Raw genomic sequence first — 69077 nt, forward strand, 5'->3', positions numbered from 1 at the left:
ACATATAAGTCTAGACTGATTATAGCTTTCAACAAATTATACCGGAGCAGGAGAACAAGAAAATAATGCATCCCGAATATGAGGAATGAAGCAATTTATTTTCAACTTTGCAGTAGAAAGGTGGCTACAATCGGTAAATTAACCGTTTATTACCATTCCTCATGAGTTAGAATAACAAAAATTGAATGACCAACTCTGATTAAGGTGGAAGGATGGGGAGCCTCAATCTGAAGAGGTATAACGTGAACAGCACTAGTCATTGATTTCATTCAACCAAGGGTCTATTGTTGGTGTCCATTTGCATAGTTCTCCTTCTTTGAACCACAAAGCTGCAGAAAAAACATGATTACAAATCAGATGAGCAATGTGCATACATGGCCAGTTTGGCCACCATTTCTGGCTATGCAAGTACAAAAGGTTGGATAAGTTTATTAACAGAAAAAAACTCCATTCAGCATCATACAACATTGCAAATTATGTTTGTAAAAAAAAACAGTTGTCAGTAGATTTTTGACCATGCATCAGAGGTTCATATCAGAATTTGATTTGGCTGTAAATATCAAACAAAGAGTTGAACAAGAAAAAACAATGATTTCATCTCTAAGGTTATCAATAAAATGGTATGCATGGCAGGAGTAGCACAAGATGAGGTCCCTACTCACAGGCTCTGCCTCTGTAACATTTTTACTGGGCATCAAGCATAAAAAGAAGGGTTAATTGCTGTAAAAAATACACCAACCGTGACCATATTTTAGTTTTGCATAGCAACTTAAAAATTCGAGTTAGAATACATACTTCAGATTTTCAGGATTTCCCATGAAATAAAAGCTACAGCGTTTTGATTCGGATTTTTAAATTTCATGTGCAAAACCAAAAGTGGCCCAAGTTGTATTTGACGAAAATTAATCCTAGAATGAATTGCTACTTGAAATGATACTAACATTTTTCTAAACATGGATGTAACTGATAATCTAGCTCAGGCTTTCTTTTGTTTTTTTCTTCCTGAACGATGATGCATTGACAAAAACTAATTTCTTCTTCATGCTTTATTCATCTTGTACAATGAAGCTTGGTGTGTCGTCTAAAACGAATAATAGGGACATTCGAGCATTGCATTGTATTTTGCAAGAAAAACTCGTGACATCTGACCAGTAGCCCAAAATCATAAAACTAACTAAATAAATGAAGAGAAGCTACAAAAGCTATGCAGGAACTTACCTAGTTCACGTATGCCATTCTCAGGACTATCACTTCCATGGACCACATTCCTGCAATTGGAATAGCAACAAACGCCTTGAGATACAACTATTCAAATGCAAAAGATAAGCAAAAACTTGAGATAAAGTCCACATCTGTGCTGCATAGCAGATTGCAAAAGGATATGGCTTCACCTTCCAGTTTGAACAGCAAGATCCCCTCTAATGGTGCCTGGCATAGCATTTAGAGGATTTGTTGCTCCAATTAACTTACGCGCAGACTCAACGACACCCACACCCTCCCATGCCTGGTTGCCAAAGAGAAACCAAATACATTGTTTAGCAACCACTACAAAGACAAAAACATAACCCACTCAATGAAAAAACAGGCATAAAATACAATCGAAATCAAGTCGAAGCATACCATACACACAACAGGACCAGATGTAATGTAGCTGATAAGTTTAGGGAAAAAGGATCTCTCCTTCAGATCCTTATAATGTTCCTGCAACCATCAGTCCATCATCAACACAGCATAAACATCCAGGAAACCAGTTCAATTCAGATGGATTGTTTTCAGCCCCAAACCAATCACCTAACTATGAAATTAAATTTGAACAACAGACCTCTGCAAGCTTTTTGGGGCACTCAAATAGTTTCAATCCAGTCAATTTAAACCCCTTCTTCTCAAATCTGGAAATTATCTCTCCAACCTATCCATATCACAAAAATTCATGAGCACATAAACATAATTTAATGTTTATTTAGAAAATTGAAAATCTTACAAGACCACGTTGAACGCCATCTGGCTTAATCATAATATAAGTCTCTTCCACTTCCTACGCAAAAAAAAAGACGATATAATTACAACAATTAAGATAAGAAGGGATAATTAGGGAGATGGAATTGTGGATGAAACTGCGGAAAATTGAAAGTAGAAATACCAGAGAAGCAACTAAGTGGGGGAGGAAGATGTAGGGTTTTGCGGAGCAGTTGAGAGAAGAGGAGTGTGTGAAGAGATGAGAGGTGGACCGGAAGGCGGAGAGGTGGGAAGTGCGGCGGCTAGGGCGGCGGAGAGATAGTTGGGAGAAGCGAACATTGGTGGCGATTGAGGAAGAAATGGAGGGAGTGAGCGTTGCTCCACCAAACACAGCTACAGCAGAATCCATTGCTATCTCCTTCTCTCTCTGTCACTCAAATTAAATCAATTATGCTTTTTTAAAAATGATTAAATAACTTTAAATTTAAATGTCGAGCTAAATTAAATCAATTATCTTTTTTTAATAATTAAATAACTTTAAATTTAAAGGCTGCGCGCACGCACGGAGATCAATTATGCTCTTCTAGTATCGCATAAGGGTATCCACAGTGGTGATAGCCCAGTCATAGCCCAGCCACAAACTCCTCCTGCCACATCATCAATACTAAAAATCCTCCTGCCACATCAGAAATAGCCCAGCCATAGCCTAGCCATATCATAAATAGCCCAGCCACATCAATAGCCACATCACTAATAACACAATATACGGAATTTAATTTACGAGATATATACGGGAAACATTAATAATACTATTTTAATTTTAAAAAAAGTACAATAAATTAAAAAAGTACAATAAATTTAAAAAGTACTAAAATTTTAAAAAAGTACATTAATAATAAAAATTACATTAAAAAAAGTACATTTTACAAAATTACATAAATAAAAAAAACTAACTCCGAGCAGTCCTCCGCGCCCATAACTCTTCAATTAAATCCTTTTGGAGTTGAATATGAGCTTTCGTTTGGCGCATGTCGACATGTGCTTGGAGGAGGCCGGCTTCATCGTGAGGTACCCCACTCCGTGCGTTGGGGACGGCCACGCCGTGGCTTGGACCGGCTTCATTATCGTCGTTGGCCCAATCCGTCAGTTGTACACCTTCATCTTCGACAATCATGTTGTGCATGATAATACAGGCGTACATTATATCAGCAATGCAGTCGACGTGCCACAAACGCGTTGGACCCCTAACCGCCGCCCATCGAGCCTGGAGCACACCAAATGCGCGCTCCACGTCCTTGCGCGCGGACTCCTGCCGTGCCGCAAAGTAGGCCTTCTTCTCATCTCCTGGGCATCGGATCGTCTTCACAAAGACGGGCCACCTAGGGTATATCCCATCCGCCAAGTAGTAGCCCATATCATGCCGGTTGCCGTTGGCGACAAAACTGATGGCCGGACCGACGCCCTGGCACTGCTCGTTGAATAGGGGCGACGAGTTGAGGACGTTTAGGTCGTTGTTCGAACCGGCTATCCCAAAATACGCATGCCAAATCCACAGCCGGTAATCAGCTACGGCCTCGAGGATCATCGTGGGATTCTTTCCCTTGTAGCCGGTCGTGTAGAACCCCTTCCAGGCAGCGGGACAGTTCCTCCACTCCCAATGCATACAATCTATGCTGCCTAACATTCCCGGGAACCCATGCTGCTCCCCATGCATCCTCAGCAGATCCCGGCAATCTTCGCGGGTAGGCTTTCGGAGATACTGATCACCGAATACTTCAATCACGGCTTGACAGAAATACTTCAAACATTCTAGGGAAGTCGTCTCACCGATGTGGAGGTACTCGTCCCACATGTCTGCCGCGCCTCCGTAAGCCAACTGCCGGATTGCCGCAGTGCACTTTTGAATTGGTGTGTGGCCGGGTTTGCCAGCAGCATCGTGCCTGAAGCGGAAATACAGATATCGCTGCTCCAAGGCGTTAACAATACGCATAAACATGGCTCTGCTCATCCTAAAACGTCGCCTGAAAATGTTGGCGTTGAACCGCGGCTCCTCTGCGAAGTAGTCTTCGTATAGGCGCTGATGTGCAGCTACGTGATCACGATCAATCGCTTGTCGGCGATGGACAACTGGCCGAGGTCGAGGTACCGCCGGCTGCAAGGCTCTTTGCATCCATTGGTCTATCCTGCGGTTGGTATATGCCTCAAACGCTTCGGCCATTCGACGTTCGTACTCCTCAGCGTCCCCCCCACTACCTCCACTACCATCACCCGCGTTACTCATTTCTCGGTGTTGATCTTGTATAGAAATTAAGATAGAGAGAGTACTCGTTAATACAAGTGGTGCGAATGAAAATGAAGTGCAAATCGCGTATATATAGTGTCTCGAAAATTTAAAAAAAAAACAAAAAAACCGCTGGGTGATGCGCTGGGCGATCGCCCAGCGCCCGTCGACCGCCTAGCGCTAGGCGATTTTTAATTCCGAAAAACCGCTCGGCGGTTTTCGGAAGCTGCAATGGTTCGCCTAGCGACCGCCTAGCGCCGGCGCTCGGCTAGGCGGTGCGCTAGGCGCCATTGTGGATAGCCTTAATTAGGTGACTTAGATAAATTGATATATTGGAGTATTTTTTTATGTAAACTATTAATTTCGTGAGATTTGACACTAAACAAAATTTTAAAGCTAAAATAACTTACAGTAGATGATTTTATTTATATAATATTTTTGGGACGTCAATTAAAATAAAGTCTTTTAGACAATAAAAGAAATAATGTATTGTTTAAATAATTTTATTTTTTAAATTATGATTTATATAAAATTATGTTATTACTGAAATCTTAATAGATTATAAAATCTCATTTTATTTTATTCTACTTTCTCGAATATTAGTCAGGAATACTCTTCAATTGAAAAACATAGTTTGGGACAACTATGGATAAATTAATTTTTATTTCGCCATATGCATTTTTTATTGTTGTACATATCTATATATAGGGTTTGGCGTGCTTAAAAACATTTCATAATTGAAGTATTAACTAACTGTCAAAGAATGCCGGCGCGAATTTGTATTACTATAATTTATAAGCCTAATTAAAGGCGACTTTCCCATTTATCCTTCTAATTATTTTTTTAATGATGTTTAATTAAATTAAAACTCTATTGAAGACTTGACGTATATTAATTTGACTAAGTGCAGTCTTTCACGCAAATCAAGCTAAAATCAAATAAAAGAAGAATCACTATCCATTCCTGAGCCAGACATTTCATTGCTGAGCACAAATTTTTCAATGACATATTCTCTTAAAATCAATATACAAATTATTCAAATTTACCATAATTTTACAGTTTATATAGAAAGTCATATTAATTTTCAAGCAGAAAAATAAAAAATAGAGGAATTAGTCATGGGTTTAAATTCTATCAAGAGAAAATGATATATGGATATTGACATTTGATATAGATATCAGCAATAGATATTGATATTGATAAAACAATAGATACTCGTGATTGGAGGGGATATACATATTTATCTTCTATTTTCGTATTTATTTTCAAATTATTTTTTTAATCAGGATTCGGAATAACATGATTCATTATAAGTTTCTATACAAATGATGACTATTATTAACAAGAGACATCTTAAAAACACATAACAGTACTATAGCACCCACAAGTGTCAGCCCAATGGGGTGCTGGCACGTCCAGTCGGGCTGCCGTGGTGGGTGTCGCGTCCCAGCGAGCCTTCCGCTTAGAGGGGTTGAGCCCGATTTTGCGGGACACGCCTTCCTGGTTGGTGGTGAGTCTGTGAGTTGGGAGAAGCCAGATGACATGCCTAAAATTGAGAAGTGGGGAAAATATAAAATGTAAAAATATAAATTCAATATCGAGAGTATAGTAAAGGTGTTACAAAAACCAAAATAAAGAGAGTCCATAAGGTGGGTGAGGAATGAGGAATATAAAGCAAGCAAAAAAATGAATGAGATTGAAAATATGAATGAGCATGATATGAATAATTTCAACAATCCTATTCTTCTGTTGCCTGTAAATGTCACTCCTATCTCCCAAACAATCCTCTGAAAAAACCACGTTTCCGAATCGAAGTTGTTTTGAGGTCCTTCTCTGATACATGAAAAGAAACAACATTTCGGTTTAAGTTAGTATCTAACTACAACAACAGCCTTAAATCCAATACCAAGCAGCAAGGCTAATGAATAGCGCGTTGCTCGACTAAATGTAACATGAAAAGTCACCTGTTAGTCGCCCAGCACGATACAGAGCTTCTTCTGCGATGGGTCTCCACTGCTCAGTGCACGAGTAGTTGATTCCAAGCCCAACGCTAAGCCCCCTCAACAAATGCACCGTGCGAAGAACAGAGAACAGTTCTTCTGGGAAAGCCTGTCATTGCATAGCCCCAGAAACAAGAAAACGAATGATAGTCCATAACGATCAAATGACATGCTTCCAAATAAATGAGAATAGATGTCCTACGGAAACATAACTTAAGAGAGAAATAAACAAGGCACGTAATTATGTAATATTAGATGATACATTCCTGATTGTGCCCTAAACAACTTTATAATGAGAGTTAGTCAAAAGCAGAGAATGGATGGGAAATGAGAAAAATCTAGATGTAGATAGAACTTACAGGGCGACGTAAAAATGAAGTAATTGGCTTCAAGATTGCAAGAATAACATGAAATTTAAAGTAAGTGGGAACCAATTTAATAAACTAATACGCCTACCTCAACGCCAACTTTTTTAATCGAAGATTCTTCTGCAAATGGTTGCAACATAGTTACACCAGGTGGTAGCTTTGTATCAAACATAGTTTGAGCCAATCTAAACAACTCCGTCTGCTCATCCTCACAGTTGCTTACGGTGTCTATACCGAGCTCCCTAACATCAGCATAGCCATGTTTAGTACAACCCAAACAGGTACATGAAAACATGAAAATTATCAATTATATGTAGTTTTCTCTCAATCATTAGATTAAACAACGGAAATTTATTTGAAGAATCATGTTAACAGCATGTATAATTTGCATGTCCAAAGTCTAATCCCAATACAATCCACCAACTTATTCGATATTTTAGAATAAATTTCACTGAATTTGACATGTCCGACAGAGACTCTTCTACAACATTTGTCCATAAAGCATATCAAACATGTAAGTTGATAGACTTCAAGTATCAAACTTGGCTCTGCTCTTAGAGAATATACTTCACTGGATACGATGAAACCAAAAAATAAAAATGAAAGTGTACTGGCAAAGATGTACATCCAGAGTCCAAGTAAAGTAAAACATAAAACTTTATGTACATAGGTGTGCTATTTTGACTTAAATAGCCCTGAAATATATAAAATGGAGGCAAACCATACATAATATAAGTCCTTCCCTCTTTCTCTTCCACCGTGTGTGTGTGAGAGAGAAAGAGTTCCTTGTAAATGTGTGAATTCCTGTGTTATGGTGTATTTTAGATCAGTTAGTATATATTTGTATGTAAACATTGATCAACTGCGAGAACCCTTCTTCCGATTGCTGCCCAACAGCAACCATGAGATGTTACTTAAAATGATTGGACAGAAACCATCAGGAATGGAATTTAATATCATATAATTTGGAAGTTAAGAATGGTTAGCCTCATGCTACAACATAATAGAAAAAGTAGCTCATCGTTCCAATCTTATTACATGATAGTAGACAAGGTGTGTCACCTGTAGCTTTCTGATGCCCTGATTGGATCGTGATCTGCAAGAGCAAGCACCAGACTAGCATACCCTAATCTTAATTGATTAGGAAGATCCTTCACTTGCCCATAATCAAGCAACGCCACCTAATTAGTGAAGAAAAAGTAGAGTCTCTTTGAGAGAATTGACACATATTCGCGTGGCAACTGCAGTAAATGGGATCATTCAAGGAAACGAGATAAGGCATTAACTGGAACATATTGGAATTGGATGTTGATTACCTGAGAACCTCTACAAATTAAAATATTCCCAGGATGAGGATCCGCGTGAAAGAACCCACTCTTCAATATCATTTGCCCATAAGCCAGAGTCAAACTTTTTAGGATGTTCCTGTACATTAGAAGACTTAATCAATAAGATAGAAACCTCTAGTGCTATTACCGCCGACAGAAAACCGCAACACAGCAGGGATAAGAGAACAACAGGAATTCCATGGTCAGAGATTTACAAACAGCATATCAGAATGCATCCAAAAATTTGAGATCAGAGATTCAACTTTATTGTATAACAAACAGAACAGGTCAAATTATATTTATATGGCTAGCCATATTTGGACTTCCTTACATGACACAAGAGGTGTTTTATTATATCGTAGCATCTTGAACTGTGTGACGATAATATTAAGCAGAAAGAAGCAAGTATGAACCTTAGATGAGGAGCACAAGAGTATAAAAAGTCCATTTCCACAGGTTATATACAGGAAAAAATTAACATTTGAGTAAGCACATACATTTAAAAAAAGAGATTTTCATACTCTCTGGGATGTTCTAGGAGCTTACTGCTTTGCTGCTGCCGCTACCTTACCCTCAGGATTTATGCCTCTTTTTGCTATCTCGTCTCCAAGCCTCAGAATCGGGACTCCATCAATATATTCCATTACCAGAACCCTCCTACCATTACAATTCAATAATTTCTTAATCAGATATAACCATTATTGGACGTTTGTAGTGGACTTGTGATTCCAAAATTTTAAAAGTTTTTTGGAAATTCAAATGATTAAGCACCTGGGATGAGAACATTCATGTTACTGGAAGAAGATGAAACTATCATACCTTGTGTTCATATTCCCAATCAATCGAGGCACTGAAACTGGGGACTTTTTGTTATTTTCATATAGGAAATGGCGAATTTTCTCCATCGCATCTGATTCCCTCAGAAAATTGAACTCATATCCAATCTTAGAAAACAAACAAGCAAATGTCACTGATAAAACAGAAAAAAGAGGCAAGCCGGTCTAATTCACTTGAATATAGGTGGAACTGTGGAACTAATTCCATAGGTAAACAAGCAGCATAATCTAAGCACATGTGTACTTTACATGCCTACATGGAAATGGGCACGAACAAATTTTTTTAAAGAAAATAAAGGAATTCAGAATGAATAGAAGCACAAATGAGAGAATGTACTAATCCTGGTGGCACACTGGCACTAAAGAATTGTATCCAGAAAACATTATGAGTTGCAAGTCAGTGCATGCATTATCAGAAAATAATGGGGGAAAAGGGAAAAAGGGTGCATGCAACATTAGTACCTATTACTGTTTTCCCAACTCAAGAATATTAAAATAATAGTACTAGTTTTGTATTTTCTCTATTCTTGTAAGCGGGAAAAACAAGAAAATTCATAGAGTAATACAAGTTTAGGTGAATTACTTCAAATTACTAGGAAACTTTTGTTCAACTCATTTCGAGATCTCATAAGCAAAAATGTAACTTGAAAATCTGGCATATGAATGGAACACTCATATAACTATAAATCAGCTGAGTAAATTTGGCAAGGAAATACTGGAGCACCAGATATACCTGTGTTTCCATTTCTTTAGTTACAGAGTACAGATCAAATTTTATATCTGTCTTTTGCATGTATAAGGCGAAAACTTGCAGATTGCGAATATCAGTCATCATCAGATCCTGCACACCAGGATGCTGAACCTGCAATATCACGACAAACAGACCTTAAAATACATGTCAGGTCCAAAATCTGGCAGTGAAGTTTTCTTACCTTCACAACGACATCAGTTTTATCACCTTTTAGTCTTGCTCTGTGGACCTGATTTGAAATAAATAGATAAGGCAAGTTTTGTGTGCAAGCCATCAAAATTAAAACAAGATCTAACAGCAAAATGTTCACTAAAGATAAAGACATTAACTGGAGCTTCTGAAATACACTAAAGCAGAATCAATCCCAAGAATCTAAAGCTCTTTTCATGCATAGGAGTTAGGACTACGAAAGTAAAAATGTCGTCAATTACATGCAGGAAACCTCCAGCATGTCTCAATTCTTTAAGAGCCAGTTTCCGCAGAAAAGAACTGAGAAAATTAAATCTGCATTGTACACCAATACGAAATATATATGGTTCATGCGGTATTAGGATATAGCCAATTAAGTGTACTATACATATCTTGCAATACATGTGAACAAGTGTTTTCAAGGGTCATATGATTTTTTAATAAGCAAAATTCAGATAGGATTTCCTATAAAACCAACTGTCCAGCCAAATAAGTTCTCTTAAAAATGGAATGTTATAGTAAAACATTATTGCACTCTCTTCCCCCAAATAATTAAACCAGTCATTGTGTACACATCCAAATCAACATCTCAACTACTGGAAATCTATTTTTTCACTATTTCCACTAAAAGTGTATTCTCTAGAATGGGCACATCCGCAACATGTGTCTTTGCTTCTTATTTCTACTGCAGATTTCAGTCTAAAACTATATACGCCTTCCGTAAACCAAGAAAAAGCTACTTATAGCATTCCTATTTTGAGATGGAAATAGAGTGAAAATATGGAATCTTCCATTCAGCATTATATCACTGAGTTCCAATTTTCTTCAAATCAAAGTAACATGCCGAGAATCCAACCTTTATCACAGGGTGCAAAGAAGAGTACCTGTGCAATTGATGCAGAACCAAGAGGTTCGATATCAAATCTATCAAACAGTTCATCAATACTTCGACCCAATTCCTTCTCCAACACAACCTTGACCACATTGTACGGAGTAGGTGGGGCCTGATCACACAGTGTGACTAGCCTTTTCACCCAGGCCGCAGGAGCCAAGTCTGGCTTCCCAATAATTTGAGCCACCTAAAAAATACGAAACCAGACATTAACCTCTGCCACCTAATTACACAAACTACTTGAAGCTTAAACTTCCATCTCGTACATCATTAAATCTTTCAACACTACAATCATAAATGTTTAAACAAAATATGCCAGCATCACAGTCACAAAGCACGAAACACAACACTCTTGCTTGTCAAAATTTCGACCCTAAACAGAAGGTTCAATCGAAATCTCACAAAGAATTAAGCATCCAAAACCTGAAATGTGACTGATTAACTAAAATTTAATGTAATACCTTAAGAAAAAAACCGCCGAGATCAGCACACATATTGTATATCTTATCAGCAGCAAGCTGGTGCTGATTCTCCCATATTACCTCCCTCTTCGCCGCATCTCTCTCAAAATTTACTCGCACTTGAAACACCTAATCATTCAATACAACAATTCACAAAATTTGTCACATCCTCTTCATGCTAATTTATCCAAACACTTAAAAAAACCGAATTCGACACAAATGATTGTTATTTTACAGTGAAACACCTTGTAACCAGTGTAGATATCAACAGCTCGAACCCAGAATTGGAATGAGCGCTGCCACGGTCTGAACTGAGTGGAAAGCTTTTCGCGAAATTCGTTAAAATCAAGAGGAAGCATAGTGATTTTGGGATTAAATTTGCTGGTCTTGCGTTGGCGGGTCCTCTTATATGGAGTATTAAACTATTAATGATGGGTTTTTTGTGGCGTGGGAATGTGGGGATTATTACATAAAGGTTGGTGACAGTCGCATGCAGCTCTACAATCTCTTTGTTGCTTACTCACTACAGATAGGTTGTTGAGGTTCACATCACACCTTTGGAACTTGCAGAAAATATGTGTTGTGCTACTTGTGCATGACCCAGCAAATTGATTGAAATTCAATTATTATACCATTTCCCAACTTGAAAATTAATTGAAAAAATTGTAAATCCAGATTTAGTCACTATGTCCAATGTCATATGGCTTATAAAAAATTCAAAGGTTCTTTCTCATACAAAAATAGAGTATTTTAGGATGACACTAATTTTAATTCATAATTAATAAATTGATTAAAAAGGAGAGAAAATATTTTGAAATAGTGCGGGGGATGTTGGGACCTATAAATAAAGGAAAATAAAAGAGAATAAGAAAATGTTTTCATAAATGAATATAGACTTATTTTTATGATAAAAATGAATTCAACCTATTTTTTTATGCAACTAAGGGAGTATATTGATCATATTTTTCAATCAATCCATGTTGTTTTCTGTATAGATAAAACAATAATTTTTTGTATAAATAAATCGTACTATTATTTGACAAATAGATCAACTAAATATCATTATTTTTCTGCCAATTTCACTATATATTCCTTCTTTAAATAAGTACTGTTTTTCTATACAATTACGAAATTCCATTGTTATTATTAGCAAATCATTCCTACTAGAATGCCTTCGGCTGGGGCAAAACTGTGTTGGGTAAACTTTTTATAGTGACTGGTTCCACCGCATGCATACTCCAGAAACCCCCCTCCAGCCTGGACCTACGGATTGATTACCGCTTGCCCCTACGCATATGAGGAGTTTTTTGGAGGAAACTCAGTTCGACTGACAATTGACCGAGCCAGTCAAGTCCCCCTCCACTGAACCTAGTTGACCGAGCGAGTCAAGTCCCCCTCCATTGAACCCTAAATTTCCACTATTTTTGTTACTCAGAGGGGTCGAACTCCAGACCTGTGTCATGTGTCAAAAATGTCTAAGCTCATTGCCATTAGAACAAAAATGTCAAAGATGTCTAAGCTCATTGCTGCGGCCCTTCAATGGGCTAGGTTAGTACTACTACTAGTAAGTAGGGTTTTTAATCTGTTAAATTAATCCTAATGCAAATTGATTAAGTCTCTCTCTCTCACACAAACACACGTTAAAAACACTGCCAACAATGTCAGTACAAATTTTGTGTGAAGATAGTCTCTCTCATTTACACATATATTCGGACAAACGAACCAATGATAACGGCAATTCATACGTGTTCAATCAGTATCAGTTTTAAGTTGAATTAAAGACTAATTAATTTAACACGAACGCTAAAACAAAGTCGCCTGCGTAAACAAAGGCAAATAATGATGTTGAAAACAACATTGATCGAAAAACTTCAACCATAAGTGATAGGAAGAGTAGTGGAAGGAGAAGTAGATGCAGTTTCTTTGTTATGTGAAAGAAAATTGGAATTCAAGTTTGACAATAGGAATACAATTGAGTTCAGAAATAACAAAACCTAAACATAAGCTAAGTTCAAAGATCAATCACGCGCGACAGCTTCTGGATGCGGTTCAGCAGGAAATCGCCTTGCTTGATGGTAGACTGGTAGAGAGCATTCTTTGCATCGGGACGGTTGGTTTCCAACACGCCTACAACTTTGTCTATCTTGCAATGTAGCTTCCCCGCTGCAATGAAGCGAGACAGCTCGCTACAAACCAGGCGAAACAGATTAAGATATCGTGGAGCAGCAGAGGCTTAAACATAGAAATTTACATATTTGAATCGGGAAATGAAGCGCTTACATATCAATGAAATCCACTGTCACACCAAATGATTTGGCCATAGCTTCAATGGTCACACTCTTGTAGGATTCCAAGAACTGTGAGTACACAACAGTTCTGATCTCCCTCATGTAGTAACGGAAGTGCAGGTGCAAATAGCGGTCCAACTTAATGTGCTCCGTCAAGCCAGCTGAATAACCAACATGGAGAATATAATTACACGTATAAGATTTAATACCCCCTCTGATCATAGGAATGTTGGAATAAAATCACAATGAGCAGTGGATAGAAGAGCAAGAATCTTGCTAGAAGGGGGTCCTTACCAAAAGCGGTAAAGAATGATTTATACTGGCAATCGTATAAAGAGTTCAGAAAATCTGATAAGTACGGAATTTTTCCAATGACAGTCAGGATCTCTGGGGCATCCACCACCTGCCACATATCCAACGGCAAAGAAGTTGATTAATTAACAGCATGGTGGTTGAAAGTATTCATGGAGATAGGAGAGCTTTTTGAACACATTAAATAGTTCAATTACAAAAACATCCAAAAGTTACTTAATCCTTCACACAAAACAGCCACTTTAAATGTCGATCTCCAGGCTACAGTTACATATATGGCCCGGCCATTTAGTAATGCAATTGAAACAAGGCACTACACCGATATGCCCTGATAATTAAATATTCACTACGACTTAGTCTCCATCATATTTAAGGTGCTATACCAACCAAGCAAATGCAAACAAAAACATTGCTGATGAAAAATAGAAAATCGAAGCCGCTAATCATAATACCCACTGATAATCATCATTTTTTATAAAATGAGTACAGAACCAATATTAATCGTAGTTATCAAACTAAACAAATCCTAAAAAGCATGGATTCTTTATTCATAACTTTTGGATGACAATGTAAGGTATTACTATTTCAATTTTCACAACAACAAATAATTAGCTGAGATCAAACAAACTCGGCATCAAATAACCAATACATTTTTGTGGTGGGACTTAAGAGTTATAATACAAATGAAATAGTATTGAAGCATTCAGCTCTTATGCATAATGTTATGACTATTCATAAGCATATTATGGAGAATAGTACCTCATTTTTTCAAACTTATACAAGTCCAAGTAATGTGATGCATTAGATACATACAATTTTTACTAATTCATTATGAAGAGTAACTTCATTTTCTTCTACCTATGGCTATACACTGATCAACACATTATACTAAAGGCACTAGGTTAAACATCATTGAAATTTGAAAAGGTTGAGGCAAACCAAGGCAAGTTTGTGATATAGTGAAATTAAGAGCAAGTTTGAGAAAAACAACAAACCTTTTGTTTTAGTGAAACTCTATCCAACGATATGATGCTTGTAAGACCAGTATAAAATATGAAGGTGTCATAGGTGAAGAGCTCATAAGTTGTGAAAGTTGAAATAGAATCAAGGAAGAGATCCGCTGCTTTTTTGAAGTTGCGAGTGGACATGCAATATAAACCCTCATACACCTTCAACCGGTTCTTCCTCTCCCAATCACCACCCTCTTCAAACAACCTGTAACGTTAAAAATCAAAATCAGTGGTCAACATCAGTGCACAAAAACAAACCAAGGTTTGGAATTTTTATCCAGGAGCAACATAAATCAATGCATACTTCTTAGCTTTGTCAATGCTTTTGGAGATAAGATCAAAGTCCATGTGAAAAAAACCAATCTGTAGTGTGTGGAATACCAAATCCATCTTCTGTCCAACTGCAACAGTCTTGCCCTCCGTTATTTTAAGTTGTTCAAGTGCCTTTTCCTGGATATCACAGAATGTAAAGGAGTTCATATGGAAAAAAGACCGGGAAGTAGACACATGGAGTTTATGTATGTACCTTGTCGCCAATTCGAATGTAAAACAATGATTTGGCCAAATGAGCTTCCCTAACTTCACTTTCACCCAAGTTCTCCTCTGCGTCAGCGATCCTAGATGAAATCACAGAGATAAAAGGAAATCACACTCTTAATATTTTGAACTATAGATGGTCTAGATAATATCTGTTCATAATCATATTAATGAATTTATGAGGTCACAAGAAACAATACAACGATGGTAGAACTTTTAGCAAAACGGAAGTACACTGTATTTAGAAATCCTAAGGCCTAACAACAAGGAAATGTGAAGTGATTACGTTATAAAAGGTAAGGAATACAAGTACCCAGAGCTGAGGCCCAGCACTATCTATAGGCCTTGCAGTCATTAAGTTTTTTCTCTACTTACTGTTCACAAACCAGAACGAAGCACCAAGAGCTGATGGTTGATGAGAATAACTTATTCAGTGAATTAGGACATAGTACTCCCTCCGTCCCAAGGAAGATTTTATGCAGCTTTATTTTGTGTGGTAGGTGGAGAGAATAAAGTAAGGAAGATGAAATAAAATAGAGATAAAGGGGAGTTTATTTTTGATAAACTAAAAAGGAAAGTGGGTCATCTTGGGTGGGACGGAGGGAGTACTAACAATATGAAGATTTTGAAGTAACTAAACATGAAGATATCATTAGATTCAGAAACCAACTTCTGGAGGCTCATTTCACAGAAGCAGCGCTTGCACAGTTGTACTACCAGCATAAGTTCGCCACTCATAAGAGATGACTATTAAACCTAACTCCGTAGGCAATCTTGCACTTCTCGACCCAACAGGGTATCAATTCCATAAACTGAACTCTAGAGTGGTAACCAAACGGAAAAGGTTGACTACCTAAATAATCAAAAAGTGAAATAGCAAAAGCAAAACAGAGTTTAGACCTTTAAAAGCTCATATGAGCAAATTCCACAAAACACTGACTACTGATTTATGTATCTTGCTTCCCAATTAATGCCCCAACCCAATATAGTTCCACTAACCATCTTTCCTCTCCCTTAACTGCACGAACAAGGTATTAACCACAACAACAGCCTGCTAATATTACACTCAAACATCAAGAAGGCAAACCACTGCCATTGAGTATCAGATTGCTGAGACTCAAGTCACTCGACAACAAATTAAATGAAACCATCTGAGTCAGTCTAGCTCCCATACTCAACCGGCTCATGAGAATCCTTAGTAAGCTCTGGAAATAACTTAAACATCAATCTATAGTCCAAAAGGTCACGCAATTAAAATTTATTTCGACTCTTAACACCTAAAATGCAAAAGCAACTGCTGAATTAACAAGGATTTTCAGACATCAGATTATTGCAGTAAGAAAGATACCACCAGAAATGCACATTTGAATATTGTGAGAAAATCAGCAGAGCAAATGGAAGAAATCATAGTCTTTTACATTATTAAGAAGCTAATATTTTTATCCACTGAACCATAAATCACAGAGATCCCATGACGCAACTCAATGTTAGAAGTTCGTGTAATTCAAGGAACGCAAAACTTACTTCTCTTCGAGATTCTTCAGCTCATCATCGATCTTGGAGCGCATCGAGTCAAGTGCCTTCTGATCCAAATCCAAAACCTTGCTTGCAACTAGGGTTTCGTACAACGGCGCCATATCTACCAAAACAAATCCGGTGCAATGAAGTGCCGTACAATAATAACAACAACGAATTAAGGAATTATTGGCAGAGAAAATGGTCCGATTACCGTTGGCGACGATGAAGTTGAAGACCTCATCACGGAGGCGGACTTTTTCGATATCATCGACGTCATTCTGAGTGAGAAGGAATAGATTGTTGGCGAGCAAAAGCTGTGGCTGCTGAACACCTTCTTCGCCTTCCATCGAATTTTTTCGTGCTTCCTTCTAGTCGGGAGATATGAACAAGAGTTTGCTTGAGGAGGGAGCAACACAGAGAGACAGATAGTGATCAGAGCGGAACTTCTGTTTTGGGTCTAAAAAAAAAACAAGCCTTCAAAGTCGCCATTCACAAACAACGCTTTCTCATGATTGGGCTTCACAAAATTAATGTGGACATTTTAGTTGTGGGCATATTTCAGAACTATTTTGTTATGAACTCTACAATTATTTTGGGAAAATATTACTCTAAATTCAAGTTATTCCCATTATCAACACTATTAAATATGTATATGATTCTTAGTAGTAATAGTTAATATTTATAAAAATATATGGTACTACCTTTGTATGAAGTTACTTGATGAATTGCCTATCATTGCTTGAATCATTTCCCTATTGAGCTAACAATATCTCAATTTCATATTCAACCAATTTATTCACCTTAAATGCAAAGTGGGATCATTTCATGTCATCTTCTTTTGCTAGTTTATATTTCCAACCCTACAAATCAATTTCGATCTAAAATATTTCCTGACTTGAAAACAGAGAATCTCAAAAAAGCGATAAATAACCTTTCATGTGTTTGTATCGACTATTACAAACAAGGAATTAGTGACTTAATGAGTTTAAGAAGGGAATCTTAATGGTAGTATTGGAAGTAACTGGAAACAGAGTAATGCCTTGAGCAGTTGTTGAGGAGGAGGATTCAAGTGCTCGAGAAGCTTGCAGAGCCATCTCTGCATGCAGTTGTAAACATCCCAACGCAAGCTGCATATTCGAAAACATAGTCATGCTTCCACACTGATCAAATCAAACTGCAGCACTTCTTGTGAAGCATGGTGGCTCAGCATTAAGAAAGCAGAATTAAAGATATCAGACGAATGATTCATACGAAATTTCAGCAGTGGCGTAAGCCGATATTTTCTTGCTTACCGTGTGGCATTCTCTGTCTGTATCTGACTCGGCTACTTTTAGTGCCCATCTGTGTATCCAGTCGAGCCCTTCTGAGATTTCAATATTTCCTTCAGCCACCGCAGAGGCAACGAACGAGGGATGGAGGGCCACTAGAATACACGACGCGGTGAAAAGGACAGACCTTCTCACATATGCTTCTGGATGGTGAGATATCTCCCTGTGCAATATAAGACAAAGATCCAAATCAAATCTCAAGAGCATGATAAAAACTATACGATGGTCGGCCCTCATATATAAAGAGGCCAATTAATAATTAACCCAATTGGTGGCACTCGAATAATGCCATTACCTGGATCTTAACATGTCCAGAAGAGGGGCGGCTAGAACAGAGGCTTCGGGGTGCATTGCTGCACATTTTATACAAACACCGAGCGTGTGGATGAGTTTCCCGAGGACAACGAAATCCCTTCCTAGTAAATCAACTCCGTGTCTCTTTTGATCGTGCCCCTGCATGGCCGGGAGCATAAATGCTGCAGCATATTGAGGAAAACTATTTTGAGACCATTCCAACTGGCTGTCATGTGTTGGGTGTTTGAGGCTCCATCGACGTGTCTTCCCCTTCCTAATCTGACTTGCTTTTGATGGTAACACTCTTTCATAAGAATAAGACCAGTTTAGAGGAGTTTCTGTTGAAGAAATCTCTTTCCAAGACCCTGCCCCGGGAGGACCATCATTTCTTGGCGTGAACCAAGGTTGGTCGGAGGAGGATATGAGAGTCGCTGGTCGATGTTCTGATTTCAAAATTCTAGTATTTGCAAGCTCCTGAGCGGCATCAGTCATTACATCCAAGATCATTATCCGCTGACTGGTGTCTACATTAGGTGAATAAAGCAATTTGTGCATGCTTTCAAGAGACTCGAGAGGTCTTGTGGCAATTAAACCCACCAGGGCCTTCTGTCTTCTTTCTTCTGCCGAATCTTCTTCTCCTTCGACAGTGGACTCAGAGCAACGAACCTGCACAAGAGCTTTACCCAGATCACCGGCGAGATATTTAAGCTCATCTGGTGATGCACGAATGAGCTTCTCAGCAGCATCAAGGGCCTTTTCAACCTGCAAATCATCTGCAAATATTCAGTGGTATAACTTACCAGTTATATGCAACTTGTAGGTGAACTTTACTAACACGTTACACTAGTGTAAGACATAAGAAATAGTAAGACGCGGAAGCTAGCTAATCAACCTAAGCCTCCACACTGGGTGCAACTGCTTACAGCTATCAAGATGTGTAATGTAAGAAAGTCATTTAGAAGATTGGCTAATAATCTAGAACTTACACCCTCAGCGTCATCTGATTTTCTTAATGCTCCAACTACATCTACCAACTGCGTAAACTTCCTTTTCAGATCTGCATCATCATCAGTCAAGTCGTAGGGTTGTAATGAAGAGGCGCTAGATGTCTCAGAGTCATCACTTTCGTAGTCACTCCCTTCTTGAAGAGTGTATTCATTATTTAGTTCTGCAGGATCAATAATCTCATCTGGGTCAATTATAGTAAACGCTGATTCCTTGTTCTTCTGAGATTTAGAGACATGAACCCCCTTTTCTCCACTCTTTTGAATTTCATTTCCTGATATTTGGTTAGAAGAGCTTTCTCTTTCTTGAATTTTTTCTTCACCAGGCACTGTTGCAGTGGCAGAGACCTCTCTTGGGGTTGCAAAACCAAAGTCCCAGTCAATGGTTTCTTCCTGACAACTATCGTCAAGATACAAAGGATTATCGGGGTCTATAATCTTTGAAAATACTAAAGCAATACTGCTTGCCATTTTTCGAATCAAATATACAGGGTTCTCCAATCTACCTGCAGGAAATTACAATTTTAGTGTAAATTTTAGACAAATAGACAACAAGAGTTTTAATATAGACAAAACCAAATCCTTACAACTAATTCCCTGAAGAATTAAGTGCAATGCATCTTTCGTTGCATCTAGATCTTCTTTAGTCATCTGCTGCAGGCAAAGACCTAAAGCAGCAGTTACATCTGTAAACTATGTTAAGGCGCACAAGAAGAAAGGTATAAGCATAAAAGTTTACAGAAATAATCAAAAGATTAAAAAAATTGTAAATTTCTAAAGTTGTTGCGTAGTTGAAATGATTGGAGAAACTCTCTTCTAGACCATGCTACTAAAGTGTCAAAGCTACTACCTTTAATAATTTACTAATAAGGATACAAATCTGTTGCTCAGTTGAAGATGATTGGACAAACTCTCTTCTAGACCATGCTACTATAAGATGGTGCACTGCGTCCGATAGACTTCGAGCATTATAAGATTTTGACGAAGCACTTTGAGGGGGACATTCAAGCACAGCAAAGTGAATAATCCATCTCAAGCAACAGGTGGGAAATACTTTCCAGAGCAAAAACTTCTCCATAAAAGTGAATCTGACACTCAAAGGGTTAGAGGCATTTCAGCAAACATCACAGAAAGAAAGGTCAAGACATTAATTAATCAGTTAATTTGAACGTTCAAGTGGTAGAATTGTAAGTTGGGACCACTTTATGCACCTGACAGAAGGGTGTTGTTTGTAGATCCGGCTAAAAAGAAACCACAAAATCCAGTGCCCTTCAACCTCGTTAACTTTTTGAGTAGCCAATTGACGCAAGAGTTCTTCAGCTATTCTCTCCACTGAATGAGAATCATTTACTGCCTCAATAATCTTCAGCCAGAAGCGAAAACCAGGTCTTGACTCAAATATTTCACTTAAGGCAAGATCAGAAGTTGATGACAAGACACTTCGGACTTGTTCAAGGATCTTTGGAATCATCTCCCTTAACATGATATCTGCCAGGATGTAAAAACTGTCAAAATTAGAGTTTTGCTCATGTCAGAGTATTGAGGCTACAAAAGCAGAAACTTCAGGTTTTATGAGTTTCAAAGTACCGGTAGATCCCCGACGACTAATGCGGGTAAATGCTTCTCCAATAAAAAGTATAACGCCATTCATATGGTTGTTATATGCAACATGTGACTCATCTACAAACTTCAAATCCCATTCCTCCACACCATGGAGAAGTTGACTGGTTAGGTTTTTGAAGAATAAACTGGAAATATAAAGTAACAGATTAAAACAGAGTACAAAAACAATGGAAAATATTTAACTTAAAATGGTGTTTCAACACTCTAAATATCATGTAGGCTTGATGAGAAAATTACAGATTCATGATATACTGGTAGCTTGCAGGTGTCATGCAGCTGTATATTCAATCCGTTCATTTATTTTAGCTTGTCAGCTAAATCATAGTATATTTTAAGTGAGCAGTTGTTCTGGTGATAGAAGAATGCATAATGTGTTTTAAGCGTTTTATACAAACTTTTATGCATATAAAGAAAAGACTGCATTTTGAATTCAAAATAAGGATACCGTGGGGTGAGTGAAGCTGGAGCTTCTCGTCTTGCTTTGTCTGGAATTGATGTAATCAGCTGTGAGGTTGCAGAAATGGCCTTCTTTACTTGTTCATGGCAGAGGTCTTCAAAGTGACAATTACCAGCAAACTCTCTAGTCATCTGACATACCAAATCATTGTCCAGCAGGCAAATCACAAGTAATCTATCAAAAATAGCAGAGGAAATAGAGTTAAGTAGAAAACTCATGGAACACAGTTATTGATTGGTTGAGTTCGAGCCTAGTAATTATGCTCATAGTACCAAACATACTTGTCTAGGGTACCAAGAAACATGTCAACATTAACACATGTTAGACTCACGTAATTACATATAGAACATAACATTAAGTCATATGCAGATGTACAAGCACAGCAAGTAGGCTACAGTAAATACTCCACTGATGACCTATATAGCATAACAAATTCTTCAAACAAAATTGTGATTCAAAAAACGATGCTTTGATAAGTGATACTGAGCAGCCACACAATATACAGAGACAAGTGCATGGTATATGACCAAACTGAAAATTTCAACACGAGTTAGTAGTCAATATTCACCCATTCTTTCTAAGCTGAATCCAGTGAAACATAAAAATCAAAGGTCAAAGTCAGAACACGACATGAATAACAAATACACATAAGTTCCGGAACAGTTCACAGCATTAAATGTTAAATATTTCCTCCCATCTTCTGACATGCAATAAAAACAACCTTAATCAACAAAGATTAATCAATGAAGAATATAAAACTTAATTTTCAGAACACTGGTAGAATCTCGACGAATATTTAAGACCTTGTAAGTGCCAATTAGAGAGGGGAAGCAGGACAGGAATACTTGAATATGATTTGATCCAGTAATGCAGAACTGACTTAATATTGAGTGTGAAGTGTTATTTATACAGATGTGTGCATAAAGCCTAGCAGGTAATGAAAGTGACAGTCCTTCAACAGAAAATGTCAATCACCCTCGTCAAAGATGGATATTATTATGATGGAAGAATAACTTATTACCTTTCTGCATTCGAGTTCACAGCAGTTGAATCATAACTACCACTTTCACCAGGCTGAAGACAAGGAACCACCACCTGAACTATCTCAGTGGCACACCCATCTACAAAGAATGCATCATATACAAGCTTCCTCGCGGAAGCGGGAAAGCAGGCTAGCCAGTTGGAAGCAACATCTGTAAACCATGGAAAATGCTTTTAAAAATAAAAAGGACTCATATTATGCAGAGTAAGAAAACGGGCACTTTGCTTAACTATCAAATGGCTAATCAATATTACAATTTCAACTATTTGCCATTTCTTATAAACAGAAGCTCTTCGATAAGAGTTTCCTACAAATGTAGCAAGTGGTCTACATAAAGATATACAAAAGGTAGAACTTAGAAGAGATAACATCCGTAAATAGAGCGAGAATGGAATGGAGACTAGACAACTTTAAGACAGACAAAAAAAAGCCTGCTCAGTATCAAATAAACTCAGCTCAAACTGCATCCATCATGTTTCAGCTTTTGCTTTAAACAACAAAACAGAGTTACATATACGTGCAAAAAATGTTGCTAATTAGGAGCACCACTAAGACAACTACTTTTGCAGTATGTATCAGCCAACAAACAGAACGCATATACTCTAAAACAAAAAGTACTACATTCAAACATAATTCGATTTACAAGCCCACAAGTGCATGCATATTAGAACTTTTGAATAATACAGTTTGAAGGAGATCAAATCATACCATACAACAACACTCTAGCAAATATGCGGAACCCAGATCCTTTATAGAATACACGCCACCATTCAGTTTTCTCATCTTGGCTAGGAACGTCCACAGCCCCTAACTACCCAAAAAGTAGAAGAAAAAACATTACACAATCATGGCGGGCCATCAAAAATCAACAAAACTTGGAAAAGAAAGAAAAACAGATATCCTGGTTTTCTGTATTTCTAAATTTCGATTCCACAATTGAATCCTCTGGCTTAAAAATAGGACATATACGTACCTCGTCTCGATATTTCTCATCAACACTACCTACATTTCGCAAACAAAAATTGATTTTTAATCACTATTACTACAAATTACCGATCATAAAATACACATTAGGTCAGTTAAAATACCAGAAATAGAATCGGGATTGAGGGGGAATAGGCAGACGGCCAGAGAGTGGAGAGCTATGATGACTTGGTCGACGTGCTTGGCGTCATCAATGGAGGAGATTACGTTTCCCACTCTCTCCAGTACTCTTTTCTCAAGTTCTGCCCTTTTCTTCCGGGGTGATTCTTCTCCTCCAATAGCCATGGGAAGTCTAAAGTAGTAATCACGAAAGCTACACTACGCTAAATAAGTGAATGAATTCTCGGGCAAAATTAGCTGCAACTGATTTTGATTCAAAGAGTCGCCGCCGGGATCATCGGAGAACGGCGACGGCGGGGTTGTGAACGGGAACGGACTTCCCACCTTTTCATTTTCTTCTTTGAAGTTGAAACCTCATCGAATGAAATTACACACATGAGATTTTCTGAAGCTAATTTAAGGTATAGTGTAAAAATTTAAACTTTAATTGAGAAAAAAATCATCAACTTAATGAAATTGATGACGCAAAGAATTTTATAAAAAATTTCCTATTTTTACATTCAATTAAATAAAATTATATTTTCTGAAAAATAAATAAATATCGTACTTAAATGGTTTAACACTAAAACCCTCACTGTAGCATCTTCGCCAAGAAAACAGTTTCATAAACGGCAAAAAGGGGGGGAAATGGCGGCGGTAGAAGTCATGCCTGAGGCCCGGAAGCTCCCGCGGCCTGGTCGCGGCGGAGTAATCGGCCACGGACTCTCCGAAGAAGAAGCCCGCGTCAAAGCAATCGCTGAAATAGTGTCCACAATGGTTGATCTCTCGCGCAAGGGCCAGGACGTCGACCTAAACGCCGTCAAATCGGCGGCGTGCCGGAAATACGGGCTCTCCAAGGCGCCGAAGCTCGTCGAGATGATAGCAGCGCTGCCGGAATCCGAGAAGGAAGCTTTGCTGCCCAAACTCCGGGCTAAGCCAGTGCGCACGGCGTCTGGTATTGCGGTGGTTGCCGTGATGTCGAAGCCTCACCGCTGCCCGCATATTGCAACGACAGGGAATATATGCGTGTATTGCCCAGGTGGCCCCGATTCCGATTTCGAGTACAGCACGCAGAGTTATACGGGATATGAGCCTACTAGCATGAGAGCTATTAGGGCTAGGTAAATTGTCTTCATTGATTCTGTGTTACTTTATTTAAGGTGTTTGATTTAATTTTTTTATTTTAATTGTTTGAGGTCCTTTTTTTATGATCCAATATCCGCATTCAGCTGCTTATTGTTTGAACATTGGCACATCTAGCAGGAATTTACATTGAGAATGTTGTTACAGAGAGTATGATACTTGTATTTGTATTGCAGATGTCATTTGTAAACTGCTGACCTTTTTCTTTTTATAGACAAATTTTCTGCAAGGAAGAAACTAATTGAAGGATTCGTTTAGTATGAGGAATATGTATCATTTAGTTAGCAACCTTCACTTACTCTGTGTATTCCTCTTGTTTCCATTCAGCTTGGCATTTCATCTTGCAACCTTGAGATTCTATTTTTATATAGAACTTGGATTATAGTCCTTCCACAACAGAAAATGCTAAAAAGGATATATTTAGAATGAGGAGTTTGTTTTTCAGAGATAGTGACCTAAGAATTAAGATGATAGTACTTGACAATCTTTACTCCACTGTCTGTATTTGCTTTGGAATGTTATCTTTGGGCTATAGGATCCAATTATAATACTTGATTTTCAGTTCTTTAAAATAGTAGGATGTACATCAGGAATTTGATTTTATTTCATTATCTCTTGCTGTTTTAGATACAACCCTTATGTCCAGGCAAGAAGCAGAATCGACCAGCTTAAGAGATTGGGTCACAGTGTTGACAAGGTTCGCTTACGCTGCCGAGGCTGATATCTACATTGGTTTAATCAATTACCAACTGTGGAAAAAATCCTAGTATTGAAATGTTTGTTGTGTTAATCATACAGGTCGAGTTCATCTTGATGGGTGGTACTTTTATGTCATTGCCTGCAGAGTACCGTGATTATTTTACTAGGAATCTACATGATGCTTTATCGGGCCACACTTCTGCCAATGTTGAAGAAGCAGTATCTTACTCTGAGCACAGTGCAATAAAGTGTATTGGGATGACAATCGAGACGTAAGTTAAAATTGTATTTTCTTTTTTAGATGCTACCCTGGTTTGTTGGTTTTTCCTAAGAGGACACCAGCTTCTTGCATTTTTCTAACGGATACAGGATTGCTGAGGGAATATTTTACTTCTGAACCATTAAATAAAACTCCAATATCCATATTATAATGCTGAAACAAAAACAGTACAGTAGCTTCTTGATTCATTTGATAAATGAATCAGCTCAGTGTCTCAATCTTGATTTTGACACTTCTGAAGTCACTCAAGTGCTTAAATTACTTTTTCAAAAGACAAACAAGATTCTTTTCCTTCTCTTCTTGCTTTCTGCCTTAGTTTTTGTTCATGTTTTGGAAGAATGAGCTGCTTTCGTGTCTGATTGACTGCTGCTTTTGCATTGAATACTTAGGCGGCCAGACTACTGCCTGGGACCACATTTGAGGCAGATGCTTTCATATGGTTGTACGAGACTGGAAATTGGTGTGCAGAGCACATATGAGGATGTTGCTCGTGACACCAATAGGGGTCACACTGTAGCAGCTGTGGCTGATTGCTTTTCGTTAGCAAAGGATGCTGGATTCAAGGTGTTTCTCTATACTGCTCTACGAATTGGGAAGTTTTGTTTCATTGGCTCATTGCTATTCCGTTTACCTTAAGAGAACTAGCCTCTTAGGGAAACCTCTTTGTTACTTTATTGGTCTTGGTGAATCCCAGTTATTTTCTCGCCAGAAAACACATGGTAGGCTTTTCCATATCTTCTCTCCCAAGTCTATTCTGATGTTGCCTACATCTGTTGAGAATTTGCATGCTGACTGCCCAAGGGAGAGATTAGATTAAATCTGCAACTAGCATAAAACGTAATTAGAGTTAAGATGGCATATATAGTTATATTCTTACATCTCCTCATTCCCATCTCATGCAGAAAAGCGCAAAATTTTTATCTCTCATTTATCTATTCACACAATTGTGCAGTCTTATCCTTTTATTGTACAGTCGTTGTTCGTAATGGTTATGGCTATGCCCTACTCATGAAACATCGTAAAGGCTGATGATTGTTAATTCACATGTAAAATCTGTTTTTTTTCCTGGCATACTGCATTCTCTCATTTTGTTAAACTATCCATTTCTTTAACTCCACTACTTAATTTTATTCTTCATTTTATTACAGGTAGTAGCTCATATGATGCCTGATCTTCCACATGTTGGTGTCGAGAGAGACATGGAAAGTTTTAAGGAGTTCTTTGAGAGCCCTCGCTTTAGAGCTGATGGGCTAAAAATTTATCCCACCCTAGTCATTCGTGGAACAGGACTTTATGAGCTTTGGAAGACTGGCAGGTATTTTCAGCTTCCCATTATAGAGATTGCATTGTCTCAGTTGGAAGTCAGTTTGGCTTCTCTGCTAGCTCACTTTGTAAATATAGCTAATTTGGCCTCCGACTCTCTTGTTATAATAATGTATAGGTATAGAAATTATCCTCCTGAACAGCTTGTTGACATCATAGCTCGAATTCTAGCTATGGTTCCTCCTTGGACTCGGGTTTATCGAGTTCAACGAGATATCCCTATGCCTCTAGTTACTTCTGGTGTTGAGAAGGGTAATCTTCGGGAACTAGCTTTAGCAAGGATGGATGATTTGGGTTTGAAATGCAGAGATGTTAGAACACGTGAAGCGGGTATCCAGGCAAGCAAACAATCTCTCTCTATCTGTGACATGCTTAGTTATATTGAGCCATTAATTTATATTCTAGTGAATAAAATCAGGACATTCATCACAAGATAAAACCAGAGGAAGTCCAGCTTGTTCGCCGTGATTATTCAGCAAATGAGGGCTGGGAGACCTTTCTTTCATATGAAGACACTCGCCAGGTGCGTAACTCATAAAACTGGATAATTCATTCTTGCTGTCAATTTAACTAAGTCAACACATGGCTGCTTTGGTTCTAAACTTTACTCGCCAAGAAACTCATCCTGTGTATCTTATGGTGCCAATAGAACTTATGTGCTTCTATGTATCGTTAATCTAGGATATTCTTGTTGGGCTACTGCGTTTGAGGAAATGTGGAAAGAATGTGACTTGCCCAGAACTTACGGGGAAGTGTTCAATTGTTCGTGAATTGCATGTTTATGGGACAGCAGTTCCTGTTCATGGGCGGGACGCTGATAAACTGCAACATCAAGGTTATGGTACACTATTAATGGAGGAGGCCGAACGGATTGCTACAAGCGAACACAGATCGAAAAAGTTAGCCGTGATTTCAGGTGTAGGAACGAGGCATTACTATAGAAAGTTGGGTTACGAGCTTGAAGGTCCGTACATTGTGAAATGCCTCAAATGAAAAAACGGTTGTGCAACGCCACCAACACCAAAGAATGAGTAGTCTTGACTGGTAATCTCGCCTGCATATCATCTGTTTCCATCTGTGCTATCATAATTTTTACCTATGGAATCGCTTTTGGTTTTGTTTGATATTTTAAGATAAATAGATGGAGTTACAGAAGATTGTAAACTATACACAATGAGTCATGATTAGCGACAGAGCCTCAGGTGCTCATCTGTTTTATGGAAAGTGAAACTTGATTGATGACTTTTTAATATTTGTAGAAGAGAAAGGAAGCATAAATTTTGTGCTAATCATGAATGTTAGTATAAGCTGTTTAGATGATGTCTTGATGAATGCTCTATACAATAATAAACATGTAAAAAATGCCCAAATCAATTCTTGAAAACCAATTATTGGAAAGAAAGAGAGAACGAGAAGGCGGTGGGGGAGCCAAAGGAGAGAGGTGAGGGCACCGGGGATAGTAGAGCTAGTTCGAGTGAGGAGAAGGAAGAAGACGAGAGAGTGAACGGTGGATTTGCCAAATTTTGTGAGGAAATAGGGAATGACTGTCTGTGAGTGTTTGTGTCTAGCAAGATGAGATAGGGGCAAGGAAGAAGATAAAACCATAGTCACAAGCAACCAACATATCCGGGCTTCAAGGGGGAGAGGTGAAAAACGACGAAATTGAGAGAGACGGAGAGGACTGAAGGAAAATGGGAAACTTAGGAAATTTGGGATAATTGAGTTTTAATTATAAAATTAACTTCAGAAAAATTGGCTATAAGTTATCACTTTTCCGATAATTTTTAAGTTTACAAGAAATACTATTAAAGTTTGTGATATTAGGTGCTAATGATCTAATACTCTCTCCGGTCATCTGTAGATATCTCATAACTGGATCGAAGGGAGTATGTGCTACTACTCCGTCCCTGAAAAGTAACACGTGTTTTAATGCATAATTGATAAAGTAGACGAGAGACGGTAAAAGGAAAGATTTATAATTTTTAGGGACGGAGGAAGTATGAAATTTTTCGTTGGCGGATTTGGGGTTTTGATAGTCTCGGCGTTCCGGAAACTCCCGTTCAAACGGGGGGAGCAGTGCAGGGTAGTGGCGCCCCAAAGAAGAAGGGCAAGGGAAAGAAGGTCGGGGAGTCGTCGCAGCCGGGTGGGGATGACCCCACGGCACGGAGAAGGTGGACGGACGAGGAGAACGTTGCCCTGTCAAGGGTGTGGGTGAGTGTTTGCGACGATCCTCTTGTTTCTAATAACCAGAGGATCGTCAACATGTGGGGCAAGGTAGCAGCAGCCTACCAGCGATTTTGCCCGGAGGGGAGGCCACACAACGGGGAGGATTGCCGGAAGGCGTGGAACCGAATCAGGGCTGCAGTCTCCCGATTTTCGGGTTTGTACGCCAACGCCCTCCGCATGCAGAGTAGTGGCCAAACGGAGGACGACTGCAGGAGGATAGCGGAGAAAGCCTTCCCCCAGCCTGGGTTGTATAAGGACTTCACCTACTGGAACTGTTATCTTGTGCTGAACGACTCTGAGAAGTTCCGAGTAGGTGTCGATGCTGGCTGGCCGAAACGGCAACGATTGAACTATACCGGGGATTTCAGCGGCAGCAGCGGTGGTTCCCACGACCTCCCCGAGACGGACCAGGTGCTCCCCACCCCTCGTTCGTTCGGCCGCCGACCTCGCCCCGTTGGGCAAAAGCGGGCGCAACGGGCGGCGAGGGGGGCCGCCGGGGGTTCCCAGGAGGTCCAGTCGGCATCCCCCTTTGACCGCCAGTCTACAGAGGATCTCAATTACTTCGCGCGTCAACAAACGCGCCAGATGATAGTGAAGACGTTAGCCGAATGGCGAGCGACGACGGACCCCCAGGAGAAGAGATTTCTCTTCACATTGCTCGAGAGCATGAATGACGATCTGCGTGGAGGCGGCAGCGGCGGTGGCAGCGGAGGTGGCGGTGACAGTGGCGACGGAGGCGGTGGCGACGGATCCGGCGACGACGGAATCGAGGGAGCCACCAAGTGATTTTTTTTTAAGTAATGTACTTTTTTTAATGTAATTTTTATTATTAATGTACTTTTTTAAAATTTTAGTACTTTTTTTAATTTATTGTACTTTTTTAATTTTTTGTATTTTTTTTAAAGTAAAATAGTATTATTAATGTTTCCCGTATATGTCTCGTAAATTAAATTCCGTATATTGTGTTATTTAGTGATGTGGCTATTGATGTGGCTGGGCTATTTATGATATGGCTGGGCTATGGCTGGGCTATTTCTGATGTGACAGGAGGATTTTTAGTATTGATGACGTGGCAGGAGGAGTTTGTGGCTGGGCTATTGCTGGGCTATTGCCACTGTGGATACCCTAAGCAATCATCTGCGTGCGTAAAATAGATTATAACGAAAGTCGAGTTGCAAAACATGCATAAAAAATGTTTCCGGAAACTCTTTTTTGCTTAAACAAACTAGAAATTAAAAAATCTAGTGTTTTTTTTAAATGAATGTTGTAAATAGCCAATCATGATGATATATTAAAAATGTGCGATTGACATCTCGGTCATTGATTTGATGCGTATGTGGTATGTCTATAAAATAATGATTGAAGTTTTGAACCCAATTTATTCAGTTTTTAGTGTAAGTGTATCCACAATGGCGGCGAGCGGACCGGCTAGCCGATTCTCGGCGCTGGCCGGTCCGCTCGCCGAACCATTGCAGTAGGCGAGCGCCAAATCGGCGAGAAAAACGGCGAGCGCACGCCGATTTCCGGGCGCTGGCCGATGCGCTCGCCGATCGGCTGGCCGCCATTGCAGGCTCCCGATTGGCTAGCCGATTTTTTATTTTTATTTTTATTTAATTTTCGAAACACTATATACTCGATTTGCACGTCATTTTTTTAAAATTAATGTAATTTTTTTTTTAAATTAATTAATTTTTTATTAATGTACTTTTTTTAAATTAATGTACTTTTAATTTTAATATTATTATTGATTTTTTCCGTATCTGTGTCGTAAATTTAATTCCGTATTTTGTGTGATAGTTAATTATTTATTTTTTATAATTTTGTTTATTGTGGCTAGACTATGACTGACCTATTGCTTGTCCAGTTGCTTGTCCTGATGATGTGGCAGGAGGAGTTTTTGGTGCTGATGATGTGGCTAGTGAAGTTTGTGGCTAGGCTATGGTTGTGCTATCTTTATTGGAGATGTTCTAAGATGAACGACATGAGTAAATATTTTGAAATGAATAAAAAAATTACTATCAATTAAGTACAGTAAAATAATTTCCAATAAGAAAAAAAAAAGATATAAATATTATGTTTGTTTGAGATGAATAGCTTATCCATTCAATGCAAATGCCACCCAATTCATTGAAAGCTTTGTTGAAATAAAACTAGAATTTGTTTAATTCGGCATATACTTTTGTGAGAAGATCTTACTTAAAACTATGGTTAGTTTTAATGCGGACCTAGTTTTCCTCACTTATAATTTAAAAATACTTAAATTTGTCAATTCCAATATAGACCTGGTTACGCTCAGTTATAATCTAAAAATATGCAAGTAGACCTGGTTTCCCTCACTTATAATCTAAAAGTTGTGCAAGCAAGAATTTTATTGATCTAAAAAAATTCAAATTCAAGATTGAAGAATATAGGGTAACATAAACCCTGTACGAATTAGAGATTGAGTAAGCGAAACTATGTATGATTATCATAGAAATCATAGATTATTATGTATATACAAATTGCTTGAGTTTTCATATGTTAATTAAGACAGTTCTCAATTGAAGCTAATTGTCATCACTCTCATTCAAGAAACAATCAAGAAAGAGAGAAAGGAGTGAAGATCTTCTCCAAAAAGGACAAAGCTATTTGGAGTTGCCATTGATTGTCATCGGCAGCCGGCTTCTTATCCCGCGAGAGAATGCCTAGAAGCTTGAACATCATCTAACGGTAGAAGAGTACCAGTTGGCAAAACACGACGTTCGTAATGAATGTGAAGGATGAAGAGGTTAGAGTTGAACTTCACATCGGTCACATCATTTTTCTTTCTAAGAGATGGTTGAAAGTCGTGAAAGGTAACGAGTTGGAAGTAGTCGAAACTATGTATGATTATCATAGAAATCATAGAATGTTATGTATATACAAATTGCTTGAGTTTTTCAAACTTCGAATGAACATTGAAGATAGTTGTGTTATGAGTTGAGAAAGAATACATAAATTAATAATTTTAATTAAATAATTTATAGTAATATTTAAAAATCTAAATTTTAAATTTAATTGTGTAAAATTAAATCTGATATTGAATTAAAGAAATAAAGTCAAGGATGGCAAAGAGAAGAAGAAGATAATTTTGAAATAATATCAGATTTAGTATATCATTGAAATAATATCATATTGAAAAAGTGAAAATTGTGTAAAATGAAATAATCCAGCCCCAAAAGGCATTTTCAGGTGAAAAAAAAAATGCAAAATGACCAATTTTAAAATAAACCCTTAGTGTAGGGACTACTGTAGATAGTTTTAAACTCATAGTTTAGAGACAATTTTTGTAGCTCACTCGATCTAAAAATATGTAAATTTGACAAGCCATAGGAGCAAGAATTTTATTGATCTAAAAATATGCAAACTCAAGCTGTGAAGCAAGAATTTTGTTGACCTCGAGTCTAATGTTTATACGAATTAGAATTTGAGTAGTCGAAACTATGTATAATTATTATAGAAATCATAGACTATCATGCATATACAAATTGCTTGAGTTTTCAACACGTATAGATTTAGAATGAACATTGAAAATGGCTATGTTATGAGCAATTTTATAGCTTAAACAATATGTGATGAGCATATGTCAGTTCGGTTACTTCAGTTACTGAGAACTCAAACAGGGAGTTTTCTTATGTACGGTTTTATCAAACAGATGAACGGATTGATATTTTTAATAACAATAATGATGATGAGAGACAAAAAACTAGGCACATGGCAAACTAAATATTGTAAAATTAATAGAAATAAGTTAGTGAGAAAAAAGTAGAACATACAAACAAGGACAACATATTATAAAAAATGATGAAATTGCCGTATTCTACAAATTATCAATTTATAAAAAATAATATTGTTCATAATTGTCTCACAAACTTTAAATAAAGTAGAATTCAAATATTCTGAGTCTCTTAAAAATATACTAACCCTTTAAAATGACGTACCTACCCATAACCCAAATTTTGTTACAGTTTGACCGAGTACGGATTTTAACAATGTAACTTAAAGCGAGTTGAAAAAGTTGGTAGGATGTGAGTCATACTTTTAAAGTATTACTAGTTTTGTAATAAAATGTGAGTGAGAATAAGTTAGTGGAATGTGAGGTCCACTACCAAAAATGGCAAAAGGTGAAATGTGACAAATTTTGTGGGACGGACGGAAATGGAAAAATGTGATAAAATTTCAGGGATGAAGGGAGTAAATTTTAATAAACAATTGATAACATAAGAGAAAAATAAATAAACAAAAATTGTTATAATATTATCAATAAAAAATTTGGCACCTAATTTGGCAAAACAGTAGTACTCCTATTAAATTTTGTATGTATAAAGCTTTGTTTAGAGCATCCGCATTGGAGGATGTCCCGTTAGATGTCGGATCGGTGTACCGGGCGTCCGCCATTAGGTGATAGAGGGGCGGATGCGGACGTCCGCTGCGGACACCGCACATCCACGGCTTTCCGGAGACGTACTTTGTTTGACCGGGCAGCGAGACCCTCGTTCGGCTAGCGGCAAACTATAGAGATTCAAAGCACAACATGTGTTTGAATCGTTTTTTGGTTTGTGATGGGTTTTTTAATTTAAATACGTATGTTTTTTTTAAATAAAATCGTTGCATTTTTTCCGTATTCGTGTCGAAATTTTAATTCCGTAAATTGCATATTTGTGAATTTGTGAATTTTTATTATTATGGATATCCGTCGGGATGTACTTGGGGATGTCCGCTGTTGTGCAGTGGGATGTCCTTATGACGTGGCAGTGCAGTGACGTAACCGGAGATGTTTTTAGAAAGTCCGTCGGGATGTCCGTCGGGACATCCGCACCAGTGTGGACGCTCTTGCACCGAAATTTTGCATGACGTAGAATTCCTTGAGGCGGAGCCTACGCTACACTGATCCGATTGTTTAGACCGAAGTTTAGCAGAAATGCTACTGAGATCAGCCTACGCTCCTCTCCTCTCTTCCGCCCAAAGGTCTCTCTCCACAGTCACCAATTCCCTCACTCACCAACAATGCCCACAACCTGTTCGACAAAATGCCCCACTGCTACTAGAGCTTCCCCAGCTCCCTCCCGCCTCTGCCTACGTCCACCTCCCCTTCTGCCGCAAGCGCTGCCACTACTGCGACTTCCCCATCATCGCCCTCGGCTCCTTATCCAGTCACGACGACGACCCGCGCATCTCCAGCTACGTCGACACGCTCTGCCGCGAGATCAAGGCCACCAAGCTTCCCTCAAGTAGCAGCTTCCCGCCTCTTCAAACCGTGTTTCTAGGCGGCGGGACGCCTTCACTCGTGCCTCCGAGGCTCGTCTCCTCGGTTCTCGACGCCCTCTCGGCCAAATTCGGGCTGTGTGGGGATGCGGAGATATCAATGGAGATGGACCCGGGCACGTTCAATGAGGCGGCGATGAGGGGGCTGATGAGTTTGGGTGTGAATAGAGTTTCGTTGGGAGTTCAGTCTTTTCAAGCTGAGCTGTTGAGGTCTTGTGGGAGAGCTCATGGAGTTGATGAAATCTTTGAAGCTGTTGAGATTGTAAAAACGTGTGGGGTTGGGAATTGGAGCGTGGATTTGATCTCGTCGCTCCCTCATCAAACTCCGGCTATGTGGGAGGAGAGCTTGCAGCTCACTGTTGCTGCTGGACCCACGCATGTCTCGGTTTATGATTTGCAGGTCGAACAAGACACTAAATTTGGAGTCTTGTAAGTTGTTCATCTTCCTCTGCTATGTTTTCGTTAAAGATGCATGTTTATTTGCACTGTCCCTTTCATTTGATATGATAAATTTTGCTGCGTGAATGCGTCTAAATGCACACGTTTTCATTTGATTATGCTTTTGCATGCTATCTAAAAGTTCAGCCTATAAAATAATTGTTATGATTCTTGTCAATTGCCCTTAAATTAATTTTAAGGTGGATATCTGAAATGTCTACAGGCTTAAACAACGTAGTTGTATATCTATGTCGTTGTAACTAGTTACGGGGACATTAATTTGTCGAAAATTGACGGTTGTGTGAACAATCACAACAATCGGAAGTTCTTGTATTTGGAGGAAAAAGTTTTAGTTGTGCAAAGCGAAAAGTAGGTGGAAGTTCGTATCTTTAGGCGCAATTGCCCCTAAACCTTTTAGGATATAAAAGGTCAGCCAAATTTGTAAATAATGCTCTAGTTATGTATGTGTAGATTGACTCAGAGGCATTCTGATGAAACTCAAAAGATAAACTCCGTGACCTCATAATGTTATGCTGATCAAACTTCAAGTGATAAATTTGTATTTATATTACATAAGATTAAGCTTTTGAAGGATTACATGATGTAATGAGCTTTAAATTGTTCAATGGATCAAAGTATGTACGGAGTGGAGTTGCCTATGAGCTATCACGGATCAACCAAAGTAAACGCCCCCTTACTTCATATGGGATATATATAATGGTTGTTTGAGTTGAAGAGAAATTGTTGCCACTCTAAACAGTGAGCAGCTACCTTAAAAACACAAACCTTTTCATCTCACTGAGCAACCTTGAATCCTTGATGTTTTACAGATACACTCCTGGTGAATTTCCTCTGCCCTCGGAGAATCAGTCAGCCGATTTTTACAAAATGGCTTCAACAATGCTAGGAAATGCAGGTTATGAGCATTATGAGATCAGCAGCTACTGCAAGAGTGGATACCGCTGCAAGCACAATAGCACCTACTGGAAGAACAAACCTTTCTATGCTTTTGGTCTGGGCTCGGCTAGTCATATCAGCGGAGTAAGGTTTTCAAGGCCAAGGAGGCTCAAGGACTACGTCAATTATGTCCAAGATCTGGAGAATGGGTCCGATGGGATTGTTGAAAACAAGGACTTGGCTATGGATGTTACCATGCTCTCTCTGCGAACATCTGATGGCCTGGATTTGAAGTCTTTCAGGGAGGCTTTTGGTGATTCGATTTTGGTGTCCATTTTGGAGGTCTACAGGCCTTATCTGGAAAGTGGGCTTGTGATCTGCCTAGACGAGCAACGAAGAGATGTCGCGGCTGATGAAGTAGTAGTGTCTGCTTCGCTCAACGAGAAGCTTGCTTATCTTCGCCTCAGTGACCCCGATGGTTTTCTACTCTCAAACGAGTTAATAGCTCTTGCGTTTGGTGTAATATCACCATGACTTGCTTTGGAATATGTATGAAAGTTTCTTGTGTTAAGTTGAATACACACAGCTGTTCTACTATGTTCCAACACCATTTGTCAAAAAGAAGAAACAAAAAATCTGTGGGTTTTGTACGCTTGATATACAAAATACAATCAAAAACATTATACAGGGCCCTAGATATTTTATCTAGTCTACAAGTGAATGGAGTGTTACAACAATTTGAAAAGAACAATAATACAAAAAGAAAAGTAACATTTAATTTTCCATCGTTCCATCTCCACGAGAAGTCTTTGCATTCTTGGTGAACACATCTCAACTGAAGATTCTGCACTCTGCTCATTTCTTTTCTGTCACAATGAATGATGCCAATAATCCTTCACCTGAAAACAAGAATAAAAATTAAATAACTTCTCCACTTTGAAATAGCACAGATGCATAGTTGAGAACTTGAGATATCAATAGAGAGGAAATGGAACTATACACATCATCACCCTTTTCTGGGGGTATCAAACAGTCAGCTCAGCTCCTATGTTGCAAGAGTAGAGAAAGTTAATTGCCATCAAGAGGGTTTTGATTTTCTCCCAGGCCTTGCTACGCGCTTCAGCTGCGTCAATCCTTTTTTATCCCTGTACATATACAGGTCCATGAGATCTTACACTTTCATCTATAGCATTTTTAACTTGATATCATTGAATGTGGTGACTGATTAATAGACAAGGACAGTACCTCTGAGAAAAGAACACGATTACGTAAAATATAGGAAGGAACATCAAAATCAGCACTGAAGCAGCCAAGTGCAATATGCTGGTGTGCTTCTGCAACAGAATGGATTGAGACACAAGAAATGAGAAAGCATAGAGATTTTCTTCAATGTCCAAAACTTACGCATATTGTTTTTGCGACAAACTATCTACGTTCAATGCAAAATTATACTCATCCTCTTAGCAGAAAATAAAATTTATGATATGCCACGCAAACTAGATGTCAAGTAGTAACCACATACCTTGCCTCCCCGAGCAAAAGGTTTTACTCCTCTTGAGCAAGTATGGGCATCACAGAACTGGTGTAAAAAAAATTCTGGAAGAACATTAACAGAAGGATGTTGTCAACAAACATGATTTAACCAAAGCCATTAGATGCTTTATTAAGAAAAAATATACCATGTAGACGACTTGCTGATGGACCCTCATTTACAGGAAAACACTTGTTTGCAAGATTCTGAAAAGAGATGAAAAATGTTCCTTAGATCATGTACTACGAAAGCCTTAGGCCGTACACTAGAAACCAGGAACAACCTCACACAAGTGACGGTTCCTTGCAGCAGCTGCTGGATTACACTTGGATTTATGAGATTGTGAATTGATCACATAATCACAATGCAAAGCTCCACATAGATCTGCCAAGCACTTGCCATGACTCTGAGGGCATAGAAAGCAGTGAAGTGGTATCAGATATATAAAGTTTAAAATGCAAAACTGTAAGTTCAACCCAAAATTCAGGCATGAAACAAAATACTAATATCTAAGTGATCTCATGGTCCACACACTCAATCGATGATTTGCTTGTAATGCAATATAGATCCAGGGGATGAAGAGTCATCTCTAATGGTTCTGAATTAGCACGACAGTACCATGTCTTACACAAATTACTAAAAACATAGTAAATAAAGACAATTACTTTACTTTCTGTTTTAATAAAGAACAGAAGAGGCATGCACACTTCAGAGTTCAACAGAGCAGGAAAACTCCTAATCCAAGATCCATGGATGACAGAATCAGAAAATTCAACAAACCAAGATCAAAGGTTTTATTCGTTGACTTCCAAGTAAATGGAAATATCAGCTACTACATAAGAAATTGAAAAGTAAAGCATGCGGTGACATAAATGGGAATTGCATCGTAACTAATGCAATCACCAACACAAGTTAATCCGAAATTGCCCAATAGTAAGATGACGTGCTGCAGCTCAAGAAACCAAAGGCCTTTCAAGTCAGTCATCAGTCGTATGAAACTCTAGAAACTTGAAATAGGAACATAGGGATCTTTCCCATAACACTCTTTACCTTCACTAATTTGAAATTCAAAAAACGAGATGTGTTTTTAAAAAGAAAGGTGAGCGGAAAACCTTACAACCTTAGTAAGCAAGCTAACCAACACATATAGATGGGCTCATAAAGTTTCATCTCTGATTTCCAACAGAAAACATAAACAAAGTAAAACAAGCATCTAGAACCCAATAACCAGCACACTAAAGATAAATTAAAGACAACGTCACATACAACATTTAGAAGATTGTAGTGCCTGTTGTCAAAATGCTGATCCAAAAAATTTTCTGCTCGGAAGATTTTCTTACAATAGCCACATCGCCATTCATTCACGTCAACATGAATCTTATGCTCCTCCTGGTCCCTGAACAAATCACTGCCTGGATGAAGCCTGCATCTGCTTGAAAGTTGATATTTCTCTTTCTCCACAAAAGGCATAAGATACTGAATCAAAAATAGTTCAATGTAAAAGAAGTCCTCTACATATATCGAAAAAATATGCTTTGCAGTTCTCAGTACCTCCTCTATGATCTTCCAGGCGGCTCGACTCCTCTCTCTTGAGCAATGAACTTCTTGATGTTCTTCATTTAGATTTCTAAGCATTAAAACAGAAATGTCAAGATTACCACCAATATGACAATAACATTCAAGCAATCATATATTTAAATTTTACTCATATGGTTATTGTGAAAAATAGATTACACGGATGGAATGCTACTCCTAATTAACCTAGCACTTCATCTATTTCTTTCAGAATGTAATCTATGATTCTATATACATGAAGGCTCATTCACTGGATTACATTCAGAGCTGGACTTTTCAGTAGTGTTGCATGCCAACCGATTATGATTACGAAAAATTGTCTTTTGCGTAAAATTTTAAGCTTTGGGTCATCCTATGGTTAATTAAAGGCTACCCTGCAAATTCCTAAAGGAGAAATTCAATTGTCATATATGATGTTGATAGGAATATGAATAAGATATTTCTCCACAGATATGGCAGGCATCCTTCTTAATCACTTTGTTCTTTTATTTTAGACTGATAATAGACCAGTAACGAATGATACAAACCATGTAAAGTGTGAACCATCCCCATAGACATGGGTACAGGGTGAGCTGCAATAGGCAGACATTAGACATAGGTAGACATCAGGATAGAAGAATAGTTATTCAATCCAGGAATATTTCAGTGAAATGATACTGTGATGACATATAAAACTATTCAGCCAATTTGACTCAACAGAGCTTAACTCTTTATAAGGATCTTCAATCATTTTAATTGATTCTTATATCACGTTATAATTGTAGTATATTATACCATATCTGAATTCTGAACCAGACTGCATCTGTTCAACATGCATTGAAGTGGTATGGACTCAGGATCGCCGGAGGAAACTAACAGCAATCAAGACCACACACTTTGTGGAGCTAGGAGCAGCTAAGCTAAGAGAAGATAGAGATATTGTATTTCATTTTATTGCATGAATGTAAAAGTGTGAGAACAATCCCTTTTAAGAAAGGTTGCAATCCTTTTTCGCTAGCTCTATGTTGTCAGCTGTCACGCCATGTAACTACCTCTGAACTAACTAACTACGCCACCTATTTTCCAAATGCATTTAGTTAGCTTCCTGCTTCCCGTTGCTGCAACAACGCTCCTTCTTGTTCTTTCACTAATCACCATCTGATTATCCATCTTCTAAGCTCGAAGTGCACCATAAGGTAAATAAAAATGAGAGAAAATAAACAGGGGAAGGTATGTCTATGGAAGCTGTTGATTTCTATCCGGATAATTGTAGCTTTGTAAGTATTTTTTGTTCAATTGTTCACCTATAGCTATATTAGTGAATTACAATTGTGATTTATTTCCCTGTCCTTGCCTCTACTTCCCCCTAATCTGGGATAGTTACAATTTATACGTTGTATCCAAACAATTTTCTTCTATTATGTAATCTTGCCTGTTTTTTGAGTTGTATATGTTCTACATATCTATCTTAATAAATTATTTATAAGAAGGTTATGTGGTACTAGTCTTCTCTTTGAGACCAAAACCAAGGACAGTTGAGTCAATCACATGACGGAAGATGCAAATATCTCCAATAGTATTGATTCTGTGACCATGATAGGCAAAGCTAAGATGCATGAGAATTTATACCATCTTTTAGAGGATCAATATCACCAACAAGCCTATATTTCAAACATGACAAATATTGACCTCTCTATTTCTGCCTCTTTCATTGAAGTGACATATAATCAAATGATGCCACTTTTTTATGGCAGGCCATCTAAATTTCTGCATCTTAACTTCTTAAGGCCATTACATCCTGGTTTGATAGAAGTATATAGCTTAAAAACTCTATGTGATTCATCACAATTTTCTAATTCCCAGTGAAAGGAGAATTTTCTAAGACAATCAATCTGTTGCATACATAACAACCACTCTTCAGACCACATTCTGCTTAATACACTCTTGCGTTACATTCTAGATTGTAATCAGTCGCAAAACAGATAATATATCCACAAACTTAAAACAATTGACAGGAAATTTTACCTTGAAGTATCTCCGCTGATATCCTGTAGCAAAAAGAAAAATTGCAAGCGTTAAATTCTCAAGCATGAAGCAAATACTCTTTATATGAAAAGAGGAAACTATTGTGGAACACCTTCATGGTTCTAAAACTCGCAACTTAGCATGATTTGAATGTGAACTCAATAGGTACAAAATGAAGTTGATCAATGAATCGTAGTACATTCTATCTAATTGGCTGAAAATTGATATTGCTTGTCCAAGAGATGAACACATCATCCAATTTACATGAGTAAGACACTTGATAGAGCAAGAATAATAAGAGAGCAAAACTCATGTAAACCTTCTATACAAAAGAACTCAGAAAAATGACACAGAAAGAGATATTTGGGTATATTTTCTTGACTATCAATTCCACACCAAAATTCCCTCAAAAGATAAACTTTCCCTGGGAAAACAGTGGCATCAACCCAGGATAATTTTTCTCCCCCGAAAGACTTATTCATATCGAACTTTAAGCTCAGGGAATAATTACACGACTCCAGTGAAGTGAATCGAGATTTATTATCAAGATAATATCTTATTATCTGTTTCACATTTTCGGCAAAGTGGAATCTTAGCAAGCACAAAAATATCAAGAAACCAAATTCGAAAAAGACTACTAGAACTTATTAGAACGGAAATGAGGATATTATAGCTAGCACGCTGAATTCACGAATATAAAAAAATTGATACGGATTGAACAAATATCAAACTCCGCAATTTTTGTGGATTACTGGGAAACACATAGAAAGTTGAAGATTATTCTTTTTCGCCCTTTTCGGGAGGTTAATGTAGCGGTTTTTGGATTCTGAAAGAGAAAATGATTACCTGCGACAAATCGGATTGAGAAGCTGCAAAACAGAAAGAGAGGTGCAGAGCGATGAGTAGAGATATTCGGGTTTTTCCTATTTTTTGTTTTAGACCACTGATAACATTCCTTGAGTGTACTGAGTGTACTGGACTTTTTTTTATTCCGCCTTTGGGAGAGACGCATGACACTCATGCGTCTCCATTTAATGAAATGCATAACGAATATGCGTCTTTTATAGAGACAGATGAGGGACATGCGTCGTTAAATTTTTATTTTTTTTCTTTATTTTTTTTGAAAGACGCATAAGCGTCATGCGTCACAGGCAAAGACGCATAAGCGTCATGCGTCTTTCATTTTTTTATTTATGCGTCTTTGCCTGTGACGCATGACGCTTATGCGTCTTTCGTAAAAAATAAAGAAAAAAAATAAAAATTTAACAACGCATGTCCCTCCTGCGTCTCTATAAAAGACGCATCTCCCTCATGCGTCTCTCCCAACACCGGAACAAAAAAAAAGTTTAGTACAAACACAGAATCTAATTCTATTCTAGACAAAAAAAAAAGAAAAAACCCAGAGATATTCCGGAGATGGCTTTCATCTTCCCCGTCCCTTTTCTCTTGTATCTCTCTCCAAATTAGAATCGCTAGTAAACGAAAACACAATTTCGCCTGCTTTGGAAACATTTTTGGTAAAATCATTACCAAGAGATTCATCGTAGGAAGTTGGAACCAAAGTTCATAATTTCAGTTTAAATTAATCTGAAGAAATGAAAAAAACCAAGTAGATGTTTCACACAAAAATGTATACTTAATTCGTTCACGATTCAATGATCTATTTTGTTATTATAGGACGCCCACGATTTAAAGTTTTAGTTATTTTTTTTTTACTTTTTGGTATGTGCATCTCCCATTTTACTAGCTTTTTCCATTACTATAAAACTAATATTTTCTCTATTTTATAAAAATAGACATTTTTTTTCATTTCATTTCTATCTAATAAAAATAATCCATTTCTATTTTAGATAATTTTTTTTCTATCTAATAAGGTGGGGTCATTCTCTACTAACAATACTTCTATCATTTTTTTTCTATCTCTCTTGTACTTATCAGTTGTGCTTTGAAACTAGTATCATCCTTTTGATGGGAAGGAAGTACTAAAAATTGATATATTTAAGATATTTTTAAACCACAAATTTGCATGATTATTGTGCGTACAAATTGATATATGTACTATTTATACATATATACTAGCTTATATGAATGTAATCAAATGCAAACTCTAAACATAGTACAAACTTTAAACTATGATCTGAACCGTTAGAAAATGTCGACCGAGGAGCATATCATATTTTGTTGCTTGTTGTTGTGTTTAACCTTTCAATTCATTATATTGATATTAGCATACCATTTTTATTGATAGGGCTGGGTAAAGATAAAACTATAACTGTTTCAGTATCTAAAATATGTCGACCTGATCTTGTAATTCGATGTATCGAACTAGTCCAAATGTTGTCAAATTAAACTAGTCTTTTTCTCATATATAACATACATGAACTTTGCAAATTAACACCAAATTTGAATCATGTGGGCTGCTAATTTCCACATCGGCGACGACGATATTACGTGGGTCGACTTTGTTTTATTGACTTTCTTTTTTCTCCAACCTTAATTAAATTTCAAAACCTTTCTTGCATTGGAGAAGATATTTTAGAACCAATGAAAAATAGAGAACTTGTAAGGTTCATAAAGCTTTTAAGTAGCTATTAAATTTATAATTTAAAGATACCACCCTTTTAAAAAACATGGCATAAATTGAGAGAGCCCACCATTTATAGACTTGTAGGTTGTTAGTGGGACAAGGTTGTTACCAAGTCCGATTTGCGACTCCTACACCACTTATTTATTCATCTATTTCACTTTTCCAACTCAGATTGATGTCGACCCCAAATTATCTTATCTTTGCGCTCGTGCAACACTTTCATTTTTCTATGTCTATTTTTTCCAATATATCTTGATTGCATCATACTAAAATAAGAAAGAAATTTCACCAAGAATTTATTTTAGAATCAATATTATTTTATGCAATAATAACAATTTAAAGATCGCATCATGATGCAGACCGAACAGGAGAACTCATCCCAAAAGACTAGTCTGTTAGGAGAGAGAGCCCATTTAGTCTACATAGACTCACATCAGTTGTTCTCACAACCGATGTGGGAATTGAGTCCGTAACATTCGACCCTCCTTTAAGGGTCAACGTCCTCGTTGGTCACGACCACGTTGGTCACGGCGGATTCTTTGCCCGGCCACCACTCCGTGGGTCACCACTCCGAGCGATCCCAAACGCACTCGTTGGTCACGGCGAGTTCGTTGCCCGACCACCACTTCGAGCCGTTTGGGCTCTCAATGAAACCACCAATTGATACAGACCAAACATGAGAACTCATCCCAAAAGACTAGCCTGTTAGGAGAGAGAACTCATTTAGTCTATATACCCCACATCAGTTATTCTCACAACCGATGTAAGAATTGAGTCCGTAACACATCACAATATCAGACACAGTTGAAACACATGTAGGACTTGATTGTTATTGAGTTGGGTAAATCAACTATAAGTTTCAAATTATTTTTTATCTCCATGACAATATTAAGCGCCATGTAACTAAAAGTATATTTTAAGTATGAATATCGACAATTTATTGACATCTTAACTAGCTAATTTATGTTGTTTAATCTTTGTTTTTGTATTCCTAACATTTACAATAGCTCTCTAGCATGCATTATGTTTTAGTGCAATTTATACCTAATTATTTATTCATAATGTTAGGCAAATAGCTTCCTTCATCTAATGATAATGACCGTTAGACGGATTAAAATTTGTTAACAAATAAATTCTTAGTTTATGCTCTACTTCATTTCTTTCTTTTTATGAATATTTCATTTGTGTGTTCTTATTTACATAATTATGTGACTAATTACTAACTCACACTAATATATTTTCCAATGATATCGATTCCTTTTCTCGCTGATATGATAATTCGAAATTTATTTGAAATGGCTAATTATCAATCACTAGAGTAGATAATTTAGTTAAATAACGTGATAGGTTCTTGAGCTACCGTTTTTGTGTACACGTGTCATACGATTATTAGTTGCTATGCTCAAAGATAAAATGCAATCCGTTTTAATAAAATCTGAGCACTGACTGTGGGCCTTGACCACATAGATACTGACCGTGGGCCTTGATTGTTGAGCGGTCCATTTCTAATGTTCTCTCATTTCTTGTATTGCTGAATCATTTTTTCATTTCAGAATTTTTTTATACTCCTACTTAGAATCATTTTTTCTTTCCTATTTTGTTCTCTTATTTTATTCATTCTGTTTTATTCATTTTTATACCGTTTCTCTTTTATACTTTAATTACTCTTTCCGTCCCATAAGAATATGCACTTTTGATTGCACACGAGTTTTTATACATAATTGGTAAAGTAAAAAAGAAGTAGAAAGAAAAAGTAAATACAGTATTGTTAGTAGAGAATGAGTCTTACCTCATTAGAGAGAAAGAGTTTTCAAATTTAAAAAATGCATATTCTTATGGAACGGATTACAAAGAAAAGAATGCATATTCTTATGGGACGGAGGAAGTACTTTATTACCCACCCACACTAAACATTCATTTATTTAACTTCACGCCAAAAAGAAATGCTTCAATTATGAAAGAACAGTGGGAAGTATAATATTATAGCATGTCAAAATCAATGATGATTTTTTTTAATTGTAAGTAAGGAAGTTCAATGATTATTCTAGCACACTCATTCATTGTGGAGCATTTCAGAATTTTTATTTTCTTATCACGTATCGATAAAATGATGATTCTAACTCCTTTATAAACGAGTTGATAGTTCACCCTCTTATATGGCTTCTTAAGATCCACTTTGAGATGGGAAGATAGTTAGATTTTCTTATAATTATCGGGATGAAAAGAGATAATTTAACTGATAATTTCTTATAATCAGTTTATGAAATGGCTCAATTTTACCGAAGAATTGTGATTTTTTTATGCAATGTTCTTATGTATATATGTAATATATGGTTGGATTTCTAAAGGACATAGGAATAAGATCAACATCATAATTTACTTTTTCGACATATAGAAATAAGTTTTTTTCATGTTTAAGAATACATTACTAAATAAAAAATCTAAATAAATGTGTTATTAATACAATTGGTAATTCACAGTTGAATTCTTAAAATACACAATTACGTTCTTAAAAGTATACTAGATATTTGTGATAACAGTATCGATCAAGTTATTTTTACGACATAAAACGAGTTTTTCATGTGTAGACCCACGTTAAAGAATTTAAGACCTAGTCAACTACACTTGATTTGGCAATGATTTCGTAATCATACTTTTCAATTAAACCCAGTATCATTATATACATTTATTATTTTAATTTTTGTATATATATTTGATTTAAATAAAAGTTATACTAGTAGTATTTAGTAATACGAACAAGTTGTTTTTAAAATAATACTCCCTCCCATGGTAGGTGAATTTTATTCCTTTTTAATATCTTGACTTCTTGAGCAGTGGAGTCATTTTTTTAAAACAAATATTCTTTTCTCTCTACTTAATTTACTAATTCAGTCTTCTCCTGAGAGTAGGGTCCAATCCATAGCCCTTCCTCATCATAGCTTTACTTCAGATTTATTATTTATTTAGCTTATTTTCTTTATTTTTTTTTGTTTTGGCACAACAAAGTTATCATTGTAAGCTATTAATCATCAGTTAGTGGTGCTAAACACGCATTTCTTCTAATCCAATTTGTGGTGCCAGAGTTTTGTTACATTATAAGACAAAATTAATCGTAAATTATAGACAGATAAATTTTCTTAATATTCTAGTATTAAACAAATTAATATTGGTTGAAAGATAAATAAAAATTGTAATAATATATTATTCTCATTTACTACTACTTTTGATCAATGATCATAATTCATAAATATTGGTGAATCGCAAGTTAAAAAATGGAATTTATCACATGAAATATTAGGCTTATGTAACGATGCATGAAATTCATATAGTATTCCACGGCTACAGAGATAGGTCATGTAACAAATTAAATCCATTGAATTATTTTATGTTCTCGATATATGGTAACTTTGGGACCAAATGAAAGAAGGGGATTGGATGAAAAGAGACGAAAATGTCAAATTTTGGCTCCAAAGCTTGAAGTTTGTTATTGAATATTGAAAACAATGTTACAAATATGATTATTACACTATTAGTAGAGTTTGGTTGTGAGAGAGATAGAGGGTCCATTGACGGCTTTTATTTAGCTGTATGGAAAGCTAACTCTCTAATTGCGATGTCTTTCAGCCTCAACCACCAATAATTCTCTCTATCTCTTTATCTTCTCTCCCTATATATAAGCATATTCACTTAGTTCATTTCTACCACAAGCAATACATCTCATTTCCAAAAATATAATGGGAAAATTAGTGTGGATAATAGGACTTATTCTATGTTTAGTTGGATTAGTTAAGGGTCGTCCCGCCATGTTCTTGCAGGACTTCCGTGTGGCATGGGCCGAATCCCACATTCGCCAAATCAGCGGAGGAATTCAACTCGTTCTCGATCGAAACTCAGGTATCATGCACACACCAAGGTTCATTTCTTCATTTTAAATTTATTTTATTTACCATGGATTATAATTAATTTTGACTTGTTTAATTTAGGATGCGGTTTTGGATCCAAATATAAATATTTATTTGGACGTGTGAGCATGAAAATCAAGCTGGTTGCTGGTGATTCAGCTGGAACTGTCACTGCCTTCTATGTAAAGAAATTTAATTTCGTAACAAAATGATTGTTTTAAATTGTCGTGTTTTTAATATTATTGTGGAATTTTGTTGTAGATGAACTCGGACACAGACAATGTAAGAGATGAGCTAGATTTCGAATTCCTGGGAAATCGGTCAGGACAACCTTATACGGTTCAGACAAATGTGTTTGCTCGTGGCAAAGGCGACAGAGAGCAAAGGGTTAACCTATGGTTTGACCCATCTGCAGATTTCCACACCTACTCCATTTTTTGGAACCATCGCATCATCATGTAAGTCCATGAATATACTAATACTGCTACTTCTAAACAATAATCTCATCCTTAGTCACGTGGAAAACTCTATACAATAAAATAATCACAGAAAGCCTTTCAAACTAGAGCAACAAAGGTAATATTCGAATACTGCAAAGCCATTTATCTGAAATAAATACTCTTTGTCCGCGTTTAGGAGTTTTGGTCTATCCACGATCAGGAGTCCATATTCATTCTACTATAAATAATAAGTAGATCTTACATTTTATTAACTCATTTTATTCATATTTTATTATAAAACTAATAGTACTATTTAGGACCTACATCTCACTATCTTTTTCTATCCACATTTTTTTATATTTTCTTAAATCTGCGTCGAAATCAACCGAGGCTCATAATTGTGGATGGATGGAGTATATTAAATTAGAAAATAATAAAAAAAAGTTGAAATACAAAAATAAAATTGTGGATGGATTTTAACTAAACATAAAATGTTAGTAGCTAGGTTGAAAAGTGTAACATTGTAACTAGATTTGAGATTATAAACGAGGTTGAAACTATATATGGCCTTAAGATTCAAAATGTGTCTGTATAAAAATTGCCCCATGCTTCATAGCTAGTACGCTTTACACATGTGATGCGATTTAATATGCATTAACTTAAGCTTTCATCCGCCTATTAATTTCCAAATTAAGTATGTAAATAGTGACGTTAATTTTTATCTCCTCTGTAGATTCGCGGTGGACGAGATTCCGATCAGGGTCTACAAGAACAACGAGGCTAGAGGGGTCCCGTTCCCGAAATTCCAACCGATGGCGGTCTATTCGACCCTATGGGAGGCCGACGACTGGGCGACGAGGGGCGGCCTCGAGAAGATAAATTGGAGCAAAGCCCCATTCTACGCCTATTACAAGGATTTCGACCTCGAGGGCTGCCAGATGCCTGGGCCCGCCAGCTGTGCATCCAACACTAAAAACTGGTGGGAGGGCGCAGCCTACCAACAGCTCAGCCTTGTGCAGGCTGCGCGCTACCACTGGGTGCGTGCAAACCACATGATCTATGACTACTGCACCGACAAGTCCCGGCACTCGGTGGCCCCACCGGAATGCCTGGCTGGAATCTAAAATACACATCAACGGTCAATTCTTTCACTTTAAGAGCCTCGTACGCAGCCCCATGCACATCCAAGGGTATAAAGGTCATTGTAATAAATGACAGTGTGAAGTTTGTTGTTCCTATTAAAAGACTTAAATAAATCTGAGCATTCGGTAAGTCTTATTTGACATTTTCTTCTTCTAATTGTTTTTCTATATTTGTATGTATGGACCAAAAGACCCTTCCTCCTTCTTCCTTCCTCCTCCTTTGAAGTTGTTTCTTTGAAGCCAGAACTCAGCATTCCCTTCATCATTCGGACGCCGCTGTGGTCATTCAGCCCCACATCACGCCTTCTACGGGGTCGAGCGGCTCTAATTTTCGATTCAATCTCACCCCCAACAGCCCAACATCCCCTTTAGCCAAATCCAAATACATTTTCATCTTCTTCTCCCTTTTTCCATGAATTGATCAATTAAGCCAAATTCAGCCCCACTGCAGCATCACCAAAATGTTTTCAAGAGTAATAAGTCTCAAATCGAGCTCCAAAATCCGCTCCAACAACCCAGGCTTTCTGCCTCTTCTTCCATCAGGAAAAGCTCCGATGCTCCCGGCAAACGCAAATGTCAATTGGCGTTTGGTTTTGATGTAAACGTTTGGTTTGGTTTATTTAATCATTTATTCATCAAAAAAAGGAAAAGCTCCGATGCTACGTGTCGCATCAATTCGAAAAGGAAGACGCTGAGGAATCCATGGAGGAGTACAAAACCCGCACCGCCATGGAAGCCTTTGTCGCGAAGCTCTTCGCCACCATCTCCACCACCTACGCCGAGCTCCGAAATCAGCGGTAGATTGAGGAGGGAGAGAAAGGAGCTAGTGCATCACCGTCCTTATTCACACTATTCTCACTCCTGGGGTTTACGTTCAATAATCTCTTCAGGCTGAGTGGAGTTGTGTTGGTAGCCTTGGGAAGCATTGCTGTGACTTCTTCGTTTCTGTTAGTGAAGAACACGGCTTCAAGAAATGGATGCGCTTCGCTGAAATTGGGTCTTTGCCGGTAGACAGGGGCGGGTTGGTACCCAAATTCAACCAAACACAGAATCAAAGCTTGGAAACGGGATGAGAGATTCCGATCACCTTGTGTTGACGGAGTGAATAAATCTTGGAAACGGGATGAGAGATTAGGGTTAGGGATTGCTCCAAAATCTGGAAGGTTCGAATGAGTGACGGGAAAGTGGGAAAAAATTAGCTGAGCGGGGTAATTTGGGAAGGAACACTTCTCATTTTTTGGTATATTTCTTGTTCAAAAATAGAGATAACCCCTGTTTATTAGACTTTATTAGTCTCATTTAAGAGACATACAGTGCCGACAGCCTCATTTATGTGGGGCCAGCCGCAAGAAACACACACACCGAACAACATAAATGAACAGAAATAAATCAGATATCTGGAGAAATCCGCCACACCGAACGACTCCTAATGTCAAATGTGGGTACAAATTGTGGGTCTTTATTTATTGTTGCATGTAATTAATTATTTGATATATGAGCCAATAATATGGTTATGGACTGTAATTGTGATAAAAATATGTGTAATCACTATTCAATTCAATGTGAATGTTATATATGTATATAGCTTATAATATTTTCGTCTATTAGCTTATAATATTTTCGTCTATTTAAGCGTGCAATCCTAAGCTATATAATATTCGAAATATATACCAAGGATTATTTTTATAGAAAAAATAATAATACTTCGTCAATTTGCATCAAACAATTATTTTAATTTTAGAAAAACCATGATTTTCTCATCATCGAATATTATTTACCTAGATATTAAGTTTAACAATTTAGTTATATTATGGTGTTACACTTTATCGGACTATAAGACCCATGAAGCTTTCTCTATTGGGCTCGGACCGAATGGGTAGAAAATACATTCTGTAGCTTTTACTTATGAGGTCAAGCGCGATTATGATGTTGGGCTTTGGCCCTATAAGAGTTGTATAATCTGTATGATGCTGTTGGAATAACTTATCCGCGGCTAGATATTAATGGAGTATTTGGCTTCATCAAAAAAAATTCAAGTAATTCTCACAACTTTTAAATTAATTAGAAAATATTTAAATTTGGATTTGTTCGCAACTATCCTGCGATAAAAATACAGTCAATTCTTAAAGCTAACAATATTAGAGATTGGAGATGAAGGTGAGAAAAATGATTGGTCATGACATACATGATGTGTAGCACCTGTATCTAGAATCCAAGTAGATGATCTAGAGCATGATGAATAAATGGAATTAACAGTAGAGGAGAAGGAAATTATACCAGAGAAAGGATTTGAAGGTTGAGCTGCACTCTCGGGTGGAGAGGTCAGGGAATTTTGAGTGTGGAATTGGCTCTGATACATTGTAAAATATTGAGAATTGAATAGGATGGAGAAACCTCCATTGAAGGAGGATGAAGATTTTATAGAAACCCCTAGATGTGAGAGGTTAGAGAAAAGAGAGAGAAATCTTTAATTACTACATTTTTATTAATTGATAACTACAAAATACAATGAGATGCCTTATATATAGGCTGAAAACCAAATGCTAAACAAACTAATTAATCCTAAACTATACATTTTGATTTTCCAATTCTAATAGCCTCTCTCAAGATGGAAGCAAGACAATTGCTACCGACGACAACAACCAAATGCTAAACAAACTAATTAATCCTAAACTATACATTTGATTTTCCAATTCTAATAAACAACATTTTAGTTATGAATATATGCTTTTTTTAACATATTGTTGGTAATGTCTACGTGTGATTTCGCAGGTGTAATATGAATTATATTTCACCAAATTTTTTTTTATCATTGAAGAATTTTGAATAAATCTTCATTTTATTTTGCTGTGATTGATTTGAATATTGAATGATTCAAACAGTATGCTTTTCGTAGCCATTTATTCAAAAAGATAAAAAATAAAAATGGAGATAAAGCAAAACAAATAGGTATACATCAAAATAAATCCATAGTGGAGACACGTGTATATCACGTGGGATGGACCTTATTTGTTCCCCTAAAAGGTTGGGCATTTCACGTGACCCAAACACGTCCATTTCCGAATTTCAATCTTCTTTTCTACTTTTTGGTTTGCAACAAGATTAAATACATTCAAGAAAATGTATTTGAATCCAATCTATAAATTCCAACCAACTAAATCTCAGACATAAATTAACTATGTTATAGACCAATAATTGCCAGTTTCTGAAAAAAGATAAATAGGCACATGCAAGTGTCATCAAGAAAACAACAATCAATAATTCCTTCACTACACCTAAATGGCTAAATCATAGATCATATACACTAAAATACAAATAAAGAAAAGAAAAAACAACATTAACAACACTTTAATATATATCCAATTTCTGTAACTAGTTGCACTGATATTTTTCACTAAGGACCTAATTAAACTGAACAAAAAAAAGTTACTAATTCTTTAATAAACATATGTATAATATATATACTGCAAAATTATTAAATATATTAAAAGTTCCTAATTAACACGCTGCGGAAGGATTGGTGAAGGGATTGTAGAAGTGAGGCTTAGCAAAAGAGGTCTTGGCTGCTTTTTCCGAAGAGGCGGTGGTGCCGCCGATCCTTTCGCAGGTGGGGCAGATGGCGAGGGTGGCGGCCGGCGGCAGGTGCATGTAGAGCGGCGGCGCTAATTTGAGGGCCTTGAGGTCGTGCAACTCCTTATGCAGTCGCCGGTTCTCGTCGGTCAGCGACTCGCAGCATCTCTTCAATAACTCACAGTCTAATTCTGTTTGCTTCAGCTTAGTCCTGTCAGTATTAGAAGTTAGAACTAGAGCCATTATTATAAATATCAAAATTGTTGAAATATGAAAAGATATTATCCCTAAAGATAATTATCTTTGTATTGTGAATTTCTGATTATAAATTTTAATGAAATGTATAGTGTGAATAAAGAGAGTTCATATCATTATATTGTGAGCCTAAGTAAATCTAAAAGTGCCCTTGTTTAAAACTAGGGTATAATTATTCTCCAAATATGTTGGACACCAAAAAAAAGTATTCTATTGATCTAATGTTAAATATCTCATATTATTATTTCTTAATATTAGTTACTCTCTTTGTCCTCTATTAATTGGCACCAAATTTCTTTTTCATCCGTTCACAATTTTACTTTTTACTACTTTTGGTAATCAACTCATATTCTCCTAACTCATTTCACTCACATTTTGTTATAAAATTAATATATAAAAGTAGTATCTACATTCTACTAACGGTTCCTACCCATTTTTTTTTTCTATATTTCTTAAAATCCGTACTAAGTCAAATTATGTCAATTAATGAGAAACGGGAAGTACAAGATACTTTAAAGTTTGACGAATGATGATAACTATATAAATATTTCATCGTAAGGTACATGTAGTATGTAAGAGTATTCACTTTTACTTATTTTTTAGTACATTTTACTAATATTATATTTTATTATAAAATTAATATATAAAATAGAGATCTCATTAAAATTAAAATTTGTGATTGATTTTGATGACGTGGTTTACTATACCTGGCTCTTCTGTTCTGGAACCAAACTTCAACCTGCCGTGGCCTCAGCTTCAACTTCCTCGCCAGCTCTTGCTTTTGCTTCTGATCAAATCATATATGGATATGAGAGATATGAACATGATAGAGAGAGAGAGAGAGGGATCGGAGAGAAGGAGACTCACAGGATTGAGAGTGCTGTGGTGCTTAAAGCTTTCCTCCAAAAGCGCAGACTGAGCTTTGTTAAGCCGAAGTTTCTTCCTCCCATTTGATCCGTCGTCGTCAGATGAAACTCTGTGATCTTCTGTGTCATCAACCTCCTCATCCCTCTCTCTCTTCACGCTCGCGTTAGAGAGGGAAGAGGCGGCGCTGTCTTGCCCTCCGCACAGATCATCAATGGTTTCACCGAACAGGCTGAGAGTCAGAGGTGGCGATTTCTTCGACTCCCCTCTAATTGATCCCAATCCTAAGACCAGACGGGTTTGGCATGATTCTTCTTCAACACCCATTGATTTTGCTTCACCTTTTCTTTTTATATGGCAAAGGAGAAAGGTCTGTGTTATGTGTGTGTGTGTGTGTGAGAGAGAGAGAGACAAAAAGAGAGAGAGGAGAGAAATGAGGAGCAACACCAACGAGGAGAGGCTTTTGTAAGCAAGGATTGAGTGGGTGGGTGGGGTGTATCGTGTATGTGATAAATAAATTTAATACAATTATATTATACTAACAATCTAGGGGATGGAATTTGGGTGGGGAAAATTATGGGAGTCACTTCTATCTTATGGACTTATAGTCGACGAAGCTAGAAAAGTGACAGTCTCGAAATAACTTCGCATGGGATTAGTTGAACGAGTTGAGAAATCGAACTTGGCATTCTGTTGGAGGAATGCTGATGCACTATCGATTTTGACCATCAGACATCATTTTGAAGAGTGGAAATATATTATTTTTCAAATTTTATAACTATCGTAATTTCCTTTGTTAGAATTTCTTGAACAACCGGGAAACAATTTTATAATTGATGTTTTGAGTTAATAATAGTTTTGATACAAACTTTAATCTATTGATTAGAGAAAAAACATTGTATCAATTTAGTTGCGCTTCATTATCTCAATTCTTTAACAAACTATGGTTTCATAATGTTGTCATCATCCAAAATAACCACTCCGCATGATTATCACAAATTATGATGACCAACCAACAAGTAAGAAAATAAAAGGAGGGCGTTAAAATTATTAATATCTTGTCTCACATCGGCTTGGTAACGATCCTAACTCACCTATAAAAATATGGATAACCCTCACCTTATAAGGCCTTTTAAGGGGTGAGTGACTCATTTCTAATATGGTATCAGAGCGGGCCCAAGCCGATGATGGATTTATCTCCTTATCTCTTCTCTTGCCTACCCATGTGATGGAAGTCCGATGTGTCATTCCGGCCCACACGTGAGGGGGCGTGTTAAAATTCTTAATATCGTGAGTGGCCCATTTCTAATAGAAGGCACGCCACGTGGCACAAATCAGATGTCAACAATTTTACGTGGATCCACATGATGATCAAAATAATTATTTTCAATACACCTTTCCCTATTTTATTTATCTTTTTTTTTTTATCGATTTTTTCTCTCTCTTTTTTTCTTTATATATGAATTCCCCTTGGTGGATGCTAAAGAATTTCCCATTGGCTTATATCTTAAATTCTTTACAACATTATCTTGATTCTTTGGCGCATTGTATATGGGTCCCCACTTGCGTCACTTCGTATCTATGCCTTCGTGAAATAACAGTGTTTGAAAGTAGGGTTAGACAATTTTTAGAATACCACCAATCCATAAAATTAATAGCTTTCAATCAAATTTTATTGGATTTGAGTCCTTACGGATTGACCGTATAAGAACATAATGATTTTCAGATTAGTTCAGATTATCCAATAAGAAATACAATTAGTATTTTAATTATTTTTCTCAATTTAAAAAATATAATACTTAATTTTATTATTTTAGTGGATATCTATATCACTATATAGTGCCCAACTATAAAAATAATCCAATAGTTGACCTAATCTAGGCTAAGTTGTTCCAAATAGAGTAGGCTTTAATAATATTTATATCCTATTTATCATATTCCAAACAAGAAATAAAGAAACATTTAATCCATCCACAACAAAGATATATTCTTTTAATCATTCCAATCCGTCCATTCAACACCGAGTGGTCCAAATACACTTAATTCCTCATAGTAACTGAGGATTAGATTTTCAATCCAATAATAATGTTCTCTAGGAATCAATGTGTTTGGATTGGAGATATGGGGCAATAATATATACTTATAATATTCTAATTATTGTAATATACTGGAGTATTAAATAAGTAATTATATCCTATTTCTAGAAAAGGTGTTTCATGGGATGCACACAAATTAGTAGGTAAGAGTGATTTGAAGCATACCACATGACATGTCTGTTACACCATGCCTTAGATTAATTGAGTGGTATGTTAGAAATGGGTATCATGTTACTTTGCTGTCCAAGTGTTGCCCCATGTTTTCCAACCAAACCAACGTGGGGAATGGAATGTGTATTGTCCACCCTAAGAGATAGAGATAAGATGAGATGTGCACTACTCATGATTTAAGTAGAAAAGTATTTCATGATTGAAGTAGAAAAGTATTTGTCAAAGTATGAGTTTGTTACTAAATCATCAAATATATTTAATCAAAATTTTAATCATTCAATTTTAGTACTATGTTAGCCAATTGGATAGGTGCTCTTATATACTTTTTCTTAGACAAGCAAATAGATCAAATATCGAAAAAAAATATACACTTTGGTGAGACTAGCCAATATCAATGTTTTATCATGATAAAAAGCTGGGTATTTATCACTCTTATCTATATCTATTACGATAGTCTTGTTTTTACATATTTTAGTATATATCCTTGTTTTACATTTTTATTATATATGGTTAATTTTAAATAAATTTTTTACTATAATATTCTGTATAAAATATGCATCTTGCTAGTATATAATAGCAATTTTAATTATATAATTCCGATCAAATTCTAGTAGGTCTCACAAAGGTTGAAAATGGTTGAATTAATATTTTCCAATTTCCGCAATTGTCCCAATATCTTTTTACAAGATGATTTCTAACTTTATGATGCTCAAAACGACCATTTTGTTAAAATACGTAATTTTTATCTTCATTTTTTGTTAAATTTGATCTTCGATTGATTGTGTGTGCGAATGCGTGTTTTGATTTAGAGATTGTATGGAGAATCTTGAGAGAGGATTATCATTGAAATCGGATGAAGATTACACAATGAGCTAACTACTGTTACAACAACTCTAACTAACTATTTAACCTCTAAGTTTCTAACGGTCGAAAAGCTAATCGAACGGGTGAGATTTAAAGTTGAGTGAGGCGCGCGATCCAACGGTAGCTGAAGAGTTTCAGCTCCTTGACGTTTCCCGAACTTAAAACCTTTCTTCATAGCAGCGATTCATCAATCTATCTTACAAACTCCACCTTGATGATTCGCCTACTAGCTCCACATTCATTAAATCTTCCTGAGATTTATCAAGTCCATGCACAACTCTAACTTTAACTTTGGCATTGGTTTTGTCAGCATATCAGCTGGATTGTCAGCTGTGTGGACCTTGAACACTCTGATATCACCATCCTCTATCTTCTCCCGGATGAAGTGCAAGCGCACATCTATGTGCTTACTTCTCTCATGATATACTTGGTGCTTGGCTAAACTCAAAGCACTATTGTTGTCACAACCTATGCTTACTGATTCTTGCTCCACACCAAAATCTTTCAGCATACCCTTCAGCCATGAACTCTCCTTCACAGCAGATGTCAATGCCATGAACTCAGCCTCAGTTGTGGATAAAGCAACCACAGATTGCAAGCTGCTCTTCCAGCTGATAACTGATCCATATAATGTGAATAGATACCCTGATTGAGATCTTCTCGTATCTAGATTTCCAGCGAAGTCTGAATCACTCCATCCTATCAGAGCATCTCCCACACATTCACTCCCACCATCAAACATGATTCAACACTCAATAGCTCCCCTCAGATACCTCATCAGCCATTTCAATGCTGACCAATGCTCTCTGCCATAGTTTGTCATGTACCTACTGGTTACTGATATGGCTTGTGCAATGTCGGGCCTTGTGCAAATCATAGCATACATTATGCTTCCAATAATGTTAGCATAAGGTATATTCTGCATTTCCCTCATCTCAGCTTCAGTTCTTGGCTGTTGGCTTGCTGTCAGCTTGTAATGTTGAGCCATAGGCACTGCCACTTTCTTTGTTTCTTTCATCTTGAACCTTCTCAACAGCCTAGAGACATATTCAGATTGGGTAAGATAGATTTGCTTCTTTTCCCTGCTCCTGTTTATGGCCATGCCCAGAATTCTTCTGGCAGGCCCTAGGTCTTTCATCTCAAATGCATTACTGAGATCATGCTTCACCTTCTGTACTTCATTCATATCAGCTCCGGCTAGCAACATATCATCTACATACAAGAGTAGATAAGCCACAACAGCTCCATCTACACTCTTAATATAGACATCCATCATAAGAAGACCTTAGAAAACCAGACTTCACCATGTGCTCATTGAACTTCATATACCACTGACGGCTAGCTTGCTTCAACCCATAAATGCTCTTCTTTAATAAGCAAACCTTGCTCTCATGTCCAGCCTTCACAAATCCCCTGGGTTGAGCCATATAAATAGTCTCTTTGAGCTCACCATGCAAAAAGGCTGTTTTAACATCTAGTTGTTCTAGCTCCCAATCCTTTCTTGCCACTATAGCCAACAGAATTCTGATAGAAGTATGTTTGACCACGGGAGAAAACACCTCTTCATAATCAATGCCATATTCTTGTGTGAAACCCCTTGCAACCAATCTAGCTTTGTGTCTGACTTTATCACCATCACCACCTTCTAACTTTCTTTTGAAAATCCATTTACAACTGACTATTCTCCTTCCATTCGACCTTTCAACCAACACCCATGTACCATTTTTCAGTAATGAGTCAATTTCATCAATCATTGCCTGCTTCCATTTATCAGAATCTGTTGCACTAACAACTTCCTCATATGTATTTGGCTCAGAATATTCAACCTCTTCTGCAGCCATCAGACAAAAGTACAGGTATTCTGCATTTGAATACCTTGTTGAGGGCTTCACAACTCTTCTTACTCTATCTCGAGTCAGTTTCCAGTCAGCCTTATCATCAGTGTTGGATTGTTGAGGTGGATCTGGTACATTGCTCTCACCAGTTTCAGGAGCATTTCCACCCATATTCTCTTCCCCATGCTCCACCTCAAACTCAGTAAGTGTAGGAACAACTATCCTCTCTGCATTATCAGAAGTAGTAGCATCTGACCTTTTCTTAAAAGGCAAATCATTTTCCCAGAAAGCAACATCCCTGCTGATTATTATTCTTCCTTTTCCAGGCTCAACCCACCAGAGCCTATAGCCTTTTACACCGGGTTGATACCCCAACATGATACATTTAACCGCCCTTGCTTCAAGTTTTCCCTGCTTGATGTGTGCAAAAGCTTTACAACCAAAGGTCCTCAAATTCTCATAAGTGCACTGCCTCCCAAACCATCTATTGTCTGGTATGTCTCCATTTATAGAAGATGAAGGGCATTTGTTCATCAAGATCACAGCCGTGGCAGCAGCCTCTACCCAGAACCTCTTTTCAAGACCAGCAGCAATCAGTAAACATCTAGTTCTCTCAAGAATTGTGCGGTTTGCCCTCTCTGCCACTCCATTTTGCTGTGGATTGAGGGGAACCGTTCTATGCCTCCTGATGCCTCTTTCCTTGCAAAACTCATCAAATTCCCTTGACAAGTACTCCAATCCATTGTCGGTTCTCAGGCAGCCCAGACTTGTATGCTTTTCTGCCTCCATCTCTATGCACCAGTGCCTGAATTTAGAGAATGCTTCTGATTTTTCCTTTAAGATGTAGATCCATACCTTTCTTGTGTAGTCATCTATGATGCTCATGTAGTATCTTCCCCCTCCAATGGAATTCACTTGAGCAGGCCCCCACAAGTCACTATGAGCATAATCAAGTGGCTTTGTGGAGGTGTGATTGGCCCTTGGATAGCTAAGCTTCTTTGCCTTTCCCAACATACATTCTTCACATTGAAATGTACTATCTTCTTCTGTTTCATCACAATGTAGGAGCCCTCTTTTTACCAGCTCCTTTATAGTGCCTAAGGCTGGATGTCCCAGCCTGCCATGCCAAGTTCTGAGATTTTCAGCAACCAAAGCATATGATTCTTCGGATTCACTCTTCTGTACAGTAGCAGTCATGTAATATAAACTCCCTTTTCTCTCAGCCTTCATCAACAATTTTCCTGACTTGCTTATGGTCATGACACCAGCCTCAGAGACAAATTTACATCCCTTCTTCTCAAGGGTGCCTAATGATATCAGGTTTCTCTTTATATCTTGTATATACCTGACTTTACTCAACAAAATGTTGCTACCATGTTCAACCTGAAGTCTGATCACCCCAATCCCCTTGATGGAACAAGTCTGATTATTCCCCAGAATTACAGACCCTGATGTTTCTTTTATGCTCTCAAACCAAGAAAGATTGTGGCTCATGTGGAAACTACAACCCGAGTCCATGATCCAGGAACCACAATCCTTTTTGTCTGCTACATTCAAAGCCACTGGAGGCTCATCATCTTCAACCTCCTCAATTGAGTTTACAGCCTTTGTTCCACCACCTTCTTGCTGCTTTCTTTTCCAACCAAAACAGTCTTTCTTGAGGTGACCGGGTTTCTTGCACCAATGACAAGAACGGGTTTCCTTTTGTCCTTCATTCGGCACAAACTTTGATGTATCAGTCTGCTTCTTGTATGGGTTTTTCCCTTTGAACTTCTTCACGTTCAAGCTTTCAGAGAATGAATTTCCTCCTTTCATCTCAAGATTTTGCAGCTCCTTCGATCTCAAGGCTGTCTGCACCTCGAGGAACGTCACCGTCCTCTCACGCCCATACAAAATAGCATCGCGCAGTTGATCATACTGTGATGGTAACGCATTCAATAGCAGAATTGCCTTATCCTCATCACCTATCGATACATCTATATTCTCCAGATCATCGATAGTTTTATTAAAATCCTCCAACTGCTCCAACACCCCCTTTCCTTCCAAGAATTTATATGAATACAACCGCTGCTTCATAATCAACCTATTCGCTAGCGATTTAGTAAGGTATAAATCCTCAAGTTTAGCCATTATACCTGCTGCCGTCTTCTCTCTCGCGATTTCCCGCAACACCTTATCTCCAAGGCATAGTACAATCGTGCTGTAGGCATTCGCTTCATTTTCCTCACGTTGTTGAATCACCTTCTCTTCCAGATTTTCAGGCTCTGCCCCCTTCGGTTTCACTTCCAATGCGGATGCAAGGCCTTGCTGTGTAAGCATCGCTCGCATCTTCATCTTCCAAAGAGCAAAATCATTTTTACATGTGAATTTCTCCGCCTCAAAACGTGCAGCCATTTCGCTTCGTAGATTCGATTCCCTTTCGCAAGATCAACGCAAGAATCTCCTTCCCACCGGACGGCGCCAATTGTTAAATTTGATCTTCGATTGAGTGTGTGTGCGAATGCGTGTTTTGATTTGGAGATTGTATGGAGAATCTTGAGAGAGGATTATCATTGAAATCGGATGAAGATTACACAATGAGCTAACTACTATTACAACAGCTCTAACTAACTATTTAACCTCTAAGTTTCTAACGGTCGAAAAGCTAATCGAACGGGTGAGATTTAAAGTTGAGTGAGGCGCGCGATCCAACGGTAGCTGAAGAGTTTCAGCTCCTTGACGTTTCCCGAACTTAAAACCTTTCTTCATAGCAGCGATTCATCAATCTATCTTACATTTTTAATGAAAGAACGTAACTCTGAGCTTCACCAAAAGACGTCGTTTTGTATATGACAACTGGAAAAAAATTAAAGGAAAAGTGATCTAACACTCCGCATTCATATCTTGTACGACTGGCCAGAATCCGACCAAATTCTATTTAAATAACCATTATCTCTATATAAAATCTACATAACGAGAAAGTGCCACATATGCCAATAACAAATACTCTAGAAACTGATAACTGATGGAAATTTTGTAACATGGTATCAAGCCAATAGATGTAACATCTCATGCATAGAACCTAATACTACTTATTTAATAGGCTTTTTTGAGCTTGTTGTGTGGGAAAGATATAAGGTGGAAAGTGATGAAACATAGTAGGGGGAAGCACACCATGAGGAGGATTATATATAATTGAGATAGAATAGGATTGATGAACACGAATCAAGATCTTTACTTAACTAAAAGATGTGTGTTTGGACCTACTCATCTCTAGCCTATTGCAAACTACAATATTCAATAATGCCTTGTCTGCTATACCCATGAAAAGTTAGGCCACACTTTAATTATATACTTATAAGATAAATAAATATAGGATAGATACTCTATATATGCACTTTTATACCTTTTTGCTTTACGTCTAACTTCTTCGTCATACCTAATGATCTTACGTCCAATTCCACCCATGTTTTAGTCTTATATTAGTTTCAAACAATTCTACACTTTACTATACGATAACAAATAGGACTAATAACATTCGAACAACCTTGAATTTAGATGTATAAGATATATTGCGATAATCCGAAGATTAGATCAAATCAACAAAAGTTCTATTTGAAAATTATATTGTCTTAGCTATGCTAATCCTTTCCAATTATAAATCTATTACAAAGTCTAAGCATTATACTTTGCTCACTAATTACTGAGTTTGAGCACCTAGCGGAGGATTTATCCACATTAGTCATTACTACGCATCATACTTAGCGAGCACTTACCGACCAAACATGCACGCATATGCTCGGTCTTTTTGTATCAAAAAAAATCCGGGAAGAGGTTATATACCGAACTATGTTTAAAAAGATTAATAAGTTAACTTCTTTCAATTTTGTATATATTTTGATATTTTTTTACTGTTGGACCGTTGGCTCGTCATAAACATATGATTCTGATCGAGTAATTTTGGTTACATGAAAAACGATGATAGGGAATAAAATTTGAATGGAAGAAATCTAATTTGTGCTTAAACGATGATAGAGAATAAAATTTGAATTGATGAAATCTAATTATAAGCTTATAATTTCATCCAATCAATATTAATTAATTATATGACAATTAAATAAGTAGAAACAAGTGGATGGAAAAGTTTTCCCACCACTAAGCATTAAGTAAAACTGTAATGATTATTTTGTGTTAGATAGTTTATTTGAGCTTAAATTGTTGTGAAAATCTATTTATTTAATTAGGTACCAAAGCCTTGTTTAGACACATTTTAAGGAGCAGTAAAGTTTGGTGAGGAAATAGTTTGACAATTCAATATACATAGTGTTAGTCCAACAAGACATGATTGCTTTAAATAACTGATCATATCAAAATTAAACAATCGTATACATATTTTCTCTTTAAAAGTCTGATAAGCAAAAATGCTAGTGGATTATCATTGACCTTTCTGCCATTGGGATTTCAATCTATTGTACCAAAATAATTAGGACTTTAAAAAAGAAAAAAATATATATAAATCGAATCTGGACCGTGCATGCACTTGAACAACGATGATAAGGAATAAAATTTGATTAGACAATAAAATCAAGGATATTAATCTAATCAAAGTTTAGTGTTTTCCAATCAATGCACGGTACAGTACGGTATGCGGTATGACCATTTCAGCGCGGTATACCGTATACCGTACCGTTCCAACCCTACATTTTCCTTTGCTAATATGTATCATATTGTGATAGAAATCCACTGCAAAATTTCATTCTCGACATTTACTGGCCAATATAATCGTACATATTCATTAATAAGTGTCAAGACTACAAAAAAAAGTTCTAATTAGCTATTAGTTCCTTATCTCATGATACACCAATACTTGTTAGAAACCAACACAAACATAAACTTCTCATATTATATATATATATATAGGATTGTGATCAAGATAGAACCATTCTTAAACGTAGAACCATTCTTAAACGTAAAACAAATGCCAAACGGAGGTCGTTAGATCTTTTAATCCAATGGTGTTGATTTGCACAACAACTTCCCATTACAACCAAAACTATTATTAATGGGTGAATGCAGATAAGTGAAAAAATAAAGCATGCATGGACTCTTCTTCGTTTCATTCATTCTTCCATCAACATGTGAGTTTTTTCACATGTTGAGTCCGGAATGTCGTGAAAACATAGTCTAATATGTATGATTTTTAATCTTGACCGTCATTTTTTCCTCATCCAATGAATAAAATATGTAGAGTTCTAGGTTCTACACTTAAGAATGGTTCTATCTTTAACGCAACCCTATATATATATATATATATATATATATATATATATATTCTGAAGATCTATGTACTCTTTACGTAGTCTTTTAGCATCGACCATTCTTTTTAACTTTTTATTGATTTTATTTCAATAGTAGTATATTCTCATATCGGGTACAGACATTTAGACAATTTAATATTTTATCAACAAAAGACAAAAGAAAAGATACTAGTCCTAATAAAATATAAAATGATGACTATAATGTTGATAGATGCTCTACTCACTCTTTATAAATTGTGAATATATACTGTGATGGTGGAGCAGAAAGAGAATGTCCACTCTTATATTTTAGTATTACCAATTTGAAATCTAATGTCAACGCCAGCTTTCAACTTAAATTACTAAACTTTTATTCATTCACACTATCTGCAATATCGTATTTTATATTAGGAATTTGGGAGAATACATTTTAAATTACTAAACTTTAAATTAATATAAACCGATTTACATACCAAACCGTTGCCTTTAAAAAAAAATCATCTATTGATATCATTTTAGGGCAATTTTTTTTTTTGGATTCAAAACTAATATGCCCGTGAAAAACAGAATAAGGAATAGCTGTCGGCATAATTAGGATAGAGTTTTTCAAGTGTCAGAATACTCGTCTCAATCAAAATTGAATACGACTGAAATAACTCGGGACGGATATAGTATATTAGAAACATCAGTTAAATGTGTTAAAATTATATCTATTAGTCCATTACCCATCATTCTATTGTTTAAAAGTAAGCATATGCTCATTCCCCACCATTTTAAAATGCTTGATAAATCTCATAATCCAGACAGGAAATAGAGTGGAGAAAGCAAAATCATGGATGCATGTTATAATATGTCGGGTTTCATTCAAGATCGTATATCATTAAGGGTCCATCTTGTATACCATTTTGTTTGCATTTTTATTTTATGAAAGGGACATATGGGTTCAAATCCCAAGGATAAACAAGTTTATATTTATTCATTCATCGCTTATCAATGCATTTCTGCATGCATATTTAGTGTTTAGCATATGTCGCATTTTTCACAAAAAAATCAATTCTCGGTGGATTCCACTTTAATAGGAGAATATTGATAAAAAAAAAGGTGGATGTTAACTAGACACTGATTGTAGATATGATTTAAAATTAAAGTAGAGTGTTGATTAATTAGATTGTTGGAAGCCTGGCTTATGAGATTATGTGGCTCTTCTCTATATTTTCGTTTATTAAAGAAAAAAAGATGAATGGGCCAGTAATTGGCCTGCACATGGTGAGTCTCCAAGAAATCCGGCCCACGACACTACAACTTGGCCCAATTTATAATGACATTTGTAGGACGATTTTTTCTTTAATTTAATGGGGATTTTGTAATGAGATGTTAATTTATCAGAAGAAAATATATATTTACGTAAATTAAAATTTATAATTCAAAACGCCGTCTGTGGGAATCGATGCGCTCTGCCAGCTGAGCTAAGACGGCTATATTATTCTTAAAATATTTTGTTTATAACACTAATCATAGAAAGAATTAGAGTTTGTTAAAATTGGAAATTTAGATACGGTTCATAGGTAATTAGCAATTTATAAAAAAAACAGTACATTACAAATTACACTTTTACTATATGCATCATTCTCTTAAAATAACAATAAATGATACTTGTTGGATGACATGAATAACAATAGTTTTTGTGCACATAAATGTGCTCTCTTTAGTTTTGATAAACTATATATGTATTGCCCAATTTTATCAAATCTGCTAAATCTTTAACTAAAGGTTTTTTGTTAACCTTTTTAAATCTTTCTCAGCATAAAGATATCAAACGATTAAAAAGCCCCTTATGTGAAATCAAGCAATTAGCTAGAAAGAAGCTGATGAGAAAGTTAGACAATTCATATTGGTAATTCCCTAGAAAAGACTAATGTTGTTAATTATAAAGTTCACTTTTTTTTTGGATTGCTTGACTCTCTTGTGTGTATGCTATCTCTAACCTTGATCTAATGAATAAAATATTTGTATGGTGACATTCTATACCATGTGTTTTGAATAGAATTAACTCCTTGACTTTTTTTTTTAAATAAAAAACGCCCTTGTGGGCGGGAGGTTTAGGCAGACCTCCAACCCGTAAATAGTATCAAAATAAAATGTTCTAACAACATGATCTTAGCCCAAAAGTGACTAGGATTTAAACAAGAACAAGAAGAAGCCAAATAGAGGTCCCACAAGTCGAGATCCTCCGTACTATCAAGTGGAAAAAGATTTTATCTAGAACTCTAATTACACCTTTATGGGTTAGCAAATCAACTATCTTTGTTTATGTTTTAATTAATTACTGTAATTGTTTGTTTTATAGTGTGAAAGCGCTACCACGAAATCTCCTTACACAAGATTTTCTCCAGAGTTTTTTTTATTATAATAAAGAAAAGTAAGTTGAAGTAACATTTCCATAAATTTCTACTTTGATTATTCTGTAGTTGTTTTTCTGATCTAATTAAGTCAAAAGGTGACATATAATATAATAGTGATTAAGTCATCACGATACAAACATTACACTATTAAACAATCAAATTAACGCCCCTTCACATATTTTAACATTTATTTTCTTTTCCCCAATGAATATAACTAATCGAATTAGGGCGTTGAATTTTATGCATCACATTATCATGGTGTGGTTGAAAATTAATAGTGGTAAATTCAAGCTTCACTTATTTATAATTAACTAATTGAGCGTTACGGAGACTTAATATATTCAAAACTAAACGAGTTTTTAAAATTTAAATTTGATTTTTAAGTTTATCTAGATTTAAAGTTAGACATTACTAGAATATAAAATGATAAGTTATAAAAATTAACAATTCAAAACTCAATGTTTTCACTTTACAAATTTGATCTCAGAGTGAAAATTTGAGTTGCTAGAGCAATTATACCTTACTACTACTAGTACGCTGATCCCTGATGTACACATTTATAATAATAATAATAATAATAATAATAATAATAATAATAATAATAATAATAATAATAATAATAATAATAATAATAATAATAATAATAATAATAATAATTGTTATTATTATTTTCGTCACACCACAAAATAAAATTGACATGCACATTTTGATTTTTGCATGACAAAAATGTAGAATATATATTTTTCCCTCAAATATCGATACATATTGATCAATTTACTAATATCATGCATAGTAGCTAAGAGATTAAGATCATAACGATTGATTCTAGACAAATAAATACAAGATTATATTTAATTATTCCCCTGAAACAAGACGTCTGTCGGTTTAGGAACGGATATGATTTTAAAAAAGGACGGATGCTAAGTAGGAATCTGGATTGACCAAATTATATCTCACCAAAAAAATTATAGTACTAGTAATTATATATAAGCCTAACCATTCAGGCTTATCCTTAGGCAAAAAACAATAGAAGGTTTGAATTTATGTATTTTCTGTTTTCCATACACCAGTAATTAATCACTCGAGATCAACATAATTGATACAAGTAATTGAATTGGTCTACACTCCAACTACACTAACGAGTGATTAAATTACTTATATAAGTATTATCAGTACAAGTTAATAGAGTTATATATATAAGCTAAATCAAACTTTTGCTACTTCTAAATATATGACTCTTTAGAAACCGAATAAAAGACAATATTGACGTTAGTATAAAAATTCAATAATTAGTGTAAAAACAATACTCCGTAGTAGATTTTGTTGTTGGATCTATATGTGTCTTAAACTCAAGAATCCCTAAACTGAAATTGTGTGAACATAGGTCACGGTCTAGTTGATTTCTAGTTAACTTAAATAGGAAAAGAGATTTTTGCTATTCAAATTAAGATATGATAAAGAAATAACAAATAAAGTGTTTGTTAAAATACAATTAGATTCTGAAGAGAGAATTAAAAGACAATAAGAAAAAGGTCAGCCTACTGCCTGGCATTCCAAATTGCTGCATTAGTTTAATTCATAAAGATGTCCCTCTTTTTCCACTCTACTTTTTTGACATTAAACCATAACACAGTTTCAATCCAGCTCTTCCCTTCTCCAGCCATCTCTCTCTCACTTTCTCAGCATATATAATACTACAACACATGAGTTTCGGGTTGAATTAACAAAGATGGGGAGAGCGCCTTGCTGCGACAAAGCCAACGTGAAGAGAGGGCCGTGGTCGCCTGAAGAAGACGCCAAGCTCAAATCCTACATCGAAAGCCATGGCACCGGTGGCAATTGGATTGCCTTACCTCCTAAAATAGGTTCAAATTCACTTTATTTAATTCTCTTTAACTCGTTTTTTTAGCAACTGATCCTTGTTAATTAGGCCTCAAGAGATGTGGGAAGAGCTGTCGTCTGCGTTGGCTCAACTACCTCCGCCCCAACCTCAAGCACGGTGGCTTCACCGAGGAAGAAGATAACCTCATCTGCACCCTCTACATCACCATCGGCAGCAGGTAATTTTTTTAGAAAACCTAAATCTCAAATTTAAATTATTTAGGGTTTTGGTGATCAAATGAATACTCCCTCCGATCCAATTAAATATGAAACATTTGGTTTTCAACACGAGATTTTATGTAGTGTTGTTTTTGTGAGTTAATGAAGAGATAGTAAAGTAAGAGAAAGGAATAGAGAGAATGTTGTTTCCATTTTTAAAACGTTTTATTTTTAATAAGACAATCCAAAAAGGAAAACGTTTAACTTTTAATGGGACACAGAGAGAGTATTCACTATATATGATGGCAATTGGCACAGATGGTCTATCATCGCTGCCCAATTGCCGGGAAGGACAGACAACGACATCAAGAACTACTGGAACACAAGGCTCAAGAAGAAGCTAATCGTCAGGCAGAGGCGCCAATCGCGCCCCACAAAACAAGTTCAAAATTATTCAATCTACAGCAACTACGGTCCCGCCCTATGCAATCATCAGCCCATACTCGATGGAGCGGCCTTTTCGTGCAATAGCCTGCAAACCATGACTAATCACTTTCAGTATAGTACTTGTGTTGATGAAGATCAGCATCTCTACCCTAACCCTCTAGTGATGGATCCTTCTTCAGCATCTACGAGCTTTGTGGATATTGCTGCGACAACGAGCCATGGATCAGGC

General features: G+C 36.8%; 10 protein-coding genes across 11 annotated transcripts in view; 4 read left to right on the forward strand and 6 right to left on the reverse strand.

Annotated features, from left to right (window-relative positions):
• Positions 1-79: 79 nt before the first annotated feature.
• Positions 80-2400, reverse strand: LOC121785406 (nucleoside diphosphate kinase 2, chloroplastic-like). Its single transcript, XM_042183822.1, has 7 exons — positions 2141-2400; positions 1982-2035; positions 1823-1909; positions 1621-1701; positions 1392-1504; positions 1219-1268; positions 80-329 (listed from the first exon to the last, which is right to left on the reverse strand). Exons 1-7 carry the CDS (start codon positions 2363-2365, stop codon positions 253-255), a joined length of 687 nt encoding a protein of 228 aa, XP_042039756.1. The 5' UTR covers positions 2366-2400; the 3' UTR covers positions 80-252.
• Positions 2401-5470: 3070 nt separating this feature from the next.
• On the reverse strand, positions 5471-11631 carry LOC121783675 (uncharacterized protein slr0889-like). The gene is made up of 12 exons (XM_042181824.1): positions 11308-11631; positions 11063-11191; positions 10594-10788; positions 9702-9749; positions 9503-9631; positions 8753-8877; positions 8480-8590; positions 7922-8030; positions 7668-7786; positions 6694-6847; positions 6202-6346; positions 5471-6070 (listed from the first exon to the last, which is right to left on the reverse strand). The coding sequence occupies exons 1-12, from the start codon at positions 11419-11421 to the stop codon at positions 6006-6008; spliced, it is 1443 nt and encodes a 480-aa protein (XP_042037758.1). The 5' UTR covers positions 11422-11631; the 3' UTR covers positions 5471-6005.
• A 1328-nt stretch (positions 11632-12959) lies between these two features.
• LOC121783171 (26S proteasome non-ATPase regulatory subunit 6 homolog) lies at positions 12960-17170 on the reverse strand. The gene is made up of 8 exons (XM_042181156.1): positions 16939-17170; positions 16734-16848; positions 15199-15289; positions 14977-15122; positions 14658-14877; positions 13645-13753; positions 13343-13511; positions 12960-13248 (listed from the first exon to the last, which is right to left on the reverse strand). The coding sequence occupies exons 1-8, from the start codon at positions 17072-17074 to the stop codon at positions 13074-13076; spliced, it is 1161 nt and encodes a 386-aa protein (XP_042037090.1). The 5' UTR covers positions 17075-17170; the 3' UTR covers positions 12960-13073.
• A 468-nt stretch (positions 17171-17638) lies between these two features.
• On the reverse strand, positions 17639-24019 carry LOC121783169 (telomere length regulation protein TEL2 homolog). Its single transcript, XM_042181153.1, has 13 exons — positions 23564-24019; positions 23449-23477; positions 23184-23286; positions 22455-22626; positions 21422-21607; positions 20941-21101; positions 20565-20841; positions 20230-20441; positions 19941-20039; positions 19336-19859; positions 18351-19111; positions 18020-18218; positions 17639-17854 (listed from the first exon to the last, which is right to left on the reverse strand). The coding sequence occupies exons 1-13, from the start codon at positions 23742-23744 to the stop codon at positions 17696-17698; spliced, it is 3063 nt and encodes a 1020-aa protein (XP_042037087.1). The 5' UTR covers positions 23745-24019; the 3' UTR covers positions 17639-17695.
• A 111-nt stretch (positions 24020-24130) lies between these two features.
• LOC121783170 (elongator complex protein 3-like) lies at positions 24131-28292 on the forward strand. The gene is made up of 8 exons (XM_042181154.1): positions 24131-24679; positions 25329-25398; positions 25500-25672; positions 26070-26244; positions 26829-26995; positions 27122-27341; positions 27422-27526; positions 27685-28292. The coding sequence occupies exons 1-8, from the start codon at positions 24207-24209 to the stop codon at positions 27994-27996; spliced, it is 1695 nt and encodes a 564-aa protein (XP_042037088.1). The 5' UTR covers positions 24131-24206; the 3' UTR covers positions 27997-28292.
• A 5761-nt stretch (positions 28293-34053) lies between these two features.
• Positions 34054-36381, forward strand: LOC121785082 (heme chaperone HemW-like). The gene is made up of 2 exons (XM_042183430.1): positions 34054-34941; positions 35781-36381. The coding sequence occupies exons 1-2, from the start codon at positions 34169-34171 to the stop codon at positions 36379-36381; spliced, it is 1374 nt and encodes a 457-aa protein (XP_042039364.1). The 5' UTR covers positions 34054-34168.
• An 89-nt stretch (positions 36382-36470) lies between these two features.
• Positions 36471-41791, reverse strand: LOC121785084. Of its 2 annotated transcripts, none has more exons than XM_042183433.1 (10): positions 41070-41791; positions 40958-40980; positions 38930-39005; positions 38645-38854; positions 37662-37784; positions 37527-37584; positions 37370-37443; positions 37093-37181; positions 36858-36992; positions 36471-36746 (listed from the first exon to the last, which is right to left on the reverse strand). In XM_042183433.1, the coding sequence occupies exons 1-9, from the start codon at positions 41073-41075 to the stop codon at positions 36926-36928; spliced, it is 726 nt and encodes a 241-aa protein (XP_042039367.1). In that variant the 5' UTR covers positions 41076-41791; the 3' UTR covers positions 36471-36746; positions 36858-36925. The 2 variants fall into 2 exon arrangements, with proteins under 2 accessions (XP_042039367.1, XP_042039366.1); XM_042183432.1 differs by having other exon boundaries at positions 36848-36992.
• Positions 41792-47229: 5438 nt separating this feature from the next.
• LOC121785181 (probable xyloglucan endotransglucosylase/hydrolase protein 7) lies at positions 47230-49158 on the forward strand. Its single transcript, XM_042183560.1, has 4 exons — positions 47230-47438; positions 47528-47628; positions 47708-47904; positions 48620-49158. The coding sequence occupies exons 1-4, from the start codon at positions 47279-47281 to the stop codon at positions 49008-49010; spliced, it is 849 nt and encodes a 282-aa protein (XP_042039494.1). The 5' UTR covers positions 47230-47278; the 3' UTR covers positions 49011-49158.
• A 3104-nt stretch (positions 49159-52262) lies between these two features.
• Positions 52263-54253, reverse strand: LOC121785451 (homeobox-leucine zipper protein HAT22-like). Its single transcript, XM_042183887.1, has 3 exons — positions 53721-54253; positions 53561-53640; positions 52263-52809 (listed from the first exon to the last, which is right to left on the reverse strand). Exons 1-3 carry the CDS (start codon positions 54042-54044, stop codon positions 52527-52529), a joined length of 687 nt encoding a protein of 228 aa, XP_042039821.1. The 5' UTR covers positions 54045-54253; the 3' UTR covers positions 52263-52526.
• A 13683-nt stretch (positions 54254-67936) lies between these two features.
• LOC121783797 (transcription factor RAX3-like) overlaps positions 67937-69077 on the forward strand; it is a 1379-nt gene continuing 238 nt past the window's right edge. Inside the window, exons 1-3 of the mRNA XM_042181979.1 lie at positions 67937-68226; positions 68292-68421; positions 68720-69077. The exon at positions 68720-69077 is cut by the window's right edge and continues 238 nt beyond it. Of these exons, the coding sequence (XP_042037913.1) occupies positions 68091-68226; positions 68292-68421; positions 68720-69077 (624 nt within the window). The 5' untranslated portion in view covers positions 67937-68090. The remainder of the gene's footprint in view (positions 68227-68291; positions 68422-68719) is intronic.

This window comes from Salvia splendens, chromosome 21 (genome assembly GCF_004379255.2).
Source record: "Salvia splendens isolate huo1 chromosome 21, SspV2, whole genome shotgun sequence".
Lineage (NCBI taxonomy): Eukaryota > Viridiplantae > Streptophyta > Magnoliopsida > Lamiales > Lamiaceae > Salvia > Salvia splendens.

Coding starts and splice junctions, on each gene's coding strand:
- LOC121785406 (XM_042183822.1), bottom strand. CDS start 2,365: ATGGATTCTGCTGTAGCTGTGTTTGGTGGAGCAACGCTCACTCCCTCC. Junction 2,036..2,140: donor CCCACTTAGTTGCTTCTCTG/GTATTTCTACTT, acceptor TTTTTTGCGTAG/GAAGTGGAAGAGACTTATAT. Junction 1,702..1,822: donor GCCCCAAAAAGCTTGCAGAG/GTCTGTTGTTCA, acceptor TGATGGTTGCAG/GAACATTATAAGGATCTGAA.
- LOC121783675 (XM_042181824.1), bottom strand. CDS start 11,421: ATGCTTCCTCTTGATTTTAACGAATTTCGCGAAAAGCTTTCCACTCAG. Junction 10,789..11,062: donor TCGGCGGTTTTTTTCTTAAG/GTATTACATTAA, acceptor CGTATTTTTTAG/GTGGCTCAAATTATTGGGAA. Junction 6,347..6,693: donor TTAAAAAAGTTGGCGTTGAG/GTAGGCGTATTA, acceptor ATGCAATGACAG/GCTTTCCCAGAAGAACTGTT.
- LOC121783171 (XM_042181156.1), bottom strand. CDS start 17,074: ATGGAAGGCGAAGAAGGTGTTCAGCAGCCACAGCTTTTGCTCGCCAAC. Junction 15,290..16,733: donor CTGAAGAATCTCGAAGAGAA/GTAAGTTTTGCG, acceptor GATTTCATCTAG/GATCGCTGACGCAGAGGAGA. Junction 13,754..14,657: donor GAGTTTCACTAAAACAAAAG/GTTTGTTGTTTT, acceptor GATATGTGGCAG/GTGGTGGATGCCCCAGAGAT.
- LOC121783169 (XM_042181153.1), bottom strand. CDS start 23,744: ATGGCTATTGGAGGAGAAGAATCACCCCGGAAGAAAAGGGCAGAACTT. Junction 21,102..21,421: donor CCAGCTTCACTCACCCCACG/GTATCCTTATTT, acceptor TTATATTTCCAG/TTTATTCTTCAAAAACCTAA. Junction 18,219..18,350: donor CTGGACATGTTAAGATCCAG/GTAATGGCATTA, acceptor TATATTGCACAG/GGAGATATCTCACCATCCAG.
- LOC121783170 (XM_042181154.1), top strand. CDS start 24,207: ATGGCGGCGGTAGAAGTCATGCCTGAGGCCCGGAAGCTCCCGCGGCCT. Junction 27,342..27,421: donor CACGTGAAGCGGGTATCCAG/GCAAGCAAACAA, acceptor GAATAAAATCAG/GACATTCATCACAAGATAAA. Junction 27,527..27,684: donor CATATGAAGACACTCGCCAG/GTGCGTAACTCA, acceptor TCGTTAATCTAG/GATATTCTTGTTGGGCTACT.
- LOC121785082 (XM_042183430.1), top strand. CDS start 34,169: ATGCTACTGAGATCAGCCTACGCTCCTCTCCTCTCTTCCGCCCAAAGG. Junction 34,942..35,780: donor GACACTAAATTTGGAGTCTT/GTAAGTTGTTCA, acceptor GATGTTTTACAG/ATACACTCCTGGTGAATTTC.
- LOC121785084 (XM_042183433.1), bottom strand. Junction 38,855..38,929: donor CCTGGAAGATCATAGAGGAG/GTACTGAGAACT, acceptor TTTTTGATTCAG/TATCTTATGCCTTTTGTGGA. Junction 37,444..37,526: donor ATCAGCAAGTCGTCTACATG/GTATATTTTTTC, acceptor ATGTTCTTCCAG/AATTTTTTTTACACCAGTTC.
- LOC121785181 (XM_042183560.1), top strand. CDS start 47,279: ATGGGAAAATTAGTGTGGATAATAGGACTTATTCTATGTTTAGTTGGA. Junction 47,439..47,527: donor CGTTCTCGATCGAAACTCAG/GTATCATGCACA, acceptor TGTTTAATTTAG/GATGCGGTTTTGGATCCAAA. Junction 47,905..48,619: donor TGGAACCATCGCATCATCAT/GTAAGTCCATGA, acceptor TCTCCTCTGTAG/ATTCGCGGTGGACGAGATTC.
- LOC121785451 (XM_042183887.1), bottom strand. CDS start 54,044: ATGGGTGTTGAAGAAGAATCATGCCAAACCCGTCTGGTCTTAGGATTG. Junction 53,641..53,720: donor ACCACAGCACTCTCAATCCT/GTGAGTCTCCTT, acceptor TGATTTGATCAG/AAGCAAAAGCAAGAGCTGGC. Junction 52,810..53,560: donor TTCCAGAACAGAAGAGCCAG/GTATAGTAAACC, acceptor TAATACTGACAG/GACTAAGCTGAAGCAAACAG.